A 71,392-nucleotide genomic window follows, 5' to 3' on the forward strand; every position below is an offset into this window, starting at 1 on the left:
TACATTGAAAAGGTGAGAGACTAGTAGCAGAGCAGACCGTGGAGTTGCAGTCATATTGAACTCACAGTAGTTGAGATGAACAGGAAGAGGGGTTCTTGGAGGCCATGCACCACAGTGCTACTTCCAGTTCTTGGTTCAAACGTCAATGCTCTTCATCGGTCTGGAGATTGAACTCACAGACTGGTAATGGATCCCAGTGTTTTGAAGGAAGTTTTACAAACTGGGGTCTACAGTCTGACACCACATCACCTGTGTGGCCATGCAGGCGGAGCAGGACCAACCGAACAGTCTCCAAGTTCAGCAAGTATACTCCACGCTCACATTGTGATCAGTCCACACAAGAAAAGGCTCCTTGTACCATCCAACCAATGGCATGTCTGCCACAGCATAATATGTTTATGGTGTCACTCATTGCCTCTTGGGGATAATTCAAGTGTTTTTTTCTGATTCTGAGTGTGCTGGTGCGCATAAAAATTATGTAGAATCAAGAGGCAAAGAACTTCCAGCTCAAAGCACACTTTGAGAGGTAAAGACAGGTTCTGTTACGTACAGCACAGACTTTTTGTATTCCAAGCACGTTCATGAAATGTTGTTCTGTAGGCATTACATTTATGTGCCTCTTCCAAATGAAAGTGGTCTTTCAGGTCACAAAAACAATGAAGTCCAGTTCAAAAGTAGTTGGTAACTTTCTGAAATCCTCAAAATGAGTGTTTTCATCAGTATGAAATGGTTTGACGTACACCATTTTGGTGTCTGTGGTGATTTAATGAATCATAAATTTTACAATTTTTGCAATCCAGTAGAAAACAAGGGGAAAAAAAGCAGATACTGCAGCATGTAACTATCTGCTCACTGCAGATGGGCAACTTTGTCCAAATGTCAAGTGTAAGATAGTTATGCCTACAGCATTAGCTTACAATGTATAAGGATAAAAATAAATGTAAGTCTATCAGAGAGAAGTGACAGAAAAGTTTAAAATAAGTTGTATTCCGACAGAGAGAATATTACGCGTGCAAGTTTTGTGGTGAGTGAATTAATAGCCATGAAGCTGAAACCTTGTCAGGGTTTTGGGGTTGTGTTGGTCATTGTGCTGTAGGGGGTGGTGTGGGGCACAATTGGTTGCAGCTGGCACTGCTGGCAGGCACACCTGTAGGCAATTTACATTGGGCTGCCTATTTAAGCAGGTGGCGCCTGCCTGTCAGTGCCAGGGTGTCTGTTTGTGTTGTGTGGCTGTTCTGTTAGTCTTGTCAGTGTGTCTGTTGGTCTCCAGGCTGTCTGTTTGTCTTCCTTCGTCGTGTGAGGGTGTTTGTTCGGGTTCCCTCGTCGTGTGTTGGCTCTGTGGTCCTGGAGGACTGCTTCTGTTCCTGAGTTCTCTGCGGTCCTGGAGGACTGCTTCTGTTCCGAGTTCTCTGCGGTCGTGGAGGACTGCTGTTCCTGTTCCCGAGTTTCCTGTTGCCCTGGAGGGCCACTTTTGTTCCCGAGTTTCCTGTTGCCCTGGAGGGCTACTTCTGTTCCCGAGTTTCCTGTGGCCCTGGAGGGCCGCTTCTGTTCCCTGTGCTCGGCTGAGTTCTCTGCGGTCCTGGAGGACTGCTTCTGTTCCGAGTTCTCTGCGGTCCTGGAGGACTGCTTCTGTTCCGAGTTCTCTGCGGTCCTGGAGGACTGCTGTTCCTGAGTTCTCTGCGGTCCTGGAGGACTGCTGCTGTTCCCGAGTTCTCTGCGGTCCTGGAGGACTGCTGCTGTTCCCGAGTTCTCTGCGGTCCTGGAGGACTGCTGCTGTTCCTGAGTTCTCTGCGGTCCTGGAGGACTGCTTCTGTTCCGAGTTCTCTGCGGTCCTGGAGGACTGCTTCGGTTCCCGAGTTTCCGGTGGCCCTGGAGGGCCGCTTCTGTTCCCTGTGCTCGGCTGTCCTGGAGGGCTGCCCGCGTTTTCCTTGTGTTGCTCCCCTTCCCCTGTAAATAAAACCTTGTGACTATTTTACTACTGTGTCCTGGCCTGCGTTCGGGTCCTGTTCACCCCCCTCCGTGACAAACCTCACGCCGAAGGAGAGTTCGTGAAGGAGTGCCTCGTAGCCGCCGCTGAGGCGCTCACGCCGGACAAAGTAAAATTGTTTCAAAGGATGAATATTTTTTTTTTTTTTTTAGTGGATAACTACTGAACTAAGACATATTATGATTCCAGTGGCTAACGGTATGTTTTTATGGTCAAGGAATCTAAATATGTAGTCAAAGTATATGTGGGACTAATATTTATGGTGGAAAGCACAATATGCCAGGAATTGTTGCACTTGGCCGAGGTCTGCGCTCTCCGAGTGCTTTCTAGTTGTTGTTGTTATTATTGTCTTTATCTTTCTTTATTTTCATTTATTTTCCTGATTATCTTGTTGTATTGCAGTTTTTGTGAGTAGAGGCCTCGAACAGGCCCTGGTCTCTTGCCTCAACTCTGCACCTCTTTTTTTTTTTTTTTTTTTTTTTTTTTTTTTTTTTTTTTGTATGATCATGTAAACATATTTTACTTGTTTGTCATTTTATTCAATTTTTTTTTGGTGATTTTTATATGCATGTGTGCTAAATAAATAATTCAATTTCAAATGCAGCAATCATGAGACTTAACACAGTGGTTATAGATTATTTTTTTTTTCGTCTTTTTTTTTGCATCCCTAGGTATGTGTTCATAATAGTATGGCCCTCGGAGGACTTTATAAAAATTGAAATGGCCCTCGATATGAAAAAGGTTCCCCACCCCTGGTCTAGACCTTGAAATGCAATGAAATGTTTTTACTTAGATATTCTGCACACATGCCAACTTTTCCAAATAATTGTTTTGTTTTTGATAATGTGATTTTATGAATTAAATTGCTGGAAACAGTGCTGATACTATAGTTTTTTGGGTTTTAAAAAGCATCTGAACACATGACAGAAAAATTAACCCATTGACTGAAGTGCAAATGGGCAGAAAGGAGTGTTTTCGCACAAGACTCAGATAACAATTTGGATGCTAGAGAAGTGTAACTGTATGTGGTAAAGTGCTGTTTGATTGCAGTCCAATTGTAAAGTAGCACAATTTAATGGCTTGTGTAAAACAGGGCTGCTTGCATCCATTAATGAGAATTTTCCCACTGTGCTGCCAACTGGTCAAGTAAAAAGCCTGTAACCAGAACGGTATATTTGATCAGACTGCGTGGTATAAAAAGCATCCATCCCTGCTGTGCTCTCTTAAGGTTAGGAGGGGGAAACAGCAGGTTTAATGTACAGTATACATTTTAATAAATACACTAAAATAAAATGATAAAACATTTAATGAAATATTAGGAGCACATTTGAATCAGCCTGAGTCAAAAGCCAGAGAAAAAAATGAAGTCTTCAGCAATTATTTGAGGCTGCACAGATGAATGCGATACCATGCAGTGGGAGCTTCTTTGGACATGTTCAGGTGAATAGTTTTGGAGGATCCACAAAAGTTATTGTTATGTTTTTTTCTTCCAGCACTTTAGACAGGAAGCGCAGATTAGAATAGGTCTAATGTCAGCAAAATGAGTTTACATCCACCTTTTTCATTTTGATTTTTTGGGACATTGTTCTGTGTTTGGAAGCTGTTGGAAAGTGGCATGAAGATGTGCATTGACTAAAACAAGAAATACTGAGTCACCTGGTTCAAAACCCCACCTTGAAGACTAAATGAGAGAATGCTGTCTGAGGACCAGTGTGCGGGCTACAGTTTATGTGCAATTTCAAATGGTATGAACAACAACCAATATATTGTGTTTCAACCTGGTGCCACAGACTGCCATGTTATTACAGAACAATTGAAAGTTAAAAGGAAACTGTTACATCACATCAATTGTATTTTTTTATTGGCATTTATAAAAGATTTGGAGAATATTCCCTGACCATTTTAGTTTAATCCTGTAATCATATTACTCAATGTAGCAAATTATGCAATGAATGGTATTTTTTTCTTACTTTACAGATAAAGGTGAAACCTTTAGATTTCTAAGACAGCATGAGATGGTTTGAGCCAGATGTCTGTTCTAGGGATTCCCTTCCCCTGTTTCTAGACACCAGACTAATGCTGTGTGTGTGTGTGTGTGTGTGTGTGTGTGTGTGTGTGTGTGTGTGTGTGTGTGTGTGTGTGTGTGTGTGAGAGAGAGAGAGAGAGAGAGAGAGAGAGAGAGAGAGAGAGAGAGAGAGAGCAATTTTGTTCAAACAACTTCTGGACTATGATTTCTCTATTTTGTTTAAATGTTTCTCAAACTGAGGATTTAAATTCACGAAAGGAAAAGGGTTTGCAATTAAATGTCTTAATTATGTAATTATTTATTTTTTTACAAATACTGTTTATTTTTAACATTGGAGATCTTACCCAGGTCTGGAGGACTGTGGGCGTTCCCGTTTTATTAAAAACTTCCTGGACAGCAATGTCACTCTTCTATAAAACTATGTTCTATTGGTTCATTATCAGATCTCTGCTCTGGTTTCATCCAATCACTTTGTGATGACCGATAAATGGGCGGGACTTCCGTAAGCGCTAACGCTTCAGCGCCTCAAACGCTGGTCTAAAGGACTGAAGCGCTTTAGTTGCTACATGATCTCGTTCAGTACCGGGTTCAGTCAGATTTATGCTTTAAAAGTGAAACACATTAACATACACGGGAGGTCAGTGTCGTTTTTCTTTTTAACTCCAACAAAGGTTATCTGATAGTGTCGCTCGTATACGCTAAACGCTCTGCTCACTTGACTTTCATAAACTACTAGACTTTGATGTCTAGTTTTTCTTTTATTATTTCGCATGTGATAGTCAATACTGCGTGTATACCATTTCTCACTAATAAAATAATTAAAAGCAGAATTCATGTATTTATTGTCATCACTTTTAGATCATTTTACTGTGCCCTTTACTACCCTTGTAATTATAGCCTGTGTAATGAAGTAATGATAATGTCATGACGTCATTATTATCACCTTCCTTTGAAGTAACATATTCAATCAATAATTCTATAGTATATTAAGCTGGGAACAATCCCTTGTCCACTTGTTCTTTCACAACTGTAGGACACTCCTTACAGCGAATTCATAGTTTTGGTCGTCCATTCATATTATCACTCTTATTTTTCTATCTTTTTCCGATGAAGACGATGACTGTCTCGAACCTGTCCTTTGCTGCCTCTGGTTTCCTGGGTATCTACCATGTCGGTGCTGCAGAGGCTTTCCTCCGCCACGGAGACAAGCTGCTGGTGTCACTGAGGGCCTGTGCGGGGGCATCAGCGGGGGCCATGGTAGCTGCTGTGATGGTCACTGCTCCTGACAAATTACAGGTAGAGCGCTCATCTTCTCGCTGGTCCCTCAGAGCAGTAAAGCTAAAAAAAATGACTGGATAAACTTGCTGCTGCTGTAGAAAGACTTTTTACACTCCAATCTGAATTGAATAATGCAATTTTAATTAGGTGCAAACTTATTGATCTTCCAATCAAAACAGGATAAATACCCTAGAAGCTAATTTAGTTGTTCGATGGTATTATGTATATACTTTTAGAGTCCAAAACTGCTTGTATGTGGCTCTTCACATACCTTCACACAATAAAATGTGTATGATTTAATGATGTAATGATACAGCTGGCTGTTCCTTAGATTTAGTGTTTCTACTCTGAAATTTACACTGCAAAGTAGGCTACAGAGAGTGCTGGTAATAATGTCCTCTGTCATACAAGCTGTGATAATAGCGTCTGATTTAAAGAAAAATTCAACATTCATGTTTGTCTCTGATGTTCTTTTTTCTCTTGGCAAAGTGACTTTTTGTTAACCATTCGTCAAACAGTGAATGTGCTGTAGGTAAGATGTAATATCTGAATTAGGATCAACAACAGGTATTTTTTTTAAGTAACGAGAACAACAAACAGTTACAATAATCATTAATGCTGTATTCATAGTAAAACTTTCTGTTACAGATGACTAAACAGTTTGTCAATGAGCTGGCTGAGAGTGTGAGACATCGGAAGTTTGGAATGGTTGTACCTGGACCCAACTTGATGCTAACATTACGGTAATCATTCCACGGTGGTAAAATTTGAAGACATAGGCGTAGGCTTTCGTACAGAAGTCTTTAGTCTGTGTGGAGTTTGTATGGTCTCCCAATGTCTGCATGGGTCCTCACCAGAAGCTGTATTGCTCTTGACCTGACTGTGGTTTTATTGTTTTGGTTGAATTTTTTGAACATTGTTTTATATTTGACAAAAGACGGCTTGTGTGAATTCTGTCCAGACAGTTGATGGAAGTGGTTTTACCCATTGACGCTCACCATCTGGCTACTGACCGTCTCCATGTTTCCATAACGAATCTCAAAAGTGGGAAGAACCATTTGGTGTCCAGGTTCACCTCTAGGGATGAGCTCATAATGGTACATGCCCCCACTCTCTAAACACAGGGATGTTACTTATACCTTAATTTCATAACACTGGCGCATACCTGTAGCATTATTTCATATCCTTTGCTGTCCACATGTGCCATCTTGCTTCTTAATGATGCTTCATTTGTATCTTCACCAGGCCCTGTTAGCTAGCAGCTATGTGCCTGTCTATGCTGGACTTAAACCGGTGGAATTCATAGGAGAGGTAATGGCCTCATCCCATTCTAATTGTTATTTATACCTTTATTTGATTGAATTTTTAGAATTCTGTTCTATGTGCAAGAGTCAGTTAAATCCAGAAACTCTTGTGTTTTGTTTTTGATTAAAAAGACACCAAAACGGATGCATGCTCGGATTTACATAGATAAAACAAACAAAAGTTAAGGCATATGCATATTAATGTAAGTTCTGATTAAACCTTTTAAATGTGTCTCTTTCAGTAGAAATGGATTGATGGGGGCTTCACTGACAGTCTTCCAGTTCTCCCAGTAGGCCGTACCATCACCGTCTCCCCCTTTGCTGGAATTCAGGATGTGTGTCCCCTCCACAGCGGCCAGTTCAACACACACCTCAGGCTGGCTAACATGAGCATGATGGTAAGAGATGGATGCTTTAATCAGAGCGATCAGGGGAAAATCAAACACAAACAACAGCTTGTCCTGTATTCGGGCACGTTATAGTTGTTATTCTACTCAGGATGGTGGTCGGGAAGATGGCAGTGACATCTGTGTGTTTAATTCCTCTTTAATATGCCAAAAAAATCCTCCTCTGATGTTTAAACCATTATCCGTCGCTTATCGTCGCACACTGACTTCCCTACAATCGTTAATCTCTAAATATGTTAATTTTAAGATTAATATGATTATCAAAGTACAAATTAATATTTTATTTCCTGTTCAGCATTTTTTTTTTATGACAGACAACGGACAACCATTTAGAGTAGACTTTAGCTCTGGCCCCCTCATGAGAAGGGTCTGGGCTCAATTTTAATAGGAAAAACAACAAATGCCTCTTTAAAATTGAAAGAGATTCATTGAATTTGATGAACGCAAAATACATCTTTAGTAGAAGAGTTGAAGTGCCGAATCTAGCACCAAGATGGGGTCTGAAAGAGGAAGTCAAGAAAGAGGAAGTTTTCACGTTTTCCAAACCATCCCATTCTGTACATTTCAGGGAGCAGCCTTATTTTTAAATTTTTAAATTAAATGTTTCTGTGTATGACCCTCTATATCTATACATGCTTTGAAAAAGAAATGTATGTGATTGTATAATTTTGTTGTGATTATTTTTAGCTCTCGGTGGACAATCTGAAACGCTTGCATCAAGCTCTGTTCCCACCACCCCCCAGCGTCATGCGGTTGTTATGTGAAGAAGGTTTCAGGGACACGGTGAGGTTCCTGAAGAGAGAGGCTTGGATGAGCTGACACTCTCCCGGAACCTCGGAGAATCGTTGAAGGAAGGGGATTTTTCCGCGCATGCCCTGAATTTAGAACTGTGCTTTTAGTTTTGTGTTACCTGATGCAACATTCTGAGGGCGAGTGCACAATCAACATCCTGCACGCCGTCGTCATGGGCGACGAACGCTCCCTCGGGACAGAACCGCCACGTCTGAGGTGCCGGATGCTTCCACGGGATCCGTCTGCTCTACAGGTGAACGCGTGCACTGTTGCACGGGTGTGAGAGCGGCTCCATCATGTTAAATAAGGTGTCTGTTTGTTTTAATCATATACGTTGAGATGAAAAACACAATTATGTGATTGGAAACTTTGATATTGACACACAGGCCAGTTTTTAGATGAGAATTAGCATCTGACCTTGATTTTTGGATGTCAGTGAAGTGTATTTAAATAACTTAGTTCATGTCCTCTGTTGGTTTTATGAACTTGCAGCTGTAGAAGCTGTTTCCTTTTCCTGTGAAAAGAATGTGCAAAGAAAATAATCATTTCTCATTAGAACAACTCATTGCCTCGTCTCATTCACCTGCAGCTAATTGACAGAATGCTAAAATATCAGCAATGAAAACCTCCCTTTAATCAAATGTGGCCTCTCAGACGCATCAAGAATTTATCATAAAGTGTTTGAGTCTAATAAGTTGGATTTTTAACAGGACGTTCACGTATTTCCTTGGATTGAGGGATCCAGTTTTGATGTTGATTTGAGATCCTTCTGGAGGCGAAAGGTGCATTTGAAGACGCCGGCCTTCTGCTTCTTTTTCACCTGGATGTCTCTGCAGACGCCAGTCGCGCCGCTGATGTTCTCCTCCGTCTGATCCGGAGAACAGAGAGGAGTCAGTGACAGATGCTTCCTCTCCATCCCACAAGGAACAAACCTCTGCGTCTGACTTGTGATCCAACAGGTCAGGAAAGGATCATCCAGAACGTCCAGGGGATCAGCTGGATTCGACATCAAACTTTTAAATGTGGCAATGAGTCGTCGATCTTCTGCTCCTCCATCCCTTTTTATTCTTTCAGAAGAAATTCTGGAGTGTCTTCTTCATTGAAGTTCTAACTAAACACAAAATCCCTCATGCGTCCTCTTTAATCCAGCAGGTAATCTGCTTGTCGTGTGATCACTTTCAATGAGGCCCAGCTCCTCCACACTGAAGAGGTTGACAGCTAAAGCCATGTGTGAAACCGACACGCTCGTGCTGTAAAGGGACGGCTTCTCTGTCCAGCCCTCCAACCAGATGAGATGACCACCACCCCGTCTGGAGCCGGGCTAATAGTTTTAAGAACAAGGGAGAAGACTACTAATTCTTTTTTTAAATAAATGGTTTTATAAGCTGACAGTGATCAGGGGTCAGGTGGAATTCATCCTAACCTAACCTTTGTTGGATCGCAATATTCTCGTGTGTCACTGCCGATCAGCGTGTTCTCTGAATTAAGGCTTTAAGGAGAAACATGCCAATTTCAAAATGTATTTAGCAAATAGAATCGATTCAAGATACAAATAATACAGAGCTCCAGGCCAGTTCAAAACCCTACAATAACAGAGTCAATTGTCAGGGCATGAAGTCTGACAACCTAACTATCCCTTGACCCAGTCTTTTATAGAAACCCATAGGCAAATTATTGATGCTAATTCAGTCGAATGTTGTCTTCTGATTGGATGACCTCCTCTTCTCCTTCCAGTTCCATTGGATGCTGGCACAGTCCTTGTTCTCCGTTGTTTTTAACTGTTTCCCAGAGAGCCAGGTCAAAGTTCTGTCCAGTGTTACGATGTTTGCCTGACCGTTTCCCCTGATTACAATTAGCTAAACAACAGTCATGTCAAGGGTCAACTGACTAGTTATCTTCATGAGACTAGCTAATGATTATACTTTCCCTAACATCTAAACTAATTCTAACAGAAAACAGAAACATACAAAAAAAAGCAGACACAATTCTCTTCACCTTGGATGGTGACACCTACGTGATCCCAATAGAACTTCATCCATAAATGGAGTACGGGTAATCCACCTTATGAGGGGCCAGATCGCGTCAGAAATGAAAATCTCATCGAAACGAATCAGCGTCTCATTGTAGGTGTTCAGAGAGGTCGTCAGTTTATAATAAATTTGCGCTGAATCATATGCAGCACGTTCAGCTGTCGGTATTTGTATTTGTTGGCTAAAAATCCTGTAATGCTCAAACTCTTTCTACTCGTTTTCCTGCATTTTAAAAACTAAAAATTGCGCTCTGATGAGGGTGATGATGAAGATGCAGATGATATTCAATGCCGGGAACAGGTGAAGGTCAGAAGTGCAGCGTTTAATAAAGGCAGTTTAAAACAATCCACACTTGGGTTCTTCAGTGTCTGAGACTTGTTTGTTCACCCAGTTGTGGCACTGGAATAAACAGGTTCTGATTCTAAGACAATGGCGACTTTATTGTGTTTTTAAAGTACCGTAAAGCAAATCTGGATGTCTCCAAATAGGGATATTGTTTTACATCTACAGCAACATTTGTTAGAAGACATCATCAGCTAAAGAAAAATAAAAAAAACACATAAAAAGTTCAAGCTTCTGGATCTGTCAACAATAAATGTATTTAGGCCTCAAAGCACACGTAAAGTATAGTTTAGTGTGGGCCCAGTCCTCTACTAGATGTAATATGAACCAGTAACATATTCATTTAACAGCCATTGAAAACAAATTCAGGGAAATAGGCTGCAAAGGGGATTTAGCTTTGACACTAAAGGCACAAGGAATGCTTCCCACATGGAGAATTACTTTAAAACAGAAAAGAAATAAATGTGATGCGTCTCACTGCTCCACACAGACCAACAGATTCAGAGAGTTTGTAGCAATACTGCAGCATATAAACATGTCAACATATCAGACCCGCATCACTAAAGTCCCAAGTACAGTAAATTTAAAATGGGATGCTTCAGATATTCCCTGAAACAGGGATAATAAAACAGCATCCATTCAGGGTTTTTTTGTATTTGCATCCTCTTTATTTCTCCCCCAGAGTCTTATAGTCTTCAAACTCCACCCGACCATGTTTTATTCAACCCCGCTGCTGTGCAGCAGCATCATAAAACACATTATGAACCCTGCAGTTTAACTAGCAAACAGATCAACATCTAAGAAACTGCGCTGCATAAACATACGTGTCATATATCCTGCTACAGTTTCCTCGGAGGTGTTGCGCTCGTTCACCTGCTGACTGCGTTCGTAAAGCTCAATTAATGATTCCCTAAAATTAGTTTCCACTCGGGGTGGATCTACTCGTTTGGAAAATTCTGCCTCAGTAATGAAGCCACAGAGAAGCCTGTAACATGCCGACAGGCCGGCTCCAAATGCCGATTTACTAGTGCAGGTATGAAGCTGCTGACTTCAGGGTGTTCACCCTCCATAATGAAGTAAAATGAAGGGGGAAACGATGTTGACACGTGTGAAACATTAGATCCTGACGTGCAAACAAAAAGCAGGTGAGATTTACGTATAATTTTCATGAAACACCCCATAGGAGGGTGTTCTTTTGTGGTTTAAATGACCTCCGACCCTGCTGACCCACTCTCCTCTTATACCAGCAGCTTGGACGATTAATGTATTTCTATATCTACCTCTCCTCTCTCCTCTCCTCCCTCTCCTCTCCTCTCTCCTCTCCTCCTCTCCTCTCCTCCTCCTCTCCTCTCCTCTCCTCTCCTCTCCTCTCCTCTCTCCTCTCCTCCTCTCCTCTCTCCTCTCCTCTCCCCTCCCCTCCTCTCCTCTCCTCTCCCTCTCCTCTCCTCTTCCTCTCCTCTCCTCTCCTCTCCTCTCCTCTCCTCTCCTCTCCTCTCCTCACCTCTCCCCTCCCCTCCTCTCCTCTCCTCACCTCTCCCCTCCCCTCCCCTCCTCTCCTCTCCTCTTCCCTCTCCTCTCCTCTCTCTTTACCCAGCCCCCATCAGCAGGAGGGTCCCCCTACATGAGCCTGGTCCTGCTCAAGGTTTCTTCCTGTTAAAGGGGAGTTTTTCCTTGCCACTGTTGATTGTCTGGGGTCAGGCCCTGGGATTCTGGAAAGCGCCTAGAAACAATTTTGATTGTAAAAGACACTATATAAATAAAGATTGACTGATTGGTTGAAATTTCAGAAGTTTAGAGATTTTTCTTTATGCTCTTTCAGAGGTCAAAGGTAGAAATCACAGTCGGCCTTATTCCAGTTGCGCATTTGACGTGAACTCCTTGAATTAGGGCCACCGAGGGAGGGATGCAAGTGAAGGAATAATGAAAGGAATGCTAAATATCCAGTTAGGATTTAAAAATAACCATTAACTGCTATTTTGGAGTTCCCTGTCTCATTCAAGTCCACATGGACATGTAGTATGCAGAGGTCCGGGATCAAACCGTCAACCTTTTTAACACTGCCGTGACTACGGTACCACCACAAGCTCTGGACACATCAGACAACTGATGTGACAGTCAGAGAATTCCTCCATTCGTGAAGAAAACGTCCAGACAGGCCTGTGAGAAATGAGTCTTGCTAAAGTCTATAATCAAGCTAAATGATCCATAAATGCAAAAGTAGAGCGGCGCATTTCAGGAAGGATGGAAGCGCTCTCATTTTTCAGAGTTCATGAATATTTATGGCTGTTCTGGTGTTTACTGATACCACTGAGAGATTTAGTGGGAACAGTCCTGAACTGCATAGATGTATAGTCTGGAAATGACCTTAACATGCTCAAGACCTGTATATGAAATATTATATTGTAAAGAACAAGATACAAAACATTACCGAGGAGCCCAAAGGAGGGTTTTTTTTTTTTAATGGTGGTAAATTTGGCAGCAAAGTTGAAAGAAGAGGTTTAGCTTTACATGCCAGTTTGACTCTATGGAGATGGGTCTGTGGACTCTGCGTCTAGTTGGCATTAACCTCATCAAACCCATCGAGCGAGGCAAATAAACACCAAATTGCTTCCACTTATTCCCAGTCAACTTATTTTCATGATGAAATCACATCTGAGCTTATTACGCTTAACAAATCACTACCAATTCAAATTGCTCTGCTCGGTCCAAATTTAATTAGCCTCAGCTCGTTGAGAGACAATCGCTTACACGCAGCAATTTAGGGCGTAAAACCTACGACATTGATCGAGGCTAGCCTCACTTCATATTATTTAATATTTTCAAGTGCATTTTTTAATTGTTGTTAGCCAAAAATACATTTACCATTTATCAGTAATCAATTACCTGCATGATAAATGTTTTTAGCTGGATCAAGAAAACCAATAAAAAGGGACAACGGCCTAATGATTCCACCTTAAACATCTCCCGGAAACCTTGAAACAAATTCATTCTATTTTTAGTCATTGTGAGGTGGCTCCTTGAGTCTGACTGGCAGCAGCCGTTACACATCACGGGAACTGTTCCCAAAGGCCAACAACTCAGGGTTCGCTTTTCAAACTTGTTTGGTGGGGAATCCATTTAACCACGCCTGACATTTCATCACTTCATTTTAAAGGTTCGCTGAAGACCTGAACGTAAAAGTCTGTCGGGGAAATGATTAAAACTGCAAATCGTTGGACGCCGTTGTGGAAAAGTGCTCTAATGACTTATGCAGCAAGTTGTGGGAGCTTTCAGCTGTAATTATGTCAGTTCCAAATAATTGTTTTTTTATGGATTACATCTCCTCTTGCAGCACAACCTGCAGAGTGTGCTCATTTACAATGTTCGCCCTTATTGTTTCATCCTCATGGCTTTGTTGCCGAAGCACAGAAATGAACATTAACAAACGCAGTTGTTAACTTTTCATTATCGTCTTAATTATTGAAACCGCAATAATATTCCCATACAAATAAACCACATAAATGAATTTAAATTTAACACAAAGTAAGTCAATCACAATTTTAAAAAAAAATACATGGAAATTGTAAACAAGAGGGAATCTAAAATAAACAAGATCCTTAAGGAACTCCAAAAAGCAAAGGTGCACAGAAGGTGGAGGCATCTTTTTATAAAATATCTATCCAGCAGACAGAGAATCAGCCTGTTTTGTTGTTTAGCAGCTGTTTGCGTTAGCTTAGCACCAACAGGCAGAGAGAAAAATTAGCTTACGGCAAAACATTAAAGTCATATTTTCATCAGTCCACAATCAAGCAGTTCGAATAAAACAAGACCAAACCAAAAACATTTGGTGATGTCAGTAGAGCTAATGAAGCTAATCCAAGCAGCGATGAGATTACTCCCAACAGCCAAGATTATTGTTCTTATACTTGGTGTTTAGTGTCAACTTGGGTGATTTGGAATCTAAACATTAAAGCAGGCGGCATTAAAGAAGTGAGTCAGTACCAGTTGCTGTTTCAGATTAAACATTTTTATCATTTCGAGGACACCCGATTCTGACCCTGATTAAAGTGGTCCTGCTTTTTCAACCCTTGCATTACACTGGCGTTGCGCTGGCTTTCTACTGACAGAGCCGACTGAAGCTGGAGCGGCACGGCTGCAGCCACGGCTTCCATACCACGTTCCCCAGTGACAGCTGGCTTTCCACAGGCCTCACAGTCCTCTTGTGTGCCTCCACAGCCTCCTCCATTGCGCTCAGGACGGCGTGAAAGGCCGGCTCCGTGTCAGGAGTCAGCGGCGTCGTTTCCGACGGGTCCCGCGAGAGGTCGAAGAGCAGGGGAGGACTGTGGTAGGTCACGTGCTCCGGTGTGCAGAAGCAGACGTGCGTGTGGAAACAAGCCGTCTCGTTCTCCGGGTAGAAGTTTGGTGTGAAGTAAAAGGCTTTCCACACTGAGCTACCTAAGGGGAAGGGGATGAAACTGCAGCATAACAAATTTGCTCGAGGCTAAATAATGTGGAGGATCATGTGATTAACAGTCTGGGTGACCACAGCTATTAAAGCAGACTGAAAACCAGCTGTTTCTTTCTAAAGTAACTCACTGTGATTGTTCAGTCTTACTGTTTTGGGGGTGCCATCTGACTGCGTTCATGTAGTTGTTGCAGTAATGGAAGAGGAATTCGTGGTTGGACCGTTCAACTCTGCCCTGGAGCAAATCCATGAGGTCATGGCCGTCTATCTCCCTGCGGTCAGATCATGCAGTGATGCAACATATGTGTGTCAAAAAGGTGAAGCAGCACTCATGAAATAGTACAGACACTTGACAAGGTCAAGTTATACTTCTGCAGCTTTCTCGTACTCACGAGCTGGACGGGCTAGTTCCCTTAAACCTTCACATCTAGTGAGGGAACAGTATTGCAGGGTAATGCGAGGAGCACACCTCCTCAGGGAACTGCCACCCTGTGTTTGGGCTGGGGTTTGAATGCTCGTTTAACCTAAAAGAGCCATTTAATTCCGCTTGTGGGATCTCCCGAGGCAGACTGGTCCAAGGGGAAGAGCCAGGCAAAAGGAGCATGAAGAACAGACTTTACCCTCGGGGAGCCACCCAAAGATTCAGTCCTGGGTGTTCATTTGGCGAGAATCTAGGTTGATTTAACATCAGGACATGGGTCGGTAGAAAAACCCAGATCTAGATAAACTGATGATGTAGACGGTTTTGATGACAGAAGTCAAAGAGGAAAAACAAATGCAAACAGGCCGCACTGTCTTTAACGGGACTTTCTATGGGTCGAAAGAGGCGTTATTAGGACTCATCTGGCTCCGAAAGAGCTAAAGTATTGATGGGAATCTTCAGAGAAGACAAATTTGGCTTAATGGTGCCTGAATGTTTGCCTTCAACTGAAACAAGAGCCGCAGCAAATTGAAGGAACTCTGTTATAAGCTGAAAATGAAATGGCCATCAATCTATCCTGATCCAGATTCTGATGTAATACGTTTTCTCCTCTGCACAAATTCTGCACAGTCTTGTTTTAAACCTGGACATAATTCAAGGATACAGTGGATTTTCTAAAACTGAAGAGTGAGCGTGTGTGTGTGTGTGTGTGTGTGTGTGTGTGTGTGTGTGTGTGTGTGTAAATACAAGTTTAGGTGTTTGCTACATTTCAAGTGGGTGGTTGTGGACACGTATTACTGCTGTCCATTTGTCTCCACTCTACTATACCTCAATGCCTCCTTTATTAATATATTACAGTCATTACGTTATCGGACAATAAGCTCTTATTTGTCAGTTGTACAGTATTCGGGGGTGGTTGAGAGCGTTGCACATCGCAAGTGTGAGTCACAGTCAATAAAAGTGGAAACACACTTCATTAGCGAACACATTCTGCTCCGCTCGCCTTTTTAAAATGCGACCCAGATTTCAGGCTCTACTTGTGTTGACTGATGCCTGGAAGGAGTATCTGTGTCACGGCTCAGACTCACCGGTCCAGCGGGACGGAAGCTCCGCTCAGCTGCACCACCGTAGGAAAGAGGTCCATGTTACTGGTGGGCTCATCTATCTTCCTGCCGCCTGGGATCTTCCCTGGCCAGCGCAGGATTCCAGGGACCCGGATCCCTCCCTCCCAGTTGGTGGCCTTCCCTGCTACTCAGAGAAGCACATTAACAAAAGTACAGGATTAGTTATCCAGAATGCATGTCAGAATGCTTCATCTCCCAGCAAGAGTGGGATGATAACAAAGGCACTGAGATTTTTCCTCAGGACAGGCCACTCGCAGACATAAAAGAGCATCTCAGAGCGTCTAGCAAAAGTCTCCCTGCTCTTTGATTCAGTCCAAACACAAAGATTTCATCACGTCCCCACACTGTGAGGCTTTGTTTGCCTCTCTGAGGATGAACCAGTTCACAACTATTCTAATGTGGAGAAAGATGATCCTATTTTCAGTCTGAGGCTACAGCCAGAAACTACTTTTTGGCACACTTGCATGAAAAATAATGTCTAATTTTAGATGAGCTCCAGTTCCTCAATCTCTGCGAGGGATTCTTGCAGGGAGCCTTGAAATTTGGTTGATTAATTTTCAACCCTTCGTGTGTTTTCTGATGACCATAGTTTCCTATTCCAGGGAGCTGGAATCTGTATGTGGGGCAGATCATTAAGGCTGCTTACAAGGAAACAGAAATCAGATTTCTAAAGTGACGAGGTGATTTATGTCATATTGTAAACAACATGAAGTTTATACCCAGATCAGATAACTACGGTAATACAATGATCTGAAATCTGATTAACTCAACTGGATTTCTCCCAAATACGTTGATGATACGCATCATTTTGATTTGTTTTATTTCTTTACTGGAGTGACTACGGAGGAAATCAAAAGACAAGAAACAGCACATGGGAAAGCTAACCATCAGCCACTTCTGGAGTAAGGAGGGGACAAATTTTAGGTTAAGTGGAATAAAACCCCTCAACAATCCAACACTCATTGTGTTCAACGTGACAAGGTCCAATGTTCTGCAAATAACAGAAAGTTGAATTGTCACTTCGCTTATAGGAAATAGAGCGGATAAACAGCCTGAAACATTTAAACACGGGTTTGCTGCTTTTCTGAAGTATTTCTACAAACTTTGGATAAAAACTACAATTATTAGATTACTCCCAGGTATTAGATTTTTATAGTCATGTAAATGTTGCCATTAAATCCACATTAACAAGACATATTTCAATACAACACCTTTATATATGCCATTCCATCCTCCCTGGACCACCCCAGTGGCTGAGATTTCCTCCACATGACCTCCCTGGTCTGAGGTCAGATAAACCAGGGTATCGTCTTTCAGATTGAATTTGTCTAGAGCCTGCATGATCTGACCTGAGAGCAGACACGGGGGACATATTAGAAATTTAAATAAACACCCAACATTCAAATACATTCTTCATATTTCTACTCTACTTTGGTAAGATGATAGCAAAGGCGCTACTTTCCAGAAATATTAAGGCATGTTTTGTTTTTTCATTATTTATATATAACACAATAATTATTTGCCATGCAGGAGTCTCTAAATGCAGATGTCACCCTGAAGAGAACAAAAATATCAACCATAACAGAAAAATCACTTTTTGTTTAAGTTCAGTGATTAAAAACCTTCAGCGGTTAAACCTTCAGCCCTCAGCTTTTCCGTCTTCTGAGTGCGCTCCTTCTGGCGAATGACCATCGATATTTTTGATGGTTCAACATAATGACAATCACAGACTCACCTACACTCCAGTCCACTTCATGCACAGCATCGCCGTAAATGCCATGTTGGCTTGTTCCTCTGAATGCTGCTGAAGCAAACATGGCTGTGTGTACTTGGAGGAAGGAGAAGAAAAGAAGGAAAGGCCTTGCAGAGTTCCTTGAAAAAAAGATGGTTTGAATAAAACAGCAATGAAAAACCAATAGCAGTTCAGAGGCAACCTTTCACAGTCTCTACCTTTCTATGAAGTCCACGGCCTCACGCGTCATCCTTTGTGTCAGATTTTCTGATACAAACGGCTGCTCCACAATGCTGTGGTCCTTCATGAGAACACAGTTGAATAACGGGATAATCATGATGAATCCTACTATGAAACTCACGACCAAAACCGCTGCAGCCAGAAGGCAAAAGACCCTTTTTCTGCTGATCCTGATGAGTCCACTGAAGTACAGTAAGACTGTAGAAGCCAACACAGTGCCTAGCGTCCTGTACGGTAGGTACTTATGGATCTGAAAGACCGTACCATGTCCTGGCTGGCAGTCCCGGAGGTTGGTCAACGGGATCCCAAAAAAATAGTTAAAGCCGTGAGCATTGGGGTGGTGGCAGTGATCATCTCTGCTCTCACAGTTGAGCCCAAGGTGCCATTTCCCTGAACAACAGAAAATACGATGATGTAAAGCTTATAATATATTAATTATACTGCAGTGCAATAACCAGTAACACAGCAAAGTGTATATATAAAAGATGCAAATGCAACATATCACAGACTCTAACCCAGAGCCATAATCCCAAGGATGGCAGACAAAATAAATTGATTAACCTCAAAACTGTGCAGATCTCCTTCAAATTGGATCATTAGATGTCATCAGATATGGTATTGACAGTTTTCCCACTCATAATGTGTTAAATGTAATGTGTGTTATGTTACTATACGTACAGTATATTAATATAACTACACATACCTATAAGAGCTGTCTCGTAGCCTTGTTGCTGGGCAATCTTAGCAAAGGTAACCTCTTGGCTGGGAAGACCTCCAGATGCCGCATTAAATATAAAAACACCTAATCTCAAATTTCCAGCCATACCTGTAACAGGAGGAGACGTGTGAATAGAAACGACGACGTTAACACAACACTGATTCCAATACGAATGTGACGATCGTGATGTCACTGAACTAGCCTGATCGTACAGGGTAGCGCCCCGTGAGAAACGCTGCCCTGCTGGGAGTACATAGAGCCCCCGCTGCAATGTGGTGAGTAAGCTTCACCCCTTCCTGCGCCAATTGGTCAATGTTGGGAGTCCTGCAAAATCACAAAAGAGTAGCAGCCAACGGGCTGTTTTAACATTTAATTCACAGGCAACGTATCATTTAAAAGAGCTTTTTATTTACCAGCCCCATCTCATGAGCAATTGCTCATAATCACTTACCTGACATTTTCTGCTTAAATGCACTAAAATTGTTTGTGAATATGAATTGAAATGTGTTAACACTCACAACTGCACCTGATCAGTGAGAACATATTCCGACAGCCAAAAGAGAGCGGATAAGTAGATGTGGTAAAATCAAATTGATTGGACACAAATAAGAAAGCAAATCAGTGCATATTTACACCAAAGAAGCTCTTGTAAATTAGACCATTTGAGACTAATTCAAATTCAAATCAACGCTGCTTACAAACTGCTTTTTTCACTGCTTTTTTTTTTTTTTAATGGTCTTGAAGCAAATCTTTATTTGATTTGGTTTTCAGTTCTTTCCATCAACATCACTGCAAACTTGTGAAGTACACATTATTTTGTTTTATTTAGTGATGAACAAAAATGTGTGTTTGTGTAACAGGCTTCTTTATTTTGCTAAGTGTTAAGAAGACACAGAGCAGTGAGTCTATCATACTTAAGTGTTGTGTTGCCGTAGCAGCCCAGGTCCCCAATTCCAAGGTCATCCACCATCATCAGGACAAAGTTTGCTCTCCGGGTTTTCTGTAGAGACACCAGCTCTAAGAACCCCAGGAGCAGAAGAGAAGGTGGCCACCGTGGCTTCATATTTTTAGAACAAATGTTGACTGCAGGCAAAAAAGAAATTTAAGCAGTGAGAAGACTGTCACACAGGTTATTGCTGCCTTCCAGAAGCTCAAGTAAAGCCAACCGGGTCAGGACATAGCAACAGTTTAACTAAACTTGCCCCATTACAACCATACTGTAGAAAGTGCAGGGTCAGCCCAAGCTGTCTGTCACCCAGTAACTGCTGGGATGAGATCCCATTGGCCCATGAGCCTGACTAGGAATAAGCTGCAGTTAACACATAGTGTCTGCAACATCTGCAGTCAAGTGTGTCAAGGCAAAACGAGAGCTACTTGCAATTAGTTTCAAGATCAACTGTTAATCACATCACACATGTGTAATACACTTCTTATTACATGACACCTCAGACTGCAGTTCAAATAAGCCATTTGGACATTAATAATGTAAAACCACAGTATTATATTTATGATTTCAAGCATATTTTGCATGCACACTTTAAGGAAGCATCCTAACGTCTACAATGTCATATGTATTACTTTTACCTTAAACTCAGAGAGGCGACGGGAAACATTTCAAACCTTCCGGAAAAGCGCGAGCGAGACTTAGCGAAATCTCGCGATCACGTGATCGTGTGGGTGAAGTTCTGCTAAATGACGTTGCGATTTATTTATTTTTAAATGAAAAGTCTGTAAAATGGATTTAAAAAAATTAAATCTGGAAAAATAAAAATGATTAAAAATAAATGTGGAAATAAAGAAAAAAATTGGAGAAATGTAAAAAGGAAATAATAATACAAGTAAAATAAAGCAGAAAAATAAACTAACAAGTCAATTAATAAATATACATATCTAAATCTCCCAAATTTACTTATTTTTTTGTTTATTTTTTTGGTTATTTGTTTGTGATTTGGGGTGGAACAGGGAGACATCCTTCAGACCTGCTCTGTTTTTAATAAAAGAAGCTCCTCTCTGAACATACAGTCAGCGTCCAGATGACATAATATGACAAAAACATAAAAAAGTGAAGTTTGAGGAAAAAGTCATCCCTACTAACTTTTGTGAATGTGAAAAATAACTATATGTACAAAAATGCATTTAAGGATACTTAGATGTTGCAAAACATTTAGTATTTTCCTGCAATCACCCTTCCAACTATTTAGAATTAGGTGCACTAAACCTTTAAACTGATAGAATCAATGCTGTGAATAAACCTTCAAAGTTGTAAGAAGAGATATTTTATCTTTGTCAGAATCAGACTTTACTGTTCTTCCGAAGGAAATTCTTCAATTAGAAGCTTTAGACTTCTTTAACAATTAAATATCGGTAGCTGACACATATAATTGAGGCAACTGGTAACCCAGGTGAAACAGTTCTCTACCTGGTTGTTCAAAAAAACAAAAAAACATCAACTGCCCTCAAGGCCTAAAAACATCTGTTATGCTTGGATTATATTACGACCACAATAGCAGAGTCAGACGGTGATGAATGGCGGAAATAAAATCTTATAATATACAAAAATGAAAAAGCAAGCCAATGGACAGAAAAGACTAGCTTTTGGGTAGGAGGTCACTGGAGACAAGGTGGTCACGGCTGGCGGTAAGCAGGAGGTTTCAAAAACCCACACAGTGGGGGGCAGCAGTGAGGTTTAAACAGACAGGAGGGGATTATCTGGCAAAGTGGTGGCGAGCCATAGGTGTGCCTGAGCAGAGGAAAAAACACACAATACTCAGACTATGACAGATACCATTGCTATAAAATATGATTCAGTTTATGTGGGAGGATTTTAGAGATTAGAGGCAGTTATTATTGTGCCTTTATTTTATTGCCTCCCAAAGTTTCACAGCTACAAATTGTTCTTCACAAAGACCACAGTAGTTTGACGGGTGGAGGACAGAGAGGGTAAATTTAGTGGTGAGTTTGGTGTGAGTGATTTTTAAAGAAAACTGTAGCATAATTAGGTCCCCGTGTTTTTGTCTCATCTGGTCTCATCTTCATCCGCTTATCCAGGGCTGGATCATGGAGACAGAAGTCGAAGCAGCGATGCCCGGACTTCCCGCACTCAAGACACTTCCTCAAGCTCTTCCAGAAAGATTCCAAACAATTCCCAGGCCAGCCAAGAGACATGGAATTTACAAAGTTTTGCATGTACTAAAACAAATTTGATGTCACCCACAAAATAATGTGCAAGCTGATCTACTAACAGTGTACAAAGAAGGTTCTGTCTTTGAAGTGAGCGAAACAACAGACACTGTCCATTTCGCACCTTGGTATTAATGAATATGGAATATAAATATGGAACATTTTTTTCCTGGGTTAGCAAAATGCTGGGAGGAAGAAAATGCTAGTGCATGCAGTATGATTTATCACACCTGGGGGTATTTCCAGTGATTGTGATTGTGTTTAAATACGTTAGTATGTCGTAAGGGCAGGCACAAATCGCTATTTGCACAATGGAGGTTGTCATTTTGCCAGGCGGAGACACGGGAACAATGAACAATTTTCTCAGTATTTGGAATAACTGCAGAAAAAAAAATTGAGACTTACCTAACCGGCCATGCCACCTCGCAGCTGCTTGGAGTTTTGCTCCCAGATGTATTAAATACGATTAACTAAGAATGAGCAGGTACATAAAATATCCATCCACCAGGGAAGCACTGAAACCAAAAAGGTTTTATGCGGTTGCAAGTACGTTTGTGTTGGCTAGGCCCTACGCTGACCAGCTGTTTAGTGGGCTCAGTAATGGACTGGGAATTTTTTGTCCTGACAGAAACTTGTAGAGAGAGATTTTCTTTTGTTCTGCTCTGTGAGCTTTTCCCTCAGCCACCTTTTTTTTACTCCTTTTTTTACTTCCTCCACTGTCCTGTTTGTTTACGCACGTTTTTTCTTTGGCACAGATGTCACGACATACCAGATTTCTTTTTGTGATGTTTAGATTTATCTGTTAAAGGTCACAATTTTCCTCCTCTGCAAGCACTTTTAACTCAGTTGAATAGAATATTGTTTGGTATTTTCAGTCTTCCTCTACACTCACCGTGGTGGGAAAAGGCTGTAAACTCCTTATTTAAATAAAGCACCTTACAGCTGTAGTCACTTGGCTCATTTATTTTAGTAGATCACATGTCATTTACTATCTTACCATGATCATGCAATTTAGCGCTCCTTATCGAACATCTTAGTAAATCAGGCCCATAGTTTTCTCCCCCCGCCTTCTGTATCCATCTACAGGTCTAGTCGCCTTCATAGCTGCATGCTGACCTGATGACCTCTGACCCCGCTGACCCACTCAACTCCCATACCAGCAATTTGTTACAATTAATGTACTTGCATGATCTCTGCCTATTCTCTCTACCTGTCCTCCCCCTTTTCCTCTCTCACTACCCAGCCGGCCATCAGCAGGAGGGTCCCCCTACATGAGCCCGGTCCTGCTCAAGGTTTCTTCCTGTTAAAGGAGAGTTTTTCCTTGCCACTGTTGCTTGTCTGGGGTTAGGCCCTGGGATTCTGGAAAGCGCCTTGAAACAATTTTGCTTGTAATAGACACTATATAAATAAAGATTGATTGATTGATTGATTGATTGATTGATTGATTGGTTATTGAGTGATTGATTGATTGATAGTCTTCCTCAGGGCCTCTTGGGGGACATGTGGGACATGCCTGGAACACCTCCTTAGGGAGGCATCCAGAACCACTGTCCAAGTCATCTTAGCTGACTTTTCTTGATGCAAAGGAGCACAAGCTCTACACCAAGCTCCTACTACAGTAAGAGTTACTTTTAAAGGTGCCACCAGGCCATCCTGCAAAGGAAACTCATTTTGGTCGCTTGTATCTGTGATGTTGTCCTTTTTGTCACTACCCAAAGCTCATTGCCATGGAAGCTAGACTGGCCGTTATATTGAGGGCTTCCCCTTTTGACTCAGCTCTTTCTTCACCACAATACACTGGTAGCATAACTGCAGAGGGTGCAGCAATCCGCTTGTCAATCTCACAGTCCATCTTTCCCTCACAAGAAGAAGACTGAGCCCTGAGATACTCCTCAACTTGAGGTAGCACTTCTTCACTTAATGCAAAGAGGCCGGTTCACCCTTTTCTGTTTGGGAACTATGGTCTAGGACTTGAGAGTGTGGATTCTCATCCCAGTCCCTTCCCACTCAGCTGCAACCCAACCTAGTACACAGTGAATGAAGTCAGCAGGACATCATCTGCAAAAAGCAGACATGAAATTCTGTGGTTCCAAAACAGGACCTGTGAACTGTGTAATGTGAGCCAAGCAGAGACAGATTAGCCCTTAGAAGAGGGCCCTGGACCCCATACTCGTGAAGAAGCCCGACAGGATAGTATGAATAACACATTTGGATACCTTTCCAGATCAGGAACGCACATGTTGACTCATTTGGCGAACTCCCTGGAATGCTCAAGCACTCTGTCAAGGGTCTAGAGCTGGTCCAGTGTTGTACGGGACGCAAAGTGTTCGGAGGTGTTCAGTGAGGCCGATCCATAGTCCTTCGCCATGGGTCGGCCTCACTGAACTCCTCTCAGACCCCTTTTTGCCTCCAGAACAGAAGTCCTTTTCCCCTTACTTTAGGTGTCTGCGTTTGGGGGTTGCCGCCACAACAGGCACCAGAGAAATTACTGTATGTACACAGTTCTGAACTGTCACATTGACAATGGAGGCCAAGAACATGGTCCATTCCAACTCAATGGCCCTAGCCTTCCTCAGAATCTGGGAGAAGTTATTGGTACCGACCTCCATAACAGAGGACTCGGCCAAACATTCTGAACAGACCCTCACAGTAGGTTTAGGTCTCTCACGGTCTGTTCCACGGTCAGCTTCATCCAATTCCCCACCAGGTGGGAATTGTTTGATAAAAGAACAACAAATCTTATTATCAACCTCCAGGCCCGGGTGTCCTGGTGTCACTGATGGACATGCTTCTGCTTGAACATAGTGTTTGTTAAGGAAGCTGTGACTAGCACAGAACTCTAATAATAGAACACTACTTGGGTTTAGATCAAGGATTCCAGTAACGCCTCTCCAGGTGTCACTCAATCAATCAATCAATCAATCTTTATTTATATAGCGTCTTATACAATCAAAATTGTTCCCAGGGCCTGACCCCAGACAAGCAACAGTGGCAAGGAAAAACTCCCCTTTAACAGGAAGAAACCTTGAGCAGGACCAGGCTCATGTAGGGGGACCCTCCTGCTGATGGGAGGGGGGGTAAAGAGAGAGGAGAGGAGAGGAGAGGAGAGGAGAGGAGAGGAGAGGAGAGGCACAGAGCACAGAAACACACACAAAAAATATGATATACAATCACTTCAGCGGGGCCGGAGGTCATTATGCAGCTCCGAGGGCGGCGATACCTGTAAATAAATGGGGGGGGAGAAGCAGAAAAACTACACAAGAATCAGCATAACTAGTCTGCTTGATGAGGAGAGGAAAGGAGAGGAGAGGAGAGGAAACCATAACCCAGTGGAGTGACAGAGGCCTGTCAGGTGATCATGTTTCCGGACCCCGGCAGCCTTGGCCTATAACAGCATAGCTAAGATGTGACCTAACGATTAGACGACCCCCTAAGTATGATAATTTGTCTGTCTATGATAGTAACTGGAACTACTGAATTAGTAACAATAAGCTTTTTCAAAGAGGTAGGTTTTAAGTCTGATCTTAAAAGTAGCGATGGAGTCAGCCTCCCGTACCTGGACAGGGAGCTGGTTCCATAGCAGGGGCGCCTGGTAGCTAAGTGCTCGGCCCCCCATTCTACTCCTGGAAACTCTGGGAACCACAAGTAGACCAGCTCACTGTTGTTGCCCACATGAGCATTATATAACATTGCATTCACCAGTCAGAACACTATCAATTAGCCTCCCATGGACTTCAAGAAGACCGGGTACTCTGCACTGTTGTTCAGTTTGGTGTGAGGTCATCAAACCATTGCACTGGCCCCTCATGGACCTTACTGCAGCTGTTGAACCTACCGAAACGCAGACCCATGTCACTATACTGAGCCCATGGTCAATGGAGCAGAAACCAAATGCTCGCCTGCGAACCCCAACCCTAGGTCTGGCTCCAGGGTTCAGAAACTTGGTCTTTTTGGGTGAGGCTAACCACACAAATTCTCAATGTATATTAATTAAAACACACACATGCACAAAGTCAGAAAGGGATTTTTGGGTTGTATCCAGCAGAACGAGGGCAAAGTTTGAGATCATGCACATGACAATGAGGATTTAAACGCATGCAAGTCAGTGCATCTAACACAAAACAGAGCTGCTGTGGAAGAAACAACAACAATAACAACAGCACCAAAATGAAACAGACTAAATCAAAATTCCGGACCTTTTGGGGTTTCTGTCATGCAGCAAGAAACATTTTAAATTCTCTCTGACAAAGAAAGTTCCCCCACAAAGAATAAAAAGTTAATGAAGATGAAAACACATTTCTTGTGATTCAGGGACAAAGTCTTTCTCCCTAACATTTGTTCCCTCTAATCTTGTTTTTTTTTAATCTTGTGTCTACATTTATCTACTGATTGCTGAGGTTGAGAGGCTGATTCTGAGTCTAAGTCTGGAGGACTTTTTTATCAATCGCCACAGTCAGACTGATATTCAAGGATCTTTTGCAGGCAGGGACAATTTTCAATTGCTCTACATCTGCAAGCAGCTAAACAGTATAAAAACATTTATCAATGGCATCACAGTTGTATTTTTTTTATTATTGAGGCATTTGCTTTTTTTAAACTTTACTGTTTTTTTTTCTAAATATTTTGTTTTGATGTCTATCATTGGTCTATTAAAGAATGTTATTATGGTATCGGAATAAGCTTGTTTAATGGCTTCTTTTAAACTTTAAAGAGACAGATACCAAATGTTTATCAGAGATGTGTAGAAATGGAGTCGGAAGCCGAAATGTCAAAATGATGTGTTAACAGCCCAGCTTACATTTGTAAAATATATATATATATGTTAGAATTACATAATATTTGTAATAACACCCTTGTGCCTAAAATATGCCATGCATGCAAATATGCCAATGACCAAATTCTTCAGTGAAACTGATCATGATTGACTGGAAAGAAACTTCATCACAACTAGTAGCATCTTCCAAATTTGCACCTAGAAATGCTTGACAGTGAACTATACCATTAAGGCGGCGATACCTGTAAATGAATACAGAAGGGGGGGGAGCAGAAAAACTACACAAGAATCAGCATAACTGGTCTGCTTGATGAGGAGAGGAGAGGAGAGGAGAGGAGAGAGAGAGGAGAGGAGAGGAGAGGAGAGGAGAGGAGAGGAGGAGAGGAGAGGAGAGGAAACCATAACCCAGTGGGGTGACAGAGGCCTGTCAGGTGATCATGTTTCCGGACCCTGGCAGCCTTGGCCTATAACAGCGTAGCTAAGATGTGACCCTACGATTAGATGACCCCCTAAGTATGATAATTTGTCTGTCTATGATAGTAACTGGAACTACAGAATTAGTAACAATAAGCTTTTTTAAAGAGGTAGGTTTTAAGCCTAATCTTAAAAGTAGCGATGGAGTCAGCCTCCTACCTGGACAGGGAGCTGGTTCCATAGCAGGGGGGCCTGGTAGCTAAATGCTATGCCCCCCATTCTACTCCTAGAAACTCTGGGAATTTGAAGACATCCAGGACTTTATGTCTTTAAGACAGGTCTGAAGCTTCACTAACTTCTCTGTCTCCTCTGGTTTCATGGATAAATAAAACTGAGTGTCATCAGCATAACAATGAAAATTTATCCCATGCTCCCAAATAATGTTCCCTAAGGGAAGCATGTACAAGGTGAAGAGGATTGGTCCAAGTACAGAACCTTGAGGAACTCCATGGCTAACCCTACTGTATGAGGAGGGAACACCATGGACATGAGCAAACTGATATCTATCAGATAAATATGATCTAAACCAGTCTAGTGCCGTCCCTTTAATCCCAATCATATGTTCCAGTCTCTGTCACAGGATGCTGTGATCAACTGTATCAAAAGCAGCACTGAGATCCAGCAGAACCAGCATAGAGACCAGTCCATGATCTGAAGCTATGAGAAGATCATTAGTATCTTTAAGAAGTGCTGTTTCTGTGCTGTGATGAGCTCTAAAGCCTGACTGAAACATCTCAAACAGGGTGTTCCTCTGCAGGTGCTGTAGTAACTGAGTCACCACCACCTTCTCTAGAACTTTAGAGATAAAAGGAAGGTTGGATATCGGCCTATAGTTTGCTAACACATCGGGATCCAGTGATGTTTTTTTTAACAACGGCTTAATCACTGCCACCTTGTAGGACCGGGGTACATAACCTGACACTAAAGAACCATTGATCAGGTCCAGGACAGAACTGCCTATCAATGGTAAAACATCCTTCAACAGGTGTGTTGGGATGGGATCTAAAAGACACGTGGTGGTCTTGGATTTCTGAATTAGCGATGACGCCTCAGAAAAATATATAGGGCTGAAGGAGTTTAAGGGCTTGTTGGAGAACCTGTATGTTCCCACAGTCAGCACATCTGGTGTTGGTCCAGTTGTTGGGATGGCCTGGTTAGTTTTTTTTTCTGATGGCTAGAACTTTATCAGTGAAGAAGCTCATGAAGTCTTCACCACTAAGGGAAGAAGGGATACGTGGATCTAAAACACTGTGACTCTTAGTTAATTTGGCCACAGTGCTGAAAAGGAACCTGGGGTTTTTGTTATTTTCCTCAATTAAAGAAGAAAAATAAGCTGTTCTAGCCTGCGGAGGGCCCTTTTGTAAACTAATAGACAGTCTTTCCAGGCTAAATGGTAGCTGTCTATTTTACAAGAATGCCACTTCCTTTCCAGTCTTCGCACTTTCTGCTTGAGGGTCCTGATATGTGAATTATAACAGGGGGCACACCTCCTCTGATTTACTATTTTCTTTTTCAGGGGGGCAACAGAATCAAGCGTGATTCTCAGTGAGGTTGCTGCACCTTCAGCAATAGAGTCAACCTCAGCAGGGCTAAGATTATAATGATTGATCCCTGGGGAAACACACAGTGGTCCTGGGATCAACGCAGGGATTGCTTCCTTAAACTTAGCTACAGCATTATCTGAGAGACATCTGCTATAGCAAGACTGAGTTCTGAGCATAGAAGAATCCTTAATCATAAATGTAAAAGTGATCAAAGAATGATCTGACAGGAGTGGGTTCTGAGGGAACACTGACACATGTTCTACCTCAACACCATAAGCCAGAACTAGATCTAGCGTGTGGTTGAAGCTATGAGTTGGTTGGTTTATCTGCTGGAGGAAACCAACTGACTCCAGTAATGAAATGAAGCCATTTCTAAAGCTGTCATTTACAATGTCTATATAGATATTAAAGTCTCCAATGATAATGACTTTGTCCGTTCTAAGGACCAAGTCAGATAAGAAATCAGAGAACTCAGACAGGAACTCTGAATGTGGCCCAGCAGGGGGCCGATATACAACTACAAACAGAAGTGGCTTTTCTGTCCTCCAGTTCAGATGGGTGATGCCAAAAGTCAGGCTTTCAAATGAACTGGAGCCATGTTTTGGTCTAGGATTAACTAATAACTTGGAGTGATAGATTGCTGCCACTCCCCCTCCTCGACCAGTAACACGAGGAATATGATCATTAAGATGGGTAGGAGGAGTAGATTCATTTGTCCTTTCATTACACATTCAGTTGGGATGCATCTCTCTCTTTCTCTCTTTGTACATGTGCAGATGTGTCATCAGTTCCTGTGAATATCCAATAAACATGGATATTGAGCAGAAAAGCCAGTGAGTGATTGCAAACTGTCACCAAGCAGACGTTGGTGCCTGCAGCTTGCTCGCAAAAATCAACAATCCATATTGACAAGGCCCCCAAGCTACTGACTGCTGTGCTGGATCTCTCTCCAAAGAGCAACAATGTTGCCTCAGTAGAGGCTACAAGTAGAATACTCTCAGATACTAGCTTGAAGCTAGTAGCTTGAATCCATTTGATTCAGTTTTGGGAATTTAGTGACTTCAGAGTTATAAACTCTTTCAATTTCTTGGTCTAGGATACATACCGCATAACGGCATGAACGCATCGCAGTAGTTGTGGCCTGTATTGTTACTGTGTGTAGTAACGTTTCTAGTCATGTTAGGGGACAGTGTTGAGGGTTTGTGTAGAGATAAGACCACAGGTCTCTTGGTGTAAGACTCCCCACGGAAAACAGGAAATTTAGGCAAATAAAGGTAGGAGAATCATCCCACAACAAACACGTAAAACAATTTTTTTACTTTTCCTTTGTGTTTTCATTTGCAAAGGATCATAACAGTTAAGTGGATCTTATGAATCAATATTAAAAGTGGCCACAGACATCATGTTAGCTGAGACTTATGCCATATCAGTGAAGTATCCTATTATTAGTTCTACATCTTAAACCATGAAACTTGAGAAGCTGAAAAAGATCTGTACCATGCTGGGGGTTTTTTTGTTTTTTTAATTAAGTGCATGATTTATTTGCATATCTATTTGCACATGCAAGTCACCGCACACCTCTGTCACTATGTGCTCGACAGTTATTTTTCACGGTCCATCTGCTTAACACTTCCAAATAGTGTGGAAGAAGCAGCTGGTGAGGAGGATGGAAAATATTATGGGCAGTACAACTTCAGAACCTTTTGTTCTTATTTATTTTTAGAATGATACATTGATGAAATTACATGCAATTAATGTGTGGTTAACTTAAAGAACTTTCAGGACCTGAGTCTCTTGGCTATCTCTGAGTGTTCCGGAGCAGAGATACATCAAGAGGTCACTCTTAAGGTCAACACTTTATCTTTAGCCCAAAAATTGTTCTCCAATGACTGTGTTTCAAACAACAGGAAATTCTACATAAATGTGGCATGTGTCACATGTCACATTTGTCATTCTGCTCCATATTTAACCATGCTAGTGCTGTGCCTGGGTGAATATATGATGCAATATATGATCAGTAGGTAAATAAATAGGTATGTTCTCTACAAAAACAGCACAGAGGACGACTTCAGAGGGAAGGATAAATCCCATTGAATGAAATATGTAAGTCTGCTTGTTCATTATGGAGAGCACGTTCATGCTACTTCTTAAATATGATCAGAAACCGACATTTAAAACCATCATGTATAATGTGGAGGGTAAACGTGGTCAACATGGAGACATAAAACATTTCCCCTTTCTGCCCCCTGCTGGACTGGCACAGAGTCACCCTTTCATATCGTTCCTGAAAATTATCATTTCACACAGTTCATTTCATGCATCCCCTTTGATGCCTTATACATCAAAAATCCATTTTTTTCCCTCTCTCTCTCTCGGCCAAACCTGGTTTGAGCATAAAAAGAAGAGAACAAGTTGCAAACCTCTCGCAGCATGGGAGAGGTCGGGAAATCTGCATCCTCAACTTTAAAGAATTGCTCCGGGAGGCATAAATGCATATTTTCTAAAGCAACCACCTACAGTAGAATTGTGCATCAAAAGAATGTGAAACCACTCGGTACTCTGGCAGTGTTTGACCTTTTCATATGTGGTGGCAATATCCTGAAATCAGGCATCCATTATTGTTCTTATTAAGTCACATTGTGTACCTAATTAATCAATATGTACATGAAAATATTCAGTGCATAAACATGCACATGCTTTGTAGTTATGTAACTAAAGATTATTATTAATTCGACTTCCTATTTTCAAAACAAACAGCCACAAAACCACAGAGGCTCCATTGAGATCCAAGTCAACCCCGCAGAGTCATTCTTGTGTTCAGCAAACCATTCCTGAAGCCTTTTCTTTGTTTCGCGGCATTATCCTGCTGAAAGCGGCTATCAGCCATTATCAGAGATTTTTATTTCCATCTCTGGGTGGACGTGGCGTGCAACAGTGCTTGGGTGGGTGTTTCATGTCAAATTGCGCTGTGTTACGATGAATCTGTACCCAGCCATCCACCAAAAGAGATCAGACCAGTAATTCATCAGACGGGGCCATCTTCATACATTTCCCACTGGTCCGTTTCTGATGATAATGTGCACGCTGTTGGCAGTGGGTGGGAGCGCTCAGCATTGGCGCCCTAGACAGGCCTCTGCCATGCAGCCCCATAAGCAACAGATTGGGATGCAGAGAAACCCAGTAGGTTGCTTGTTGTGTTACACCACAGGGGTAATACATAAGCATCTATCAATATTTTAGCCCGGCATCCTTTCATGAGCAGAGCCCTCTTCCGTCCTTGGAGCACTTTTGATGGACACTGGCCAACACAGACTGGGAACCAGTGCTTCAGTTTGGAAGGTGTTCTGACCCGCTCATGTAGCAATCTGCGCCTGGCCAAATGTTTCCATCCCTTAGGCTACCCAGTTATCCTGTTTCCAATACATTCATTTTGAGGATAAAACAAGTTGTTTTTGTTATATATCCCAGGAATCATGAGAAAGAGATAATCGGCCTATTCAACGGAAGGTGTGCATATGTGTGTGTTCTTGCAACATAGTGAGGAACAAAATAGACACATAATACACACAAAACACACTAGCAAATTGAGGACAGTTGACCGTGAACCTGTGTGTGTGTGTGTGTGTGTGTGTGTGTGTGTGTGTGTGTGTGTGTGTGTGTTGTGTGTGTGTGTGTGTGTGTGTGTCCTCAGGCTTGTTTTGTTCTCACCCTGTGAAGAATAATGGAGGCAGCCTTTACACCATCATTATTAAATTTTCTCAACGGACAAAGGTCAGAGCTGGAAAGTGGCAAGAAAATAAGACGGTAGTGAAAATCAAATAAATCTTCGAGCCATGCATGCACACTGGCATGGATCCTTTTCTTTATTAAAAAGGAAAGAAAAAACACCATACTTTACAGGATCTCTGGTTGTATTGATATAGGTAAAAACATAAAATTCAGCTGTATTTTTGCAGAATGCCCGGTCTCTTTTATACCACCTCTAATAAATAATAAACATTTGTACAGAATTTACAGAGTAAAGAGGAGCTATCGTTGTAAACAACAAACAAATCTTATCACTCAATCAGTTGCATCAATTGTTGGTATTTGCATGCATTTAGAGGTCTTTTTAAAGGTGCATCAAGGGGAAAGCCCTGAATGTACTTAAGGAATAAAGTCTTCAAGTCAGCAACATGGATGCAGCCGGGATTGATTTTTGGTTTGTTTTTCTATCAGTTTTTTTTTTACATTGCTTCCCTAATTGTGTTCCACCAGTTCCAATTCTTAAATGTAATTAAGACAGGACTAGTCCTTAATTATTTTAGTCCAATTTCATAATTTGGATTCTCCTGGTCCTGTTTCCAAAATGTTCTCTTCATAGTCCCCCAGGTCACCTGTTGCTGCTGCTACTACAACATCATGCTACATTATGTACACTCGCACATCACAAAGAACCTGCCTACTGGTACCGGGTATTCATACATTAGACGCCGGGTTTCGGGTCAACGAAGGGACTGAACAATAGCATGTATGGTCAGCACGTCTTTTGTTCCATCTTCTATAAGCTATCAGAGATTTTCCGTTATATTTTGGTTGGATTTAAATGAAAGTGCAGACATAAGCTTTCAATGACAATGTCAATAACATCAGCCCGGTGTTGAGGCTCTGCATTCTCGCATTCCGATGAGCTGACAGCACTCACTGTCTCTCCATGACGGGTTGTTTATGGTGCTTCCTCAGCCTGGACCCTACATTAGGGAATATGGAACAAAACATACATTTTGAAGCTGCTGTTAACAATAATAATGATGATCACGCATTTTAATTAGAGTAGCATTACACAAGGTATTGTAAGATACTGTCTAAATGTACATTTCAGCTGCAAAATCTGGAACAGACACACAATGCTGTTTGTCAATTGATTTCTCACTGTGCTTGGGGATGCTTTGGCGTGTAGGAGTCTGGAAGGTTCTGGAGGTTGTAGGTCCTTCTCCATCTTCAGTGATAGCCTGGACTTCCAGCCTGTACAGACTTGCAGGGTGCATGTCTGATACCACCAGAATATTATGGTCCTAAAAAGACAAGGAGAAAACACAGGAGCGCTAAGGTTAATGGACCCTGAGGTTTTCCTGCACATAAATGTTGATGTGGGATTCATTATTGTTTTCTCACAGCTCACAGAAACGCTGGTGCAGAGGAAAAGAACGATTTTTTAAACAGGACCTTATACACCTTTGTATGGTAGCAAAACATTCAGTAATACTGTTATATTATTGCCATAATTTAAAACAAAGGATAAAACTATTTTAAAATCAGCTACTTTTGAGAGAGGTGTTAAGAATCAGATAGACGCTGCATTAATTTACCTCATTTATACATCTCACATACTGATCAATTGCACTGAGAATCTGGGTGGCACTGAATTGGAATATGAATGCAGATATGAAGGAGCAAATGTGTGCTAGGGAGCGGCTGAGGCAGGAAGATGCAGTTTATGTTGCAAGAGCTCAGCAGAACCACTCTTCAAACTCGACTAACCCTCACTCAGTGGCTTCACCTGTCGCTAACTTTACACCCTTTTGTAGCAGAGTTTGGCTCATTTCAAATGGGTTGATTCCATACATCACATCTAATTTAACAGCCTATTCAAGCTGTCGTTGTAGCTCAAATTAATGCAGCATGTAAATGTACTGAGTAATATATTAAAAAGGCTGTGTAAATGCCACATTTACAGTAAATTGTCCTTTACTGTAAGTAAAGGACAATTTACTGTCAGCAAAAATGCAGAGATTCAATTTTCTCTCTGAAAAAGATCACTACATTTCTCATGCTGGGGAATAGCTGATTAACGCTTGCTTAGTGTTTTGTTTCATATGCCTTTTTTATTTCTTCAGGCTCTTTCTGTCTGAACCATTAATTTTTATGGAACCTTTATTTCTAATAATCTACTGGAGGATTGTGGGGCAGACACGATGGGCTGTGCAAACATTCAGTCTAAAATCGTAATGAAATGGAAGTAAGTCTGTATAATATGTTTTTACCTTACATTATCAAATAGAAAATGGTGCGAATTGTTTTGAGCAGTTTAAAAGTAAATCTTCATGTAGTTATTGGAAAATGAGGAAAATAGCAGCACTGACCGGTGGTAGAATCTGCGACTGTGATATGAGGCTTTGAGACATCTTGTTGCTGTGGTGGTTGTTGGGGACGAGCTCCACCCAGGTCACCCGGTAACCTGTAAGTGGCTGATGGGATGGATTTGTGAACACATCCCAGCTAAAAATGCCTGTGACGTTGCCACCCCAGAGCTTGAAGGACACCATCAGGTTGGCTGCTTTCGCCACAACCTTCTGATGGGACTCTGCTGGAGGAAGCACAGCTGGTAGTTAAACCAGTGCTGAAGGCAAATAGAGCTGACACATAATGTGTGGTTTAACATACAGCGGGTCTTCAGAAAGGCTCAGAAACAATCTAATATCGATAATAAAGAAAGAAATTGGGATGAAGGTCCAAGCATCTCACCTTTTTCCCCAGGACAGGTGATGGGTTTTGGACTTTTGTCTTGGATGGTCAAGCAGGAAGGTGTAAAGAAGCTGGTGCTCTGAGATGTTGAGTGACTCCTCTTACTGACTGGTTGCAGGAGCACTTTATACTTACAGGAAAACAGCAAACCCTGAAGGATGACGAAGCTCTCCTAGGGCAGGAAAAACTAGAAAGTATGAATATGGTTTCGTCCTGCTGCCCCTGAAATCAACATACCCGACAGTCCCAAAAGCCCCTTCTGCGAAGTCCTTTGGGCATTATTGCTTTGATAGTGACAATATTGCTGTCGATAGACTACCTGTGAAGTGGTCTTTGCCATGGGTTTGGTCTGGTTGTGTCCGCAGAACTCCGGTCCCCAGCGGATTATGTAGTATTCAATGGAAGGATCTAGACAAACAAGTGGCGTGGTCATGTGAGCGGTTTATTTTGTCTATCTTACCCAGAACAAAAGGTTGGTACCAATTTATTTGTCTCAGACAGAGGAAGGTCACAAACACGCAGCTTGAAAGCTCAACAAATACATCTAACAAATCCCCAGTAGTCTTTTTCTTTTCCACACATTGTGGCCCTCCAGCTAAGACCAGAATTTTTTTTCAAGGCGTCAGCGCTGTGCATACAGAACACAGACGTGAGATCGATCCTCTCTTCTGCTACCAGCTATACCGGCCACTGATGTAAGAAATAACCCTGAAACTGGAATATACTCAACAATAATGTCGATACGGGATAATAATTAGAGTGTTTAGAATTCTAAAGACTTCTAGAGACTGAGATGTTTTCATATTTTAGTGTGATTTTCAAGTTAAACAAGATAATAATGAAAACGGGTAAGGTGGATGGAGCCTATATGGGTGAAGGCAGAGTACCCCCCCGAATGAGTCGCCAGCTCATCGCGGGCCCCTATGTGAGCATTTGGGCGTTCAGTACCTTTCCTAAGGGTTGCGCTTTCAATGCTAATTTTTTGGGGGAGATGTTTGCTTGTTTTTTGGCACACTGACAAAGCACTCAAGAATTGTACATTTGAATCTCCTTCACATACAAGTCACAGTCACACATTAGCCTAACACAAAAATCCCACCCTACAGACATGTCGTTGCCTACATACCCAGAGGTTTCTGCCAGTAAACATGGACCTGCAGTTGTCCATCCTGGTAGAATGGTGTTCCCACATCTACAATGTCACCTGATGAGTTCCCTAAATTTGCGGCTTGAAAGGGAAATGAAACTTCATGAGGTGAAGCCAACCTCTACTGTAGTGGCATATAAATCATTCTATCACAGCTGATAAACATCAATTAAGACCTTCTTTAATATTAAACATCAAATCAGATATAGCATTTGTCACTTATACTAAAAAGACATTCAAAGAAAAAATGTTAGAAGCATTGTCACAATTTATTTAACTAGAAATTAGTTTTCTATTTTTTGCATATTATTAGATTTACAAAATATGTGAAAAAAATCTCAATCTCAGAATCCAGGGTTTTTTTTGCAGAAAGAGCTCTGACTCTGTGTAAAGACTAATCAAGGCCTTCCCAGAGGACTTTCTCATCTACTTGTCAGTATGTCATTACCAAGTTTCTGACTTGTGGTCCGACCACAGATCAGTTTGCCACTTCATCATCATGATCAAAGAATATCTGCTCTCGAGCTCCTGGATCTGGTTTGAATGTGGTTTTCTTAGCTGTCTTTTTAAATTTCAGAATGTACTGCAGGGAATAAAAAGAGTTCTTTGCTTTTTAATATTGAGGAATACGGACGTTCCTTGCGCTGGTACGATAGTGAAGTCTCAACCACTCGGCATTATTTCAATATGTTACATCTAATTTTCTTTTTTTGTCACCATTCTTAGCTCATTTTTGATTCAGAACAGGTTTTTTAAAATGAAGGCCCTTATAATATTTAACGTTTGATTTGATTCAATACTACTTTTCATTAACAATTTGGGATTTTGGACCTGACTACAGGTTTAGGCTGTAAACCATGCAGCATCCTCTGGAGTTTTACCAGGGCTACACACACTGTAAATGCTTGTGCAGTGTGTGAGGACGTACTCTGTTGTGTGCTGAAGTGGATGATGGCCCGAGGGCCTTTGAGTGGAGTCTGACCCCAGAAGGACACCGCCTGGACCTCCACACTGTAGGTCCTATCAGAGCGCATGTTGTCCAGATCCACATGGTTCTGCACAACCAACACACACACGCACACGCACACACGCACACACAGGGTTATTACACTTGATTTACACAACATCGGAAGAGTCAAGTGATCACAAGGAGCCCTGAAATCTTAACTGCTGACCTCTGGGAGTTTAATGTGCAGTCTGAAGTGCTAATAAACTCAGCCAATCATGCAAAAACCTCAGAAGAACACTCAAATTAGACTCTTAATGACACACAGTGAATACAAAGTAGACCTCCTGCATATGCTACTTTTAGTTGATGTGTGTATAAGCAATGCACATGTTGATGGTCATGCATAGCACAAATATTACCTGTTGGACTGTCTTTCGTCTTTTGTTCACGGATGAGGCAGCAAACTGTCCAGCGTGGCTCCAGCTCCAGCTCACCTTGTAGTGGTGAACAGGCACATCCAAGTCTGCGGGCATACTCCACTGGAGCCTGGCCGACACGACTCGTCCAGGACCGAAGCTCATGTTGGCCACTCTCAGCTCAGTGGGAGGAGGAGGATTGGAGGGGTCTGAGGAGGAAAACCAAACTCTTTCATGAATAAAGGACATATTGTCTGTCCAGGCACTTCTGATTAGGCAATGGCATTTTTAGCCAATGAATTAGTATATCTAGTGCTGCAGTCACTGGGCAACAATTAAAGTTATCAGTAATTCTATTGTCTTGTGAAAGGACAGCTAAAAATGAAGGCCACCTACTGTCCTAGTAGGTTTCAAGATACATGTCTAAACTGTGGTGAACATACAGGTACCTGCTCTCAAAACCACAACAAAGTGTTAAAACCAATCAGAAGACAGAAATGGGTTCTCCACCAGTTACATTTGAAGCTGGTGAAGGGGGCGGGCCAGGCAGGTTTGTTTGGTTTTGAGAATATCAGAATTGCTGCGAAAACCTTAAAGCAATGCATCCTGATAAGCCATGGTAAACGCTTATTATATCACAGCTAAGGGGCCTTGTTCAGCCTGACAGTGTAGCCTAGGATCATTTAGGCTAGCATGAATTTAAGTTTGGAGCTTGTCATTGTTTCTCAGACATGGAGTGACGTGCTAACAGTGTCTACGCTCATTATACCACAGCTAAACACCAATCAGATGGCTTCAATTCACCTTTCCACCAAAGTGATTCACGTTATGGCTGCTTTTGGTACCCTGTAAGGGACCGACGCGTTTGGGGAGGTCGAATATGCAGGAAATCAGAAAATAATTTGGGAGCCCTTGAATCTTGACTTCATCTACTTCATCCTCAGCAGCTGCATCTTATTATATTCAGCTCAATTCCTAGAAGTTTTATTATTGATAGCATGACCAGCATCATTAGGGAAGCGTGCTTTTTAGTGTTTCTGATTTCCTGTTGACTAAGCGTTTACCCTCAAAAATGACCAGAACAAACTCATCTCTTTCACAAACACATATATATCAATGAGTAATGTGAGTGTAGGACCTCTGCTGGCGTGGATATGCCTGCTGGGCGTGGTAAAACCTCTAGTCCCACGGGTGTTGGTTGCCGCAACCCTAAACTGGTACCAGCGGCCTGGTCGGATGTCTACAAGCCTGGCCCCCTCCTCTGTGGTCTGGGAGGGATCAGCGAGAGTTGTGAAAATCCACACAGTTTCAGAACAGAGTAAAATACTGACAATAATCTCATTGTGTGAACACAAAGTGTGACGAATCACAGTGGGTGAGTGACTTCAAGCTGGGTTAGAGAAAGGCCTGCTCATCTTTGAACGTGCAAAATATTCCTATTCATTTATTCTGTCTGTTTCATTTATTTTTAGTTCACATTTCTCCCACTTTTGCTGTTTGCATACAAAACGTTGGTAGAAGTTTAGTCTCTTGTTCACTCTGATCCTTGAAAAATGTTTACTGGTACTTCTCAGTGTTTTGTGTTCCTACATTCTGGCTGAAAACCATGATATGACTGAATGTTTCATTAACTATTGGCCTCAATATATTTATAACCCCCAAGAAAATCAATGCTACTGTATTTTGTTCACATAAAGGACCTGTGATGGTGATGAATGAACTAGCATTAACGTTGGTAGTGTGATTTGTATGGTTCCATAGTATTCCAGTGTAACTGAAATGTCTGCAGAGACACTTAAATTATACTTAACGATTTTACAATATAACTTTTATGATTTTAATTTTAATATGGAAGCATAAATACTAAATCAAAAGTAGAAGACAAATGCAATAGTGTGGAGGACCGAGTTGATTTCCCCTCCAGTTCAACAGTAGACTGACAAAAGTGAACTGACCTGTAAGACCACCCGCCAGGAGGTGGCGGTGTCCTCGCTGGGCTGGATGCCGAAGTTCCACCTCCTCTGTAGGACATAGACGACCGGCTCAGCCGAGATGTTAAAGCGGGAGGACCATCGTACTTCTAGCACACCAGAAGGAAGCTCCTTGAAGCTTAGTTCCTTCCGAGGCCTCAGAGGGACACCTGCAAAAGCAGCATCATTGGTTTATTGTGATGCTGCAACCAACCACGAGGATGAATATGAGACTCAACCTTATTTATAAAGAATTTTACCATAACTGTGCTGATGGTCTGTACACAAATAATAAACTAGGGAGATAACTTTGTATGTTCACATGGAAATTACTGATTCAAATGGAGTCTAAACTGCCTGTTTATCACTAAACTGTTCAATGATTATACTCTCTACTAAAATATGAACGTCTCTGACCTTTTCTAAAATGCCAATACAAGCCTCATGGAATCGGCAAACCGAGTCGAATTATTTATTTCACATCACCCTCTACCGTAATTCTCGGCCAATTAGAGTACACGGAGGTCTCAGTCAGGTCAGCTCACATCCCTCAGGGACTGCAGAGGTTCACGGCCCCACTCAGTGTCACAAAAGTGAAAAGGCAAACAAAGTTTCCACATATCGCCGTTATCCTAACAAGTGTGTTACCTCGAGAAAGACTGTACTGCGAGAACTGTTTTCCTCAGCTTCCTTTGATCTCCCTTCTGACAATTGAGGACTAAGTAGGGCAAACTCCATCTGACTCACAGCCGCAGAGCCACACATTTGTTTGTTAGCCAGACATTTCCCACCTGGAGATGCCTCATTTATATGAGTAAAGCCCCAAGAGGCAGAAATTACATCTTCTTCCAGGCTGAGTAAATTTAGGACAGTTTTAGAATTTCAGTGTGTATTAATCACGGTAATAACAAAGACACATTGTTGCCCACAACTGAAAACAAGCAGATATTTATCAGAATAGTGCTTAGTGGAGATTTTTTTCAGGATATTTTGTATTTGCATATTCTTCCTGTGGCTCTCTCAGGGTAATGTGTTTGCTCCAAAAATCTTGAAAGCACATTAGTTTGATTGAAACCTCTGGATTGTCCTGCGGCGTAAATGTGTGGGTGAATGTTGTGTCCTGCAGTGGAGTCACGACCTGTCCAGGGTGTATTCCCGCTGCTCCCTCCATGAGCATTGACATAAACTACACCACCATTGGGCTGTTATTCCAGCGAAATGGTTTGCAAAGGTGTCACATGATCCAAAGTATTGTAATGAAATATGTAAAGACATACATCTACTATACTATACCTATAAAAACTGTGATACAATCTGCAACTGTGTTTAAAATGAGCAAATGTGTCAACACTCAGCTCAGGTGTAGGGACCTCTGTAAACCCTCACAATGAAGAAGAATTTCAGGAATAAATTCAGGAGGGGGGGAAATTCATCAGTGATGGAAAATATTTGGCCAATCCAACCCCTGAGACTAAACAAAGCAAAGTGCAAGTTCAACATCCCCGTCTTTGCTTTAAACTATTTGGGAGAACCAGTTAGGCAGAACTGTAGGGTGGACAAATGACAGGCAGGTTGGGAAGTTTCAACGTTTATTCGACAAGATGGTGCCATAAATCACTCTAGGCAAAACAAATCTGGGCAAATACTCAGACTGAATTAGGGCAGAAGTTGAAGAAATGTAATGGTAATTATATGATCCAAACAAGATGCAAGGGTCTTTGACAACAGGGGACTAGGGCTTAAATCCACGGGGAGGGGAGCAGGGACTGTCAGGTGCAAGGTAGATGACATGATAAGGTTACATGACATGATGATAATCGTGCTTCAAGGCTGTATCAGTGACATGATGTCACTATCGCTGACAGATGAAATATTCCCAGAACAGGACAGTGCTCCTTCACCAGCATGAAAGGGGAACATACATGAATGTCAGAAGAATTCCAGCCCCATCGGCTGGGTCCATTTCTCATTTTGACCAGTGTTTAAAGGCCAAACATGTATAACATTAAAATGTACATGAATGTAAAACATAAAATTAAAAGCCAGGCAGTTTGTAAAAGTTTGGTGTTTGCTGCCATCATAACCTGCTGCTTCGTTCAGCAACGCAAAATCAGACATGACACCCACTGATACACATGCTGTGTACGTGCATGTAACTGGCACAGAACCCCACTCCTGCCCTCTGATTGGCTGGAACACTTTGTCGTGGTTTTGGGGAGGTTAACAACTGCTTGTGAATGTTTCTTGGAGACTAAACTAACAGTAGGAGGGCCTTTCACTGTCATCTCATTAGGTTACAAAGTTTCTACGGATAAATCTCCTGTAAGAGCATTGATTTTTTGCAAAAAATTGCTAATACAATCTTTAAGACAGGTAGGGAGGAAAGGCAAGGTCCTAGATAAACAGGACAGATGTGATCGACATGTGGCAAAGGTGAGCCCAAATGAGACTATAGAATATTTTTAACCAATTTGGAATAAACTAAAATAAAGTGTGATTAAAATGAGCGTACAAAGTTCACTCACCCTTGTAAAGGTCTTTAGGGGCCTGGCAGGTGTGCCCACAGCCGTTGGAGCAACATTTTTTTTGGGCGGAGCATTCTTGGTCATGATCACAGCTCTCCACGCAGGCTGCTGCGAAGCCGCTGGCCCTGTCTGGAGGGGGGCAGGTGCCCTGCTTCACTGCCAACACAGACTGGAGGAACTCACAGCTGGTCACACACTCCCAGTTCTTCCTGGAGAATGCCCGCTTTAAGGTTGGAAGGGGGGGACAGTGCAGCATTGATGAGATGCCCCAAAAATGTTTGCATCAAATTATAGGAGACGCCCAACAATTCACGCATAGTATTTCACTGGAAGAAATGAGCCAATTTTATTTTTAAAAGAATAAAATAAAATACCTTCCACCATCATGCTACTGTGTGCTTGGAATGATAGTTTTTGTGTAATCATTTATTGTGGAGAAACTGAAATTAATGTACTTTGGAGTAATGCACCACAAACCGCTCCATTGTACTTTTGTCTTTGGGAGAACTCTCAATAACACAGTTATCCCAACGAAATGCCAAACACCTTCAACTAAATCCGACTCTAAACGTAACCTTAACTCAAAACCATGCAAAAGCCCTTTAAAGATGTGCGGACAAAATGTCAGCTCTCTAATGCTATGCTATATTTTGGTTTTTGTTTCTTTTTTAAAAAGGCCATCCTTCCGCTTACAGAGAGTCTAGAATCATATATAGAAGGTTGCAATATACCTCACAGAAGTCTTTGCAGTTCGTTTTCCTGTCCATCCCACGGGATTCTTTACAAGGTTCCAGGCACTAAAAAATAAAAAGAATTGCAGATATTGGGCCCACATAGTCAGGTGACGTAGCCTCACAAAATCAAGAGAAAATAGCACAGGTAGACTGCAGGTGATGCTAAAGCTGCCCTTTGCCCTGTGGGCCAAGCAAGTGCAACAAGTGCCCTTTTGAAAGTTCATTTGTCTGTGTTTGTTTTTTTAACAGTGTACTGAATGTGGCCCATGTTGACATGATCATTGACCAATCCTCGATTAACCCCCCCCCCCCCCACACACACACACACACACACACATCTTCCATTGTCAAGGTGAATACACAGAGCTGAAAAAATATAAATACTTGCATTTATTTGCCTCTGTTATGAGGTATTCTGTCTCACACAGTGCTAAACAGCTGAGCCTAAATTAGCTGACTGTCCACTTACTTAAGAAGCTAAACTCTAGCCATAATTAATAATAGATAGAATATGATGACCACTACAGAACTAATGTCATTAGAACTTGTCATGTGAGGCTTTTAGTCTGCTTATCTGGATATTTTGCATTGCATTGGCTTAAGTTAGAGTACAGAATTAACACTTGGAGTAACAACATTAATACTGTTCAGACTTCATACTGTTGGTCTCTTTCATTTAGTAATCGCAGCATTATGCCTAGAAAGGAGGGCTAAGATCAAAATAAGAAATAAAGCCAGAGGATTCACTGTGTGGATGTCCCAGAGAAATTAAACAACAGTTTGACTAATCACTGCCCTAGCCAAACTGAAGGGTCATTTTATTAACATATTTACATAAATAAATATACATTTACATTCAACATGTGCCTGTAATGTGTTTTTTTGTTTTTTTTTAAATCTCACACTGCTATAATAAACCAGCCAGCTGTTCCACGTGCCTTAATTTTTTACTGAAGACCTGCCCCCACAAACATGCCAATGGTAATAGATGATCCAGGAAGCAGCGCAGCCTATGATAGTGTTTGTTAAATGCCAGCTAAATGCTGCTGAATATTAGCCCTGTTTTCAGAGCGTTTCTGCTCTGCGCACCACAACACTGCATCCTTCGCCAGTAAGCACAGGTGGCCCAGGGGAGAGACTGTACACCGACTGTAATTTCATGCTGAAGTGAGAAACAGTGGGGAGGAAAGCAATCTGAAGAAGCACCACAAGGATGAGTGACTTTCTCTAAAAGTTAGAGAACTGCTGAATATTTTTATGTTGGCGGAGGTCGGACGGCTAAATATCTCAACAGTTTGAAAACTCCAGCACAGACAGGATTTAGATGCAGTAATTGCATTTAAATTCAAGATCTAAGAAGAGAAAATGTAGAGCATTAAGGACAAAAGCTTTGAGAACACAATCATTTTAAAAAAGGAACCGCTTCCTCTTTTGTTTCCAATCAGATGCTCACATTAATCATCATGTAATATCCAGTTGCATGTCTCATGTAAGTCAGTATTTTTTTACAAGGGTTTTGGTTTATTACGGTAATAATAAAGCCACTCTCCAGGTGGAGTTAGACACCGACGGTTGGATAATTAACTGATAGATAATCAATGACAGCCATCTCTCTCTCAGTCACTGGTGTAGTTCAGAGTATATAAAGGTTTATGATGTATAACCACTTATTTTTCAGGCAGCATTGCATTTAGCCACTTCTAAGTCCATCCTGAGAAGCACCATTCAGTAGTATCTGCAAGCCAAATTGCTCATTTTGTCGGTAAAGCCATGACTCGCCCTGTTCTGTCTCTAATTGGCTAGTACTCGCTGCCTTCACTGGTTAGATTGATTAGCTTAAGGTATGAGGACTGATGAAGCAATCAGGTTACAAGTACAAGTTCACTTGATATGTTTTTGCATTTAGAATACATAAAGAACAGGTATGATAAAAATGACATTCCAAAGGTTTGTTGACAACTACAAATGTCCTAACGAATCCACCAGCCAAGACCTCAGCTAATGCTGGTGACATTACAATAGTGCAGGTAGCCAGGAGCTAAATGATATATCAAAATTAGCCAAACATCTTTGTTGCTTTAAATATTTATGTTTCAGTGTAGTTATGCCTTATAAACAGTACGAATAAAATGAATGATATGAAATTACAAATGTCAAAACAGAGACAAAAACATTTGCTCGATAACTTAATGGGTAGTGATTCTACAGCTAATACATGTCAACAAGCTCTGGAGACCCTATGCAGGGCTGTCCTCTCTCAGGACGGGGCTTCACAGCTGCTTTGGTGGCTATAGATAAAGACGTCTTCTGAGACCCTGTCATTTGCGTGAGTAGGCCACTTGGAGGACAAATCTGGTGCAAGCGCTCTCAACGATTCCAGCGCCAATATCTTATTAAGATTGAGCAGATGGATTTTGAAGGACGCCACAGTTGTTCCTGCTGCCACCAGAAGGTTGCGGCTTCATGTTTGGGAGGTTTGCAGGTTCTCCCGGGAGTCCTCTATGGTTTTTCAGCTGGTTCCCATTGTCGTTGACCGTCTGGCGAGATGGTGATGCAGAGGCCGACGCTCTCATCTCACATCAAGAAGGTTTTGGCTCCTGTGCTCAAACTGGGTTTGCATGTTCTCCAGGTGTTCAGGCTTTCTTATAGGGATATAGCTGGCGTAGTGATGCTTCAGTGTGTATGTGCTGACTATGGCGGGACCCTGAAAGATCAAGCGTGATGGCTTGACGGATGCTGTGCTTTGTCAGCTCAGAATCCTGTCTGCAGGTGTCAGTGACAGAGGAAAGCCCGGAACCAGAAACTGGTGCACCGGGTACGCGCAGGGCCGCACCGTCGACACACCAGTCAGTCTGGGACTATGGATTTATCTTTATTATGCATAATAACTTAAAAGAAGATGGTGAAAGATGACCTTTACATCATCATTAATTTAGTAAAACCACACTTTAGTATGCTATTAAACGCATCAGACGTAAAATGAAACATTTCTTTAAATTTCCTGACTGCGTTGTGTTGCAGTTTTGGAGAAAACCATAATCCAACCCCTTCAGCCCAAACGTGGATTTTTCGGTTTGGAAAAGAAGCACTGTTTCAGAATGCAACCTTGATTGTGACTTGATTGTGTCTAATATAATCCTATGATAAAGGTTCCACCTTCTCTGTGTTGAACAAAGGAAACAGTTGTGTTTCTATTTTTCATTTAAGTTTACTGGTTTGGCCCAAGCGACAGCTGACAGTCCAACTGAGGCACTGTCAAGCCAGTAAAAAAATAAATAAATAAATAAAACCATATTACCACCATGAGCATTACAAGGGAACAACTTGCTGCTGATCCTCTGATGCTGGATATTTTGTTTCATTCAAGCTCTTACAGACCAACGCCATCACTGTTGTTTGTCCTTTCTGGACAGTTTAAATAGTTTAAAACAAGTCATGTAGACCTGATTCTCCCTCCATGGAAAAGGCTGCATGATGATGAGGAAACCCAGTGCTTAGTGGAACTGCACAGCAGGGCTTAAGTACTAGAATCTAGTAATTGCTGCTAAGTGTCATTACAACAAGGTCAATGTCAGATGTTTAGATATAAACTAAGACACTCATGTGCGTTCCAACACGGGTCTTACCACTGTAAGCACTCTTCGAAGAGCCGAATTGAGCTGGATCATGTGTGTTAGAGCTGCTAATCAGTTCTGGCATTTGCAAATGGCCGCCTGCCTGAGAGCGATAGCGACACGGGGATTAAAAAGCACTCATTACCACGAGGGTACGTGAGAATAATGTGGGGCCAAATGGTTGTGGCGCGTCATGGCAACAAGCCTCTCAAGATCTGGACAGTGATGCAAAGCAGAGAATAGAGTTTGAGCGCTGCAAATGTGTTTTTTCTTTAAATAAACAATGGAAAAGGGTAAAGCTTTTCTCTGCTGGCTGGGAACCGAAGAGGCCAAAAAGACTCCTCCGCCCATCACTTAGCAGGCTCGTTAGGATTGTGTGATGCAATCACAACCGTTACCACAGTACTGTTGCAATTTTATTAAACATCCTCTTGTGTTATTTAAAGGCTTTTTTAAATTTGGTGGACATTCCTGACCACATTGGTGACTATACAGCCTAACCACAATGAGCAGCATCTGTGGTCTTATTAATGCTCCAGAATTGTCCAGAACTGGTCCTACAGATATAAGGTTTCAGGCAACATGGCTCTCGTGCTTACATTACAGATATTTTTAAAGCAACTGTACATCCAAACATCTATTTCCTGCTAACCACCACATGTTTATAATCAGTCTATCTCAGCAGCCTCCACACTAGAGGCAGGAATACATCCTGGACAGGTTAGTTGTTGAAATTATTTGGCTGCCACTGGTGTTGTGTAGCTTGACTTTGACCCGTTAAGTGTCTCTGACAGGGTAGACAACACCTTAAGACATCTGTCAGACTCTACCCAAAGACATATTTCTGCAGAAGCTCAAGGGTAATCCATTCCAAACCACAGCTTGACACTAAAAGTAGATCACATAATGTAAAAATAGTCCACGCTGTGCAACAAGGAACCAGTAATGAGCACTGAAACCCGCTGTAATGCCGACTAATGAACCTTCAGATGCACAAAACAAACAATGCGTCTGAGCCGAGCCGACCGCTGCCTCTGCGTCCGCTAATCACGGTGGCCTTTGATCAAGACACTGCCATCATGATGAAAGAGCCCCGAATGGAGCAGCTACGCTGTGGATAGCGAGTACCTGTCATCACCGAGCAGCACCACTGATGGAAATCCGGTCCATCAAGAGGTGCGGCTGCTTTGCTGCAGAAGAAGAGGAATGTTGTTTCACGTTACACTCCAAGGTTCTCATTTCATAATTAACCACCAGTTAGCTGGTGTGTAATTGGACAGACTCTCCAGTTTGAAAGCCACCACAGGAACCGTCAAGTCCTCTTCACAGACCAGACCAGCATTCTCAGAGAGACGCCAGTGTTAGATGGATAAATTAGATTTATTCAAATTAATTTACTTTTAAAGATGTAAATCATATTAAAGCAACAATCAATCGCAGAGAACACAGGCACAACTTGTAGAATTGTAATGAAAGAAATTAAAACCCTTCTTTTGTTCTTTAGATCTCATTTTACAGTATCAGCGCTGACTAAAAAATGTAATGCATTTCAATAAAATACAATATTTCTTGAAGATAGAATTTAAAATATACTTCAAGATCAGAGTAAAACTCATTTTAAATTAAACTAGTAATGAAAATCCAAAATGTAGTTGAATAAAAGTATGTAGCGAACTGGAGTTTAAAAATATCTTGACTACTTCAAATGCATCTCGGATATTTACGGCACAGTGAGCGACTCCCAGAATGGCACCACGGGTGTCGAAATCCTGACTCGAATTCGAAAAAAAAAGAGAGATAATTTTATGGAAGCTTTATGATACAAAAAGCAATATTATGGAAGGTGCATTTGACAGAGTGTTTTATTTATTACTGCGGTCGGAGTTGATTTAAGGCAGCGATCGCTGTGATGTCGTCACATTGGGTGATAAATTGTGAAGCATGGAAAGCTAAACAGCGACGTACACACAGGGGCAGAGATTTATTGCACTGGGAAGCAGCCATGAGGAGTCCCAGCATGCTCCGATCTTCATTTTCTATGTTTTTATATTCAATTATACAACAAGGTGGCACCATCATCAAAAGAAAGGACATGTGCTTTATAATTAAATATTCTATTTACCGAAGACAATTTATCATATTGTCTAAGACAATTTATGGGAAATAACAACTCTTTAATGGCCGGTTGAACCAAAACTGAGAGGAATCACCTAATATGATCTGCTTGGTTCTTCTATTTGTGGATATTTTAAACTCTATTATAACAATTCAAGGAGCCAGGCGATGATTAAATCAACCATTTGATCATTTCACTTGTGGTCATTAGGTGTAAATAATTAATTAAATAACAAGAGTCTAAGACAGCAATTGAAGTATTATTCTGGTCATCATTTTTAAAGGTTTCTAAATGACAATACAGCAATTGTTACCTTACACAAAGTTACTGGTACTGACCTTTGAACACTGTTTATCAGTCTGACACCAGCCCAAGGATCCATTATTCTGTGGAAACAAAGACAGAGGTACAAATTAATTACTCACATAAGTGAAATAAGAGGGCATGAATAAAAGTTAACACCTCAATTACAGGCTTCACTGACGCTACAGCTTTAAGGCATTCAGTGTAATTACAGTCGGGCTGAAGCTTTAACACAACGGCAGAGTTTGCACAATGTAAAGCGCCGGCTATGTTTTCTTCTATAAGACTGGATTTATTTTTTTATTTTTACACTTTAGGGGACTTGACGTCCTTCATGGCTCAGTGCTGCGTCTGCCTGAGGCTGTTTGCTGACACATAATGGGGGCACAGCCAGGATTACTTGTCAGGTCAAATTAGACCAGAGAAGTCACTTTTAAGACTGATGTCGTCCTTTTTCGAACAGAACAGTTGACTCTCAAAGTAAACTCCCTAAAACCAGAGAGGCTTTTAAAGAAATGAAGGAATTATTACAGCAGAGTTAATCTGTTGGTGAATTTTTGGAGGGAGGGGTAGCTGCGATGAGTGGTGCTGATTAAATGGATATTTAATCTTTTTAAGAATTTTTATTTGTGTATTACTCACAAAACATCCAGATGATGCATAAAATGTAAAATAATATTGAAAACTTGAACTTTGGAACCCTCAGCAGTGGCGCTTTAATCTGTATCAAAGCTTTAGACAGCTTTAGGTTTTTGTGCTATTAAATATGATATACTTACTTGTCATTTGTTTGTCGATGTACTATTAGGTATTTGATATTTAATGTAAGTATCAATTACTTATTAGTGTCATGTCTAGCTTCTTGTGTGCGACCGCAAAGAATGATGGGATATATTGATTGATTAGGGAGCATCAGCTATACAGTCTGCTACTTTTTGCAGTGCATTATGGGAAACATTGAGTGCACTTTAGCAATCCTCACTTATCATTCAGACGCCCCTCTGAAATGGTGTACATACATTTGAGTGCACTATATATGTAAGTGCACTCAAACGTGTGGTGGTTTTGGGGGCACGCCGCTTGATTTAAAAATATTTACTGAGGTAAATTACCGGCAGTGTTCAACAGTTCGACAGCTTTCCTAATTTTCTAATTATATTAGGAACTGGTAATCGTGATGTAGTTTTGCAGTGAGCAGAGGTCAACAAAGTACTCTCCTCTCCTCTCCTCTCCTCTCCTCTCCTCTCCTCTCTTCTCCTCTCCTCTCCTCCTCTCCTCTCCTCCTCTCCTCTCCTCTCCTCCTCCTCTCCTCTCCTCCTCTCCTCTCCTCTCCTCTCCTCCCCCTACATGAGCCAGGTCCTGCTCAAGGTTTCTTCCTGTTAAAGGGGAGTTTTTCCTTGCCACTGTTGCTTGTCTGGGGTCAGGCCCTGGGATTCTGGAAAGCGCCTTGAAACAATTTTGATTGTATAAGACGCTCTATGAATAAAGATTGATTTGATTTGAGAATTTGAAGGGAAAGAAAAAAGAATGAGCAAAAAAGAAAAAAAAAGTCCATTCTTTTCCCCCTAAAGTATTCTAAAGAGCTTCAGGGTCAGGGTTCATTTAGGGTTATAATCTAACAAACACCTTTTTATTTGTTGCATCCATGCACTTCTTTTCAGGAGTCAGTTAAATTTTCAGGAGCAAAAACATTGGTTTTCAAAAGAAAATATGGGCAAAATTGTCGTTTAAAAATGACGCTTAGAGCTTTGAGTTTCGGGGCCCTCTGGTTGCTGATGTCACCACCAAGTTGAGTGGAAAAGGTAGAAATATAGACAGACAAAGAACAATGCTCATGATGAGAGCTGGATGGTCCCTGCAGGGCCTGAAGAAGACCATCAAACACGTGGCCACAAGGTCAAATTGAGTGTGAAACGCCCTTCATCATGTTGCAACGGGTTTTAAAATCAATCAGTCATGCTGACTGGTACTGTCACCATCAGAGTGAGGGAGACATCGAATCCCATTAGACAGAGACTATTCTCACTTTTAATTGTCTTGATTTCCATCAAATGCAGCTTTACCAGGGACACTTCATATGTAGGAAACGAGAAATCTGAACTTCCGTTTCTGAGCCGTCATCAACCTCTGTGTTATCATCAGTCTGACTGTGTTCACGACTGTTGTCCCCGATGCTCTGAAGCCTGAAGCAGTGTGTGTGTGTGTGTGTGTGTGTGTGTGTGTGTGTGTGTGTGTGTGTGTGTGTGTGTGTGTGCATGTGTGTGTGTGAGAGAGAAAGAGAGAGAGAGATGAGAGAGGCTGACAGAGGAGGGATCAATGTAATCAAGATAATAAATGCTCCGCTATGTTCTCTTTCTGTCAGTTCAGTTCAGTAAAAGTTCAGTTGCACTGTACGAAACGTTGGATTAAAAATTATCTGGAGGGTTAGTTCAGTAGCCACAGTTCAAGGCAACCAAAAAGGAAATTAAAAAGGAACTTCTGGATTTGAAATCAAAATTCTTGTGTTTGAAAAGATTACTATGCATAATATTTTTTTTCAATCTAAATCTTTGATATATGAGAGAGAGAGAGAGAGAGAGAGAGAGAGAGAGAGAGAGAGAGAGAGAGAGAGAGAGAGAGAGAGAGTCTCTGTCCTGTTCCATTAACTGACTGTTAATGTTACTGCAAATAAAACTAAATGTGCTGCCCTGTCATCCATCCTTGGGTGCACTAACTCCAGCTCCTCGTGGAAGGTTCAATGCAGAGGTTAGAATTCACTGGTTATAATATGGATCCATAAAAAAACATCTATGTTTCTGTTTCTAAAGTACATGTAGCAGAAAAAAAAAAAAAAAAAGTTTAAGTACATGCATTTAAGAATCTCGTGTGCCCCCACATAAAACTTCCCACATACCACCTCTTAATATAGACAGGATATAATAGAATTGAGGTTTATGTAGAATTTGAGTAAACAGATCCAATATCCGAAAATAAAATGAGTCATGTTTTATTGGATCAAATGTGACTTTGTTAATTGATTTCTTACTGATTGGCTCACACTTGAACGGAAGAAGGCAGAGGAAGTTGGGTGGACCAGCTCATGTGTGCCTACCTGCAGCGGGGTGGAGAGCGCAGCGACGCTGTGCAGGCTCAGGCACCGCGATGCGCACCTCGCCCTGGAGACGCTCTCCGACCACGACTCCTCAGCATCAGGATCATCGGCCTGCCTCCTGGCACTCCCGCCGCAGCCGAACAGGACAATAATCCAAAGGGACACGCTCGGGATCACGGCCAGCATATCGTCCGACAGTCGGGGGAACGAAACAAAGAGGGCGCGCAGGAGAGGAATCCGATAGAGGCCAGTTTTAGGGACATTTATAGGGATGGGAGGAGCCTCGGATCCCGGCGGAAACGGTCAGGGTCAGGATGCTGCCACCCCGGGAGGTCAGGCTCATTCTCAGCCACTGTCGGGATGGAACAAAGTAGATCTGCTCAAATAGGACACGTATTGACATACTTGATGATCCAACTTTTTTATTGTACCACAATAGTTTAAACGCAAGGGAGCCAGATGTTGTTTTACTCTGCTGTACTTTTATTAAATAATTTCATTTTCTGATGCAGCATCAGAGGCAACAGGAAATGAAATTAAACTGTATATACCTTGTGTTTAACGTAATAAGCTCTGATTCTAATATGTGCAATAAGTTGTCTTGCTCATAAATATACGTTTTCAAACACATTCGTAGAATTGTGTTTGCAGTCAGGCAGCTTTTGCTGTGACTCTTTCTTACATTTAAAAAGAAAAATTTGCCCTAAAAAAGTGGAATTTCACTTTTAGAATAGCATAATTTTTGTCAAGTCAATTCAAATGTTGGCTTTTTGTCTTATTTCTTCTATGTGAGTCATCCTAGAGTAGTCACGGGTTTGAAAAGCACTGTACGTCTCATCATTTACAAGGTTTTATTTTTCATTCTGCCATGATCTGATCAGATCCAGTCTCCCCAAACATTCTGGGGACATCCACGTGTTTAAAATCTGTCCTTTAGATGTCCAGCTTTAGTGCATTTGAGTACAAACAGTAATTTCATGGACAATTTCATTTTTGTAAAGCGGCCCCTGCAACCTGTTCTTCACTCCTCTTCCAGGGTAGATGGAAGACTGACACAGTCACTCACACATCCCCTCTAGCATCCCCCTGACAGTCACACCAAACCTCCACACCTTTGTGTCTTTTCACATTACATCCATTGGTTCCCGATGTCTTCCTGAAACGACATAGCCCCGAGATCAGGTGGGCTGTCTGGCATTGTAATGTGATGGGGAAAAGGTTGCGTTTGCTTCTGAAATGCTCGATAAATCCCCAAACCTTGTTCAACCCTACCGGAAAGGGCCGATTAACTCGTCTGTTCCCGAGGTTTATTGGACCTGTAAGGTCTTTAACAAATCCGTTAGAACCCACAATCGATCTTCTGCCTGGAATCCACACTGCCAAAGAAGCAACTTTACTCATTGACCAATCCGGAGATGAAGGAAATATTCTTGAATAACCCGACCTGGCTTCTGAACCATCAGCCCAGAGAGGAAGTCACTGGTAGCACTAACTAGCAGAGTATTAAAAACCTTTGTGCACCAACCCATTATCTGTTTAATAAGTGGCTGCCAGCAGCTTTCATGGTGAATCAGCAATAGGGCCCTTGAGCAAGAGAGCACAGTCTGATCGTCTGTGCTGCTTTGACTAATGAGCTTATTAGCTGTATCAGTGATGGATGTAGACACACACCCTGTTGACAGGCGAAGGCTGGAACCATTTCAATGGATCCCTAATAATTCTGAGCATCCCAGGATTGCAGCTTTGTATCTTATGTTCTCAGGTTGTCTGCTGTTTTCCACTATAGTTTTGAAGGCACATGTGGAACCTTTTCCTCCCGAGAAAGCGAGGGAGAAGTGGCGGGTACTGCATCAGAAGCACAGCTGATTCTAGGGAGGAGACAGGCGAAACATTTCTCAGGGAATCCCAGCTGTAATTTTCCCTGGTAGCTACAAATCGACAACACTTTATGGGCTTCCCCCGTTAATGGAACCACAAACATGTCGTAAGGTAGCGGGGCATCGCCGTTTTCCCGGCTGGAGGGGAGAAGAAACCATGACGTGAAGGAAACTCTGAAGAACACCTCCTCAGGACACCCCTGCAAATGGGGGGCAACCTTCACTCCTGGATGATCCTGCTGCGTTAATGCGATGCCTATTCTCCATCACACACGCACACACACACACACACACACATCCTTGCTGTATTTACCAACACACACTCACACACTTTTCCAGGAGTGTGTTGTAGGTGTAATGAGCCTTTGCAGCTGAGGGTTTACACCTTCAATACAGCGTCAGAGTCTTGTGTTCTCAAACACTCGCAGCAATTAATTTGCTCGACCTAATTGTCTACACAAATAAGTATAAGTATGCCCACCGGAGAAACGGGGTTCTGTTTGGTTTTCCAGTGGTCCAGGTGTGTTCCAAAAATACTGTGGCAATAAAGTAAATGCTTCCAAACACACTGGTGGTCCAGCCGCAACAGGAAGGAGAAAAGCCCCGCATTCCTGGCTGAGACACCGAAAACAACAAACTACGACAGCGTAACTGACTTCATCTGTGCAGTTGCGCTTGCCAGCATCTAGTTCAGGGCCTCGGGACAGAAAAAAACAAAAATTACATTTCGTAATTACACTTTACGCATTACACTGTAAAAAAAAAAAAAAAAAAACACATTACACTGTTAAAAAAATGGTACTTGTTGCTCTAAAAGTAAATCTTATAATAATAATCTATAATAATGTAATGTAATGTATGATGGATATAATGTAATAAATTACATTTTTTTCAGGGTTAGGGCAACTCAACACTTTGTTTTTCGAACTCCTTTGGTTACATATATGAGTTTCCTGTTTTTTAGAGGCTAAGGCTCAAAGTCATAGATGGAGCCTTTCCACTGAAGCTAAAATTGCAAAACCGTATATATAATACACACTACACAAAATACACTATATAATATACACTAATAATAATTTTTAATTTTAATTATTATTTGATATTTTGTGTTCACTGTTTACAGTGTGTCTGGTCCAGTCTGGTATTGGTCTTGGGTGGTTTATTCTAATTTTTCCCCGACCATACAAGCAAGTCACTGGCAGTTGTTGAAGGCATGTTACCGGTATGTTAGAATATAATGATGTTGCAACACTGGTAATTCCTATACGGACTGATAATGACCTGATGAAGCCTGCAAACATCGGAGAGTCTGCAAAAGTGCTGCCACAGCAATAAAATATATATCCCAATAACCTATAAGCTTTGTAGCCTGGTCCCTTGTGTTTTTATGCAGAGGACAGGCCAGATCAGATTCTAACCAGCTCCACCATGATAAGATGCTCAGAGTCATGATAGCTGTAGCAGTCATCAGGTCCCTGAAGACCTCCTTCTGGCTAAAAAACCTCCTTCCTCCACACACACACAACCACGCTGTAGTTTGCAAACCTTGATGATGAAACACATTTCAACCACTTGCAGTTACAATCTGTTTCTGTCTGTAACCACCAACCTCCTTTAGTCACTACCAAAGTCTTCTGGCTCAGTTGTCTTTTCACCACAACAAAGCAAATGGTAGCTGTGCTTTACCCTCAGTGAAGAACAACTCATGCAGCAAAATGTAAAAACAAAATCCTTCTGAGAAAATCTGCACATAAAGAAACCTTAAGTAAATATACAGTATATAAAGCAAAGACACAAGTTAACTTGATGCAAATCTGTTGAGTAGATTTTGTACTAAACTGCTTACTTTCAAAAAGTGCCAACACTTAATTGCCCACATGTGGCATCATTTGTGTGTAGGAAGTGTTAAGGAGCACACCTTGGCTCCAGAATTCTCAAAAATGCTTCACTTCTTCACAAAGAAAACTAATGATGGACTTACTGACACTTAGTAACAAAAGAAAGGGGGCTTATTGCTTGCTGCCTAATTAGCATTAGCCATCTCTCATCTAGGTGGGTTTGCATAACATTGTTTTTTCCTGGGCTCTTATTAATAATTATATCATGTCACATTAAAAGCCAAAGGGAGTCCAGAGTCTTTTAACATGCCACTGATTCATCCGCTGGCATCAACTGCAGGAGAATATTAGCCTCTAATTAGCAACTGAAATGCTTTTGAAAACAAGGTCCCGTGTCTTAATGAGAGTGCTTGTGTAGGGAAGGATAAACAAAATGAAGCCAATGCGCATGTTTTTGGACAGTGAGAGGAAACACAACTATATGGGGAAAACCTAGCAGGTGTGGGTTGAAGAGGCACACAGAGAGGCCTCCAAATCCCACCATGGCGCCTCAGGCTTTTCACCACGTGCTGAGAGGAGATTCCACCTCCCAGCATTCAAACACAACCACAGGAGTCAGATATAGAATACTGAAAATACCTGTGATAGTAACAAAGATTTTGATTTAGTATCAGACCTCACTGTTACCCACTGTGGATGACCCCCCCCCCCCCCCCATCAAAAATGGACTGATGCTTACAATTAAAGCTAAAACCCACTGAGGGCTTATGTGTCGTCCTGACAGGACTTTGACAGTAATCACAAGCACGTTCTCACCCGTAATCACAAGCACTTCTCACCCTATCTCCCTTAGAGATAGGGTGAGAAGCTCTGCCATCCGGGAGGAGCTCGGAGTAGAGTCGCTGCTCCTCCGCGTTGAGAGGAGCCAGATGAGGTGGCTTGGGCATCTAGTTAGGATGCCCCCTGGACGCCTCCCTGGTGAGGTGTTCAGGGCATGTCCCTCCAGTAGGAAGACCCAGGACACGTTGGAGAGACTATGTCTCTCGACTGGTCTGGGAACGCCTGGGGATCCCTCCGGATGAGCTGGAAGAAGTAGCTGGGGAGAGGGAAGTCTGGGCTTCTCTTCTTAGGCTGCTTCCCCCAATGACCCAACCCGGTGGAAGATGGATGGATGGATGGATGGATGGATGGATGGATGGCAAATTCTGATGTTTTAGTGACATAGATGTTGCAGGTGAAGTGCTCCATACATGAATCAGGCCAACAGAAATGGGTTTTTTTGATGATTTAATTTCCAGGAGCCACCTTTTTTCATTTTCCTTCTTTTCTTTTTTACATTACATAGTATGAACCTTGAAAATGATGCTCTAGGTCAGGGGTGGGGAACCTTTTTCATATCGAGGGCCATTTCAATTTTTATGTCCTCCGAGGGCCATACTATTATGAACACATACCTAGGGATGCAAAAAAAAGACGAAAAAAAAAGTCTATAACCACTGTGTTAAGTCTCATGATTGCTGCATTTGAATTTGAATGATTTATTTAGCACACATGCATATAAAATCACCAAAAAAATAGAATAAAATGACAAACAAGTAAAATATGTTTACATGATCATACAAAACAATAAAAAAAAGAGGTGCAGAGTTGAGGCAAGAGACCAGGGCCTGTTCGAGGCCTCTACTCACAAAAACTGCAATACAACAAGATAATCAAGAAAATAAATGAAAAGAAAGAAAGATAAAGACAATAATAATAACAACTAGAAAGCACTCGGAGAGCGCAGACCTCCGCCAAGCGCAACAATTCCTGGCATATTGTGATTTCCACCATAAATATTAGTCCCACATATACTTTGACTACATATTTAGATTCCTTGACCATAAAAACATACCGTTAGCCACTGGAATCATAACAATATATGTCTTAGTTCAGTAGTTATCCACTAAAAAAAATTCACGCTTTGAAACAATTTTACTTTGTCCGGCGTGAGCGCCTCAGTGGCGGCTACGAGGCACTCCTTCACGAACTCTCCTTCGGCGTGAGGTTTCAGCTTCGTGGCTATTAATTCACTCATCACAAAACTTGCACGCATAATATTCGGTACATGGTCGTGTGAAAGCTGCTTGTTGAGCCTCCAAACTCCGACGAAGAGCGTTAATTTTATTGATTTGCCTTTTTCATCACTGCCAGCGCCTCGTCACAAACTAGGCACACTGGCTTGCCTTTTACTTCAACAAAGAAAAAAATATTGTCCATTTCTCCTGGAATACACGCCATTCTGCATCCACCTTCCTTTTCTTGACATTCGCCATGATGCATCAATTTTTCGTCCATTTGTTTTATCTCAGAAAACGGGAAAGTATTTCCTCTTGTTACGAAAGAAATTTCAGGATACGAAAGGCAAAAATACGCTACCGCTGCTACTCACAGCTCGCGGAGTTTAGCGAACGGTCCCACCGTATAAGTCAAATCAAATCAAAATCAAATCAATCTTTATTTATATAGCGTCTTATACAATCAAAATTGTTTCAAGCCGCTTTCCAGAATCCCAGGGCCTGACCCCAGACAAGCAACAGTGGCAAGGAAAAACTCCCCTTTAACAGGAAGAAACCTTGAGCAGGACCAGGCTCATGTAGGGGGACCCTCCTGCTGATGGGGGGCTGGGTAAAGAGAGAGGAAAGGAGAGGAGAGGAGAGGAGAGGAGAGGAGAGGAGAGGAGAGGAGAGGAGAGGAGAGGAGAGGAGAGGAGAGGGAGGGGCAGAGGAGAGGAGAGGAGAGGAGAGAAGAGGAGAGGCACAGAAACACACACAAAAATACACTATACAATGGGTCGATACCTGTAAATGAATGGGGGGGGGAGAAGCAGAAAAACTACACAGGAATCAGCATAACTAGTCTGCTTGATGAGGGGGTGACAGAGGCCTGTCAGGTGATCATGTTTCCGGACCCCGGCAGCCTTGGCCTATAACAGCATAGCTAAGATAAGATAAGTGCACATATAAAACATAAAAATCTTATTGCGTTGCGGGCCGCCACCCCTGCTCTAGGTTCTAACCGGAAGTAGCCTCACATCAACTCTGCTTAACTTGCTTGATTTTCTCACAGAAATTAAACACAAAAAAACGAGATTGTTTTTCCAACAAATACCATATTTTGATCCTACGTCAAGTCCGTCCATCCATCCATCCATCCATCATCCATCATCCATCCATCCATTCATCCATCATCCATCCATCCATCCATCATCCATCCATCCATCCATCATCCATCCATCCATCCATCCATCCAGCCAGCCAGCCAGCCAGCCAGCCAGCCAGCCAGCCAACTTCTACAACAAAAATTACAACAAACAAAAGTTAAACATTTAGGAAACTAAAAACATTTTGAGACATCCCAGAATTCAGAATTCCCAACCCTTTTTTTATTGATGCAAAGCCAAAGAGAACTCCACGATGTCAGAACTCCCGGGACTCTATCTTTGTTCCGAGTTTTCCACAGTCATGCTCTTTTCCATTGCTTCAGCCGATGCATGCTGGTAGAATCATAGTATTCGCCGTGGGTTCTTTGGGCTCCAAGAAGACAAACAGGTGGTATTTACATGGTGTTTCCACTCTGCTTGAGGCACTTCTTACTGAAGAGAACCCCTATTAATGTAATGCACCTTGTAAAACAGCAGGTTGGTCAATTCCTCGTGGTTTTTACGGAGTATGTGGAGAGAAGGAAGGGAGGCCGCATTCGCACATTGGTTAAATTCTATTTATGCAGTGTACGGAGGGTTATCTGTTTGCAATTTTAATTTTATCAGCTGCCCCAGGCCCGTTGGAACTGAGTCTACCCCGTTTACATGCAATCACAAGCGTAAGTCCCCAAAAATCCCTGATGCAGGGGCCTATTCAGAGGAACCCCTGATAGATTTCCACTTCAGCTAAAATAGCTTGGAGACAGAGAAAAGGCTGAAATGAAACTGCTAACTGTGTCATGCTGAGATGCTGAATGGGTTGTGCAGATTAGAGAAGATCCAGCCTCAATCCCAGCATTTTATAAGACCAAAAATGAAGATAAAACATCCAGGATAGGTGCTGATAACTTGTTTAACATGCAGTTGGAGTTTGTATCATGGTGACATGATTACCACTCAGTCACAATGTGTTCCCTGAATCCCACAGCCACCTGTAAATCTAATCTCTTTTAGTCCAACCTCTAACAACAAGCTTGTATTTTATTGAGCCATTATGAAAGAAATCCCCTAAAAAATTTAAAAACTTGCAATGAGGTTTATGCAACACACTATTATCTTAAAAATACTGTATAGAATGATGAGATGAGAATAACAATAATGTAGTTTAATTCATTGAATAGACATTCTGCAGTGACTTTATTATGAGGCTGAAATACACCATCAGCTATTAATTACACACATGCACCCACAAATCACCAGCGCGGCTGTTTTGTGTTTTGTTTTGCACAGTTAGGTTTAAATTATTTAGTTTTGGAGGTGGGAGGGGGGAGTGGGTTCGGTGGAGAGGTAGAGCTGGGTGTCGTCCACGTACCCATAAAAGCTGATGTGTTTGCAGAAAATGTGGCCAAGGGGAAGGATGTAGATGATGAAGAGGAGGGGCCCCAGGAATGAGCCCTGGGGGACAGGGGACTCATTATCTGAGTGTAGCTGGAGAGATCTGACTTATTTGTTAAACAGCCATGTTGAAAGACACATGCAGTCGTGGATGTTGGTCTGTGTGAGAAGGGTTGAATTATTGGCTGCATCACGCCCAGAAAACATCTAAGATTGCGACTGATTGCAGAAGCTCGTAAAATTGGGTTAAGAACGTTTGAAGGCATTAATAAAAAACTGGAAGGACAATGGAGAACCATCAACCATCTTTGAGGAAGAAATGTATTTAGAAACAAATCCTAAATGATCGTAACTGACAACTGCTCAAAGGTTTGCTGAAATCAAATTGTCGACAACAACAGTGGAAATCAGGGAACTTGAGTTAATAGTTAAACTAAGAGCACTTTCATGTGCACATTGTGAAGGGAACTCATTGCAACTGAACTACTGCTTTAAGAAAACCACTCATCAGAGAGGTTATTCAGGGGGGAAAGTCTTTAATTTGCTAGTGAGCCTAATGATTGGACTCTGGACCAATGGAAGAAGGTCACATGGTCTGATGAGTCCAGATTTACCCTGTTCCAGAGTGATGGAGCATCAGGGTAAGAACAGAGGCGGATGAAGTGATGCACCCATCATGCCTTGTGCCTACTGCACCAGCCTGGGGGGCAGTAGGTGACAATAACAGGATGTACAGTATCAGGGTCAAACTGTGAAAGAGTGGTTCAAGGAGCCTTTTCACACATGGATTGGCCCCCACAGAGTCCAGACCTTATAACCTCATTGAGAATCTTGGAGATGTTTTTGAGAAAGCTTCATTCAGTGGTCTGACTCTTCCATCATCTCTACCAGATCATGGTGAGAGAGTAATGCAACACTGGACGGAAATAAATCTTATGACATTGCAGAAGCTTATCGAAACAATGCCACAGCGAGTGTGTGACGTAATCAAAGCTAAAGGCGATCCAACAAAATATTAGAGTGCGTGACCTATTGTTTGGATGTGACTTTTTGGCCTGGGCAGTTTATTCACTCTGCTTTATTAGACATGACTCAGTAGTAAAAAGTTGGACCAGAACTTCAGGGCACTTTCAACAAGGTGTCAGAACCATTCCTCAGAAATTTGGGTCCACATTGTCACGATGGCATCAAGCAGTTGCTGCAGATTTCTCATCATCTTGCTGCGGTATTCATCTATGACGCAACTCTACCGTTCCACCACATCCCAAAGGATTCAGACCTGGTGACTGTCATGTTCCAGTTTGAGGTGATCTGAGGTGATCTATCCCACTGGAAGTAGTAGGCACCAATACTTAAACAATGCTCAATTGGTACTAAGGGCCAAGAAAATATCCCCCACACCATTAGATGTGGGGGATATGTGTACACACTCAATAATGGCATCTGGGAGAGAAAGACTTCTTCAAAAAAGTCTTTAATATGGACATCTTTACAGAGAGGCTTTTAGTGGTCAATTCTTCCCAGGCTAGAAGGATTTGAACAAAAAAAGACAGATGCATTTACTCATTCTCTTTCTCTGTCTTTTGTGGAAAGGTTTCTCAATGTTTCAAAAATGCCGCTCCATTTTTTGTCCCAGTCCAGCCCTACTGTAAAGCCCTAGAGAGGCTGTGTGTGAAAATCCCAGTAGATCAGCAGTTTCTGGAATACTCAGATCAAACTGTCTGGCACCAACAACTATGCCACATTCAAAGTCACTTAAATCCCCTTTCTTCACCATTCTGATGCTTGGTTTGACCTTCGGCGGGTTGTCTTGACCACATCTACATGAATAAATGCACTGAGGTGTGGTCATATGATCTGCTGATTAGCTTTGTGCAAGCAAACAGTTGAACAGGTGTAATAAGTCTTTGTTAGGGGTGTGTGTGTATGTGTGTATATATATAGTCTATCCAGTTCCTTTAGATGTACCTGCACAGTCACAACTGTCCCAAGTGAGGCAGGTTTGCACTGAGCTGTTCCTCTGATTCTACAGCTGCACCTGTTATTCCCAGTTGCAGTAATTATGGTCTATATGTCAGTACAAATCTTCAATCCAATACAGTGTGCAGCTTGGCCCTTAAGTCTTCAATGCAACTCTGGATTGTTAGTTGTATACTGATTTGGTGGTCATAATTAGATTTTTTTTTATAATTCTGTGTGCTGTTTGTTGACTATGTTTACCTTTGGTTGAGTATATTCTGATTGATTGTGCATTTGACTTGAATTCCTTCTTCGCTGAGTTACCAGAGCTTCTGTCTGCAGAGGCCAGTCGTGGTGCGGCCCCTGGTCATACGCCTCCCTACTTTCTAGGGCGACTTTTGGTTTGGTTGCTAATTTATGCTTTTCACGAGAATTTCTTTTTATGCCTTTCACAGAGAAGGATCAGGAAAAATATATTAAATGTTTATTTGTTCAGAATTCAGTTAAAATCGTGATTGATGTAATTCACTGTAATTAGCATTTTCAACCACACATATTTTACCTTTAAATGGTTTGCGTGTGCTTTAACTACTAATTATATATCATTAATAAACCATCAGAACTCATTTTTATAGTACGTGAAAATCGGTCCACATGCACATCCATCTATACCTGGTGATCTTTGCTTCAGCCGTGCATGGAATGTGATGTTCTCCATAAATAATCCATTATCAAACGACAGGTAATGATTTCTTGGTAAATAAATGATAAACCTGATTGAATGGCATTTAGACTTCCACTCGCGTGTCTCAGTTCCATTAAAATTCTTTGTTTGCGTTTTAACAATGCAGCGATTCTGGCTGCGGAGCTTTACTGCCATCTAGTGGCGTTAAAAGAGCCTACGCTTGACCTGGTTTGACATTCTACCGTAGTTGTGTATCAATAAGGTTTTACTATTAACACTTCTCTAGCTACACTACACCTTGGATTATTGTCATCTTTTGCATTTCTTACTATTTTCACATATTGAACATTATTTTAGTATTTGTGCTGCGTGTCGTGCATGTAAAGTGATATAAGGACACTTTATTGTTGTCATTTATTCTTATTATTCATGACAGCGGTGAAGCAGCAATATGAAGCCAAACAAATTCAACAATAATGCGATGCCCCATGGGCTCAGTTGCAGAGGTCGGTGCTGCAGCAGATGGCGAAGGCACCGGGTGTTTTGATGAAGCCCTGACACACCGCCATGTTCATGCACTGCCGGAACGAAGAGTCTAGGAATTTAAACAAAGCAACTCTATTCATGGACATGTTTATTCACAAGTAGGCTGAATCAAATCTAATTAAAAATGTACTTTAATTTACAGTTGATCCCCAATTTCTTTCCTTTCTTCCAAAAGTTGTTGGTCCCCATCAGTGTTTTGAGGGATCTATTTGAATTGTGTGAGTGACCGTTTCTCTCCATTCACAGCCCAAACAGTGAATTATCCTAGCACCATGAGGGACTTACACAGTGGGCTTCCCAGCATGACAGCACCACAGGCATTGGCTAATGGTGAGCACGTTTGCACACTGGTTGGTGTGCAGAGGGTGGCCCCTTTGCCAAAGCAGTAGTTACACCGCAGGGCTTCTCCTGTAAAAGTAATCATTAACAAGTAATGACCTGAGCATCAACAGGCACAGATTTTGTACAAAAATAAACAAACAGGCTGTGTAGACATGGACTATCCTAATGCAATTTTAAGAGCCATAAATGTTGGAGGACTGAGGCTTCAAGATTATTGTACAAGTATCACTTCAAAGTAATAGCTTTAGCATATTTCATTGTATTTGTATATGCAGAAGTATATGTGTATAGATTTAGATTTATTTGGAGGTGTAAATCATATCGGTAAGTGAAATAATGCGCTCTTTAAGAGTTAAATATTCACAGCGCCACCGGAGTGCCTTTCACACTTGCACACAAGTGTCACAACACATTTGGAATGAGCTGTGAAACAGGTGCAATCACCTTAAAATGAATATTTTACGATATTGGAATGAATTTCTTGCAGGTCAGAGTTCAGCTGAATTTAAAATAATAATTATATAAGATACAAAGAGAGATACCTTGATATATCATCAGCAGGAGGACGACGGCGTATGCTGCACTTCTCATTTTCAAGTCACAGTCTTCAGAATTATTAATCTGGAAAAAATGCAAAATTGATTTGGTTTTTCAAAGGACTGGATGCAAATTTAGAACTGTAGTTGTATTCCATGCTGAAAACGTCTGTGAGTCTAGAATGTATCTCCAAATTTACAAGTGTTTGGAAAAACCTCTTCGTGGCAGAAACGTCTGCACAGATTCTGCGGCTCACTGCTTATTTCAGGCTATTCTGGGCTGTTTTGATCACATTGGGATCTCAGACTCTGACTAACTGCTGCAGAACAAACCTCAAAGCCTGTCAGGACACAAGCAGCTGGCCTGGAGGAAGGACGTGTTGCTTTACTGGCTTTCTTAAATGAAAGGCTGCCACATGGGAATCCTCTAAAAACTATTTCCAGTCCCCATACTGGTGTAAGTGCACCAATGGGTGCAGAAGCACCCATGTTATCATGACCTGCTTCACACCCTGAATTATACACAGAAGCTAATATAGGAGCATGCAGGAGATGGTTGTTACCTGTGCGGGCTCTCAGTCTGAAAGGCTCCCTACCGAGGTGTGTCACCTTACTTTTCTGCTCTTCCTGTAAATGCTGCGGTGTAACGAACCAGGCAGACCTTGTCTTGACACGTCCTGCTCAGAGATTGCGTAACAGAAATTTTCACTGATGTTGTTAATCTGTGTCGGCCCTAAGGACCCTGAGATCAGAGTTGACAGTTTAAAATCTTTCAGTTACATCTAATTCATTCATTCATTCGTTTTGAAGTCATTGTGGCTGGTTTGATCGGGTTGAATGAGTTACCTTTAAAGCTTTGAAAAATTTGGACTTTCAGGACCTTTGACCTCAAAAGAAATTTAACCCTGTTTCAACAGGCTTGCAGTTTGTGGTTCAGTGATTGCAACACGAGAGATTTTCCAGGGCAGATGCAAGAGAGGAACACCAGATTTACCGTAGTTTCAATCTGGTCGAATGGACTAAAATGTTGCAAACGGATGACACCTAGTGGCCACTCGATGTAAGTCGTCGCATTCTAGTCCACTTTAATTGATTGAGTCGATTGGACATTTAAAGACACACGAAATTGCCTCTGATGGAAGCAGGATTGAACGAGCTCCCCTTAACTCACATGTCTGGAGGTCCCCATATCCATCCTAATACCAATCCCCTCTTTAATCCACAGCGCTCAGGATCTCATCTAATGACACAATGACACTACGCAGATAGTCCAGACGGCAGGAGCAGCTTCAAGACAACTGCAACATAGTAACATGATACAATGCAAAAAAGTGAGCTGAATCTTTCCAGACCGCAGCAGTTTTTAGTTTCTTTTTTTTTTTTTTTTTTTTCCCTCTCTCCTCTCCTCTCCTCTCCTCTCCTCTCCTCTCCTCTCCTCTCCTCTCTCTCCTCTCCTCTCCTCTCCTCTCCTCTCTTTACCCAGCCCCCCATCAGCAGGAGGGTCCCCCTACATGAGCCTGGTCCTGCTCAAGGTTTCTTCCTGTTAAAGGGGAGTTTTTCCTTGCCACTGTTGCTTGTCTGGGGTCAGGCCCTGGGATTCTGGAAAGCGCCTTGAAACAATTTTGATTGTAAAAGACGCTATATAAATAAAGATTGATTTGATTTGATTTTTTCTGTCACCATTTCTATTGCAGTGTTTCCCAATTACCACCTTTCTTAAAATAAAAAGGAAAGCCGACCAATACAGTTTAATTCACCCTGAAAGCAAATTCTAATGTCTTAAAGGATTTCCAATTTTCCCCTAAAATAATCCATTTGATACAATTTTGGCTTTAATCTGGAAATTGGCAACAGTCAATGAATGAATTTAGCAGACTGGTACAAATCTAAGATCATTTTTTTATTGTCTGTTTAAAGTTTCCACACATTAAGATTACAGTACGATATTACCATACATGAGACAAAATCCACAACATATCAAAAGTAAAGTTATGAAAAAAACTCTGATCACTACATATCAATAATTCAGCATCATCTTTCCCATGGAGAAATATTGTTCACTGTCACTATGACAACAGTTACAGCACTAAGACGCATAGATTAGACAGGCTGTAAGCGATCAACAGAGCTGAGAAGGTGAATCAGATCAAAGTGGCGTCCGATTTAATGACGAGATTGTGGTCAGGCTCTGGCAGAGAGAATGTTCCTACCGGAGTTCAGACTCCGGAGTTTCGGAGGTTACATTCTGCAGCCTGTGATCGTCCACTACAGCTGAGCCGCGTCGCACGCAGCTCATCATCAATCTATGGCAGAACGGGCACTTGGATGGCGAGTCACATGATCAGAGGGGGACGAATAAGGCACAAGCATGCGCACACACAAATATATTCCACCTGACGACGATAATACACTAACCCAAAAGCACACACACGCGCGCACAGGAAACGCACGCTGCGTGTCGTGCAGCCGGGTTAGCATCAACACACAATCACACAGCCGTACAGTACAGATATCTACACCAACGACAGATCAATGACACATGGCACAGCCATGATGGGGAGCTGCAACAGGTGATCCTCCGAGGTTCCTCTGCACTGTTTTGTTTTTGCTTTAGCTCTCGTTCAACAAAATCTGTCTTTTCCATCACGACAATGAGCAACACCACAACTGTAAATTCACTGAAGTACTTTGGGATTCAACAGTAAAAGAGTTCATACATAAACTGCAACCCAGATTTATTAACATCCTAATTCTGTCCAAAGCTTGGTCACTGTAAGCGTCTGAGTGAGTTGGCTTTGAAGACAAATGTGATGGAGTTAGAGGATACGTTAAGGCTTTGGGAGGACGTTAAAAAAATAAAACAGAAGTATAAAGATACACAGAAGTTTGGAAACAAGTGATCTGGACAAGAGAATTTGTAATAACATTTTTAAGAACATTTGCAAATTATGTGCACTCCACTGGCGTGTTATGATTCTTGTTTATTCCTGAAATGTCATGGACTGTTTTTGGGAAGGGCCACAAACAGATTTTACCCAGGTTAAAGCCTTAAACTGTGAACTTGAATGTAGCTGAGATATTCAAGGAGTTTCTCATTATGTATCCAGAAGAGAACAGAACAGAACAGAACAGAACAGAACAGAACAGAACAGAAGAGAACAGAAGAGAACAGAAGAGAACAGAACAGAACAGAACAGAAGAGAAGAGAACAGAACAGAAGAGAACAGAACAGAAGGGGGGATCAGAATGGTAGAAGTCGTTTTAAGACATATTCAGTCAAAATCTTCCTGTGGTCACAAATATTCCCTTCTGACTTGCAATGCAATACCTACAATTTCTGTGAAGAACTACAAACATTTTGAAAAGCAGACAACAGATTCTCCATGATAATCACAGCTATTTATTCTAAAATATCTTGGCGTATGTTCTGAATGTCTCAAAACACTGTATCAGTGATGTAATACAGGTTGTTCACTATACTTTAATGAAACCAACGGCATCATCTGTTACCATGATCCAGTCCAAGTTTCCTCTTTATTGTAAAGCCCTTTAGCTTAGCTGCTAATTTGGCAGTTTGGACCCATGACCAGCAAGGAATATTTACTAGAGTTCATGCAACAGATTACCATACATTTACACCATTGTACAGATATATTAAATTCACCGTTTATTTCACCATGACAGTAACAACAGTACTGTACTTTAATTACTCTTTTAGTGGAGTTAGCAACTACACACGCTCCCTGCGCTAACTGAAGGAGATTCACAAATACAACTACATCTAAACTGAGCTGGAGGGATGGAATTTTAAATGAAATGTGCAGAAATCTGTGTACTGTGATGCTGAATGATCCACATGATACCCAGAGGCAACACCGCATGGCTGTAGTACCCAGGACATTACTGCACTACTATATAACAAAGCTGCTATTGTCCCTTCTAAACTTTGGACAGTTTGAAAACAGTGACGATATCATCCTATTTTTTCTTCCAGAAATTTGTATGAAGCAAATAATTCCTAATAAGCAACAATATTACGATGTTGTAATAGGGTAAAAACAAAATATATTCTGTTTTAATATTTAAATTATATTCAACACAGCAGCATATTAAGGCAAACGGTCCAGCACACAATTAACTGGACAACCAAGAACCTTGGATATTCTGAATTTACACACATACACAAGCATATGTGGGACACCTGTGAAGGCCCGAATATGCTGCTGCAGCCTGGAGACGGCCTTTAAAAATGTATCCGCGTCATGAAGTGCACACGACATAGGTGTGACTTCTGTGCAAGCACAGCCATGTTTGGGTTCTGTCACTCTGGCGCTGCTGGTGTAACAGCTCAGCTCCTCTTCTACAGCTACTTCAGCTACAGCAATTCATAGATTGTCAGCATCTACAGTAGTACCAAGCTCGCCATTTCCCTGAGACGTCTGTGCGGACGCTAACTCCATTCTCCTCCTTGTTGCTAGGATTTGAATTTGGGCTAATTAGAAATGCACTGTAGTGTTATCTGTATGTTCCATTAGGCTTCATCTCCAATCGTGCAGGCGTGTCATTTTGAGGTGTGGTCATATGATCTGCTGATTAGCTTTGTGCAAGCCAACAGTTGAACAGGTGTAATAAAGTCTTTGTTAGGGGTGTGTGTGTGTGTGTGTATATATATATAGTCTATCCAGTTCCTTTAGATGTACCTGCACAGTCACAACTGTCCCAAGTGGGGCAGGTTTGCACTGAGCTGTTCCTCTGATTCTACAGTTGCACCTGTTATTCCCAGTTGCAGTAATTATGGTGTGTATGTCAGTACAAATCTTCAATCCAATACAGTGTGCAGCTTGGCCCTTAAGTCTTCAATGCAACTCTGGGTTGTTAGTTGTATACTGATTTGGTGGTCATAATTAGATTTTTTTTTTATAATTCTGTGTGCTGTTTGTTGACTATGTTTACCTTTGGTTGAGTATATTCTGATTGATTGTGCATTTGACTTGAATTCCTTCTTCGCTGAGTTACCAGAGCTTCTGTCTGCAGAGGCCAGTCATGTGGTGCGGCCCCTGGTCATACGTCTCCCTACTTTCCAGGGTGACTTTTGGTTTGGTTGCTAATTTATGCTTTGCACAAGAATTTCTTTTTATGTCTTTCACAGAGAAGGATCAGGAAAAATATATTAAATGTTTATTTGTTCAGAATTCAGTTAAAATCGTGATTGATGTAATTCACTGTACTTAGTATTTTCAGCCACACATATTTTTCCTTTAAATGGTTTGCGTGTGCTTTAACTACTAATTATATATCATTAATAAACCATCAGAACTCATTTTTATAGTACGTGAAAATCGGTCCACATGCACATCCATCTATACCTGGCGATCTTTGCTTCAGCCGTGCATGGAATGTGATGTTCTCCATAAATAATCCATTATCAAACGACAGGTAATGATTTCTTGGTAAATAAATGATAAACCTGATTGAATGGCATTTAGACTTCCACTCGCGTGTCTCAGTTCCATTCAAATTCTTTGTTTGCCTTTTAACAATGCAGCGATTCTGGCTGCAGAGCTTTACTGCCACCTAGTGGCCTTAAAAGAGCCTACGCTTGACCTGGTTTGACATTCTACCGTAGTTGTGTATCAATAAGGTTTTACCATTAACACTTCTCTAGCTTCACTACACCTTGGATTATTGTCATCTTTTGCATTTCTTACTATTTTCACATATTGAACATTATTTTAGTATTTGTGCTGCGTGTCGTGCATGTAAAGTGATATAAGGACACTTTATTGTTGTCATTTATTCTTATTATTCATGACAGCGGTGAAGCAGCAATATGAAGCCAAACAAATTCAACAATAATGCGATGCCCCATGGGCTCAGTTGCAGAGGTCGGTGCTGCAGCAGCTGGTGATGGCCCTGATGTAGCCCTGACACACCGCCATGTTCATGCACTGCCGGAACGAACGGTCTAGGAATTTAAACAAAGCAACTCTATTCATGGACACGTTTATTCACAAGTAGGCTGAATCAAATCTAATTAAAAATGTACTTTAATTTACAGTTGATCCCCAATTTCTTTCCTTTCTTCCAAAAGTTGTTGGTCCCCATCAGTGTTTTGAGGGATCTATTTGAATTGTGTGAGTGACCGTTTCTCTCCATTCACAGCCCAAACAGTGAATTATCCTAGCACCATGAGGGACTTACACAGTGGGCTTCCCAGGATGACAGCACCACAGGCATTGGCTAATGGTGAGCATGTTTGCACACTGGTTGGTGTGCAGAGGGTGGCCCCTTTGCCAAAGCAGTAGTTACACCGCAGGGCTTCTCCTGTTAAAGTAATCATTAACAAGTAATGACCTGAGCATCAACAGGCACAGATTTTGTACAAAAATAAACAAACAGGCTGTGTAGACATGGACCATCCTAATGCAATTTTAAGAGCCATAAATGTTGGAGGACTGAGGCTTCAAGATTATTGCACAAGTATCACTTCAAAGTAATAGCTTTAGCATATTTCATTGTATTTGTATATGCAGAAGTATATGTGTATAGATTTAGAGTTATTTGGAGGTGTAAATAATATTAGTAAGTGAAATAATGCGCTCTTTAAGAGTTAAATATTCACAGCGCCACCGGAGTGCCTTTCACACTGGTTGCACACAAGAGTGTCACAACACATTTGGAATGAGCTGTGAAACAGGTGCAATCACCTTCAAATGAATATTTTACAATATTGGAATGAATTTCTTGCAGGTCAGAGTTCAGCTGAATTTAAAATAATAATTATAAAGATACAAAGAGAGATACCTTGATATATGATCAGCAGGAGGACGACGGCGCATGCTGCACT

General features: G+C 41.7%; 3 protein-coding genes across 9 annotated transcripts; 1 reads left to right on the top strand and 2 right to left on the bottom strand.

Annotated features, from left to right (window-relative positions):
- The first annotated feature begins 4,491 nt into the window (after positions 1 to 4,491).
- pnpla4 (patatin-like phospholipase domain containing 4) lies at positions 4,492 to 10,254 on the top strand. 4 transcript variants are annotated; one of them, XR_008949547.1, is made up of 8 exons: positions 4,492 to 4,650; positions 5,127 to 5,309; positions 5,940 to 6,034; positions 6,253 to 6,388; positions 6,537 to 6,602; positions 6,841 to 6,993; positions 7,690 to 8,102; positions 8,505 to 10,254. XR_008949547.1 is itself a non-coding variant. In XM_057026130.1 (7 exons), exons 2-7 carry the CDS (start codon positions 5,130 to 5,132, stop codon positions 7,819 to 7,821), a joined length of 762 nt encoding a protein of 253 aa, XP_056882110.1. In that variant the 5' UTR covers positions 4,492 to 4,650; positions 5,127 to 5,129; the 3' UTR covers positions 7,822 to 10,254. The 4 variants fall into 4 exon arrangements, 1 of the variants encoding a protein (XP_056882110.1); XR_008949549.1 differs by having other exon boundaries at positions 8,944 to 10,254; XR_008949548.1 differs by having other exon boundaries at positions 7,690 to 8,047.
- Positions 10,255 to 12,590: 2,336 nt separating this feature from the next.
- Positions 12,591 to 20,533, bottom strand: sts (steroid sulfatase (microsomal), isozyme S). 3 transcript variants are annotated; one of them, XM_057027918.1, is made up of 10 exons: positions 20,430 to 20,533; positions 19,760 to 19,928; positions 19,048 to 19,169; positions 18,831 to 18,953; positions 18,106 to 18,517; positions 17,891 to 18,027; positions 17,367 to 17,504; positions 16,120 to 16,279; positions 14,761 to 14,882; positions 12,591 to 14,600 (listed from the first exon to the last, which is right to left on the bottom strand). In XM_057027918.1, exons 2-10 carry the CDS (start codon positions 19,906 to 19,908, stop codon positions 14,263 to 14,265), a joined length of 1,701 nt encoding a protein of 566 aa, XP_056883898.1. In that variant the 5' UTR covers positions 19,909 to 19,928; positions 20,430 to 20,533; the 3' UTR covers positions 12,591 to 14,262. The 3 variants fall into 3 exon arrangements, with proteins under 3 accessions (XP_056883898.1, XP_056883899.1, XP_056883901.1); XM_057027921.1 differs by having other exon boundaries at positions 14,460 to 14,600; positions 14,742 to 14,882; XM_057027919.1 differs by lacking the exon at positions 20,430 to 20,533 and having other exon boundaries at positions 19,058 to 19,169.
- A 12,109-nt stretch (positions 20,534 to 32,642) lies between these two features.
- Positions 32,643 to 52,637, bottom strand: anos1a (anosmin 1a). 2 transcript variants are annotated; one of them, XM_057028154.1, is made up of 14 exons: positions 52,187 to 52,637; positions 49,131 to 49,178; positions 43,060 to 43,125; positions 42,329 to 42,551; positions 39,789 to 39,973; positions 38,972 to 39,101; positions 37,837 to 38,042; positions 37,397 to 37,523; positions 36,448 to 36,549; positions 35,641 to 35,729; positions 35,322 to 35,493; positions 34,940 to 35,163; positions 33,730 to 33,871; positions 32,643 to 33,547 (listed from the first exon to the last, which is right to left on the bottom strand). In XM_057028154.1, the coding sequence occupies exons 1-14, from the start codon at positions 52,370 to 52,372 to the stop codon at positions 33,498 to 33,500; spliced, it is 1,950 nt and encodes a 649-aa protein (XP_056884134.1). In that variant the 5' UTR covers positions 52,373 to 52,637; the 3' UTR covers positions 32,643 to 33,497. The 2 variants fall into 2 exon arrangements, with proteins under 2 accessions (XP_056884134.1, XP_056884135.1); XM_057028155.1 differs by having other exon boundaries at positions 34,940 to 35,160; positions 52,187 to 52,636.
- Positions 52,638 to 71,392: the final 18,755 nt, after the last annotated feature.

Source organism: Takifugu flavidus, chromosome 3 (genome assembly GCF_003711565.1).
Source record: "Takifugu flavidus isolate HTHZ2018 chromosome 3, ASM371156v2, whole genome shotgun sequence".
Taxonomy (NCBI): Eukaryota; Metazoa; Chordata; class Actinopteri; order Tetraodontiformes; family Tetraodontidae; genus Takifugu; species Takifugu flavidus.

What these genes read in the sequence shown, in the direction of transcription:
- pnpla4 (XM_057026130.1), top strand. Translation starts at nt 5,130, where the DNA reads ATGACTGTCTCGAACCTGTCCTTTGCTGCCTCTGGTTTCCTGGGTATC. An exon ending in CTAGGGATGAGCTCATAATG is followed by an intron (nt 6,389 to 6,536) that starts GTACATGCCCCC and finishes TATCTTCACCAG; the next exon opens with GCCCTGTTAGCTAGCAGCTA. An exon ending in CGGTGGAATTCATAGGAGAG is followed by an intron (nt 6,603 to 6,840) that starts GTAATGGCCTCA and finishes CTCTTTCAGTAG; the next exon opens with AAATGGATTGATGGGGGCTT.
- sts (XM_057027918.1), bottom strand. Translation starts at nt 19,908, where the DNA reads ATGAAGCCACGGTGGCCACCTTCTCTTCTGCTCCTGGGGTTCTTAGAG. An exon ending in GCCGTGGACTTCATAGAAAG is followed by an intron (nt 18,028 to 18,105) that starts GTAGAGACTGTG and finishes CTTTTTTTCAAG; the next exon opens with GAACTCTGCAAGGCCTTTCC. An exon ending in ATGGAATGGCATATATAAAG is followed by an intron (nt 16,280 to 17,366) that starts GTGTTGTATTGA and finishes TTCTCTGAGTAG; the next exon opens with CAGGGAAGGCCACCAACTGG.
- anos1a (XM_057028154.1), bottom strand. Translation starts at nt 52,372, where the DNA reads ATGCTGGCCGTGATCCCGAGCGTGTCCCTTTGGATTATTGTCCTGTTC. An exon ending in CCCTAAAGACCTTTACAAGG is followed by an intron (nt 39,974 to 42,328) that starts GTGAGTGAACTT and finishes CTGCTTTTGCAG; the next exon opens with GTGTCCCTCTGAGGCCTCGG. An exon ending in TGGCAAAGACCACTTCACAG is followed by an intron (nt 35,494 to 35,640) that starts GTAGTCTATCGA and finishes TTCCTGCCCTAG; the next exon opens with GAGAGCTTCGTCATCCTTCA.